This window comes from Panthera tigris, chromosome A3 (genome assembly GCF_018350195.1).
Source record: "Panthera tigris isolate Pti1 chromosome A3, P.tigris_Pti1_mat1.1, whole genome shotgun sequence".
Classification (NCBI taxonomy): domain Eukaryota; kingdom Metazoa; phylum Chordata; class Mammalia; order Carnivora; family Felidae; genus Panthera; species Panthera tigris.
In genome coordinates, this window is record NC_056662.1 from 27,344,100 (window position 1) to 27,414,757 (window position 70,658).

Genomic DNA, 70,658 nt, shown 5'->3' on the forward strand with positions numbered 1-70,658 from the left:
ATAAAAATAAATAAAAATAAAAATAAAATAAAATAAAATAAAAATAAAAATAGAATAAAAAATAAAAAAAACAATTGCCTTTGTGTCGATAGGAAAATAGTTTGACCACCCCCTGAGGACCACCTTAAGCGGTTCTGGAGGCCCCTAGGAGTCCACTGACCACATCTGAGGACAGCTGGGCTAGGGTGCTTACTGCTGCGGTAAGAGCAAGCAGGAAATCTCGATGGTCTTAAAGGAAAAAAGCTCTCTTGCTCATGCTACCTGACCATCACATGTCAATGGGGTGCTCTGCTCCTCGTTGTCCCCAGGACCCAGGCTGGCTGCTAATATTCCCAGCCACCGTTCCGGAAGGAAAAGGAAGCCTGCAGGCCCTCACACTGGCAGCTATATGCTCCAGCTCTCAAGTGACAGCAGCCACTTCTTACAGTTCATTGGTCAGAATTAGTCCCATGGTGGGGCGCCTGGGTGGCGCAGTCGGTTGAGCGTCCGACTTCGGCTCAGGTCATGATCTCAGGGTTTGTGAGTGCGAGCCCCGCGTCGGGCTCTGTGCTGACAGCTCAGGGCCTGGAGCCTGCTTCAGATTCTGTCTCCATCTCTCTCTCTTTCTCTCTCTCTCTCTCTCTCTCTCTCTCTGCTCCTCCCCTGCTCATGCTCTGTTTCTCTCTCAAAAAAAATAAAGATTAAAAAAGAAAAAAAAGAATGAGTCCCATGGTTCCATCCAGCCGCAAGGGAACAAAGAAAGAAAAACCTACCATGGACCCAGAAGCAACAATAATTACTACCACAAAGTTCATACACCAAATTCTTGGAAATTATAAAACATAAAAATTAAAATAATGTTTTGAGCTTTAGATTGTAAAGATGTGGAATTTATTACAGAGTTGTGTCTGAAAAATTGGAGGCTGTAAAAACGGTAGATAGAAACAGAAGGTGGGAAAGCTTCTTTATTGTCCTACTTAAATCCAGCTTCATATAATAGAAAAACCCAAAAGGGTTTAAGCAACATAGAAGTTTATTCCTCTTGGGGACCCTGGGTGGTTCAGTCAGTTAAGCATCTGACTTTGGCTCAGGTCATGATCTCAAGGTTCGTGGGTTTGAGCCCCACATCAAGCTCTGTGCTGACAGCTCGGAACCTGGAACCTGCTTCAGATTTTGTGTCTCCCTCTCTCTCTCTGTCCTTCCCTCACTTGTGCTCTCTCTCTCTCTCTCTCTCTCTCTCAAAAATAAATAAGCTTTAAACATTTTTTTTATTTTTTTATTTTTTTAGTTTATTCCTCTCACGCAAAAGACTTTTGTAGAAAGTAATTCAGGCGAGGGGCGCCTGGGTGGCCTAGTCTGTTAAGTGTCCAACTTCGGCTCAGGTCATGATCTCGCAGATCGTGAGTTCCAGCCCCATGTCGGGCTTTGTGCTGACAGCTAGGGGCCCGGAGCCTGCTTCGGATTCTATGTCTACTTCTGTCTCTGCCCCTCCCGCACTCACAGTCTGCCTATCTCTCTCTCAAAAATAAATAAACATTAAAAATTTTTTAATAAATTTTTTTTGAAGTAGTTCAGGACTTGGTTTGACAGGCCCACTATGTCATCATCAACCCAGATTGCTAATTTGCTGCTTCACCATCCCTAGTGAATAGCCTCCATACTCAAGGTCACCTCATGGCACAAAGTGGGTGCTGGGCCTCCAGCCATCATGCTTTTGTTTCAGAGAACAGAAGGAATGGGTGAGGACAAAAGGATCCTCATCCTTAGGCAACTTTCCCAAAAGTCCCACACAGCACTTCTGCTTACATACCAGCGGCCGGAACTTAGTCTCATGGCCACACCATCTTTAAGGGAAGCTAGAAAATGTTATCTTTATTCCCAGAGGCAATGAGTCTTTAAAATTTGGGGTTCTGTTAGTAAAAAAGAAACTTCTAGAAAGAATGATGGATAGGTGAAATAGAAATAGTACCTTAATACACTTTAAATATATACAATTATATTTGCCAATTATTCCTCAATAAAGTTGGAAAAAATTGAAAGCAAGATCTTGAAGAGACATTTGCACACCAATTTTCACAGCAGCACTATTCACGATAGCCAAAAGGTGGAACCAACCCATACGTCCACTAACGGACGAATGGGAAAACAAAATGTGGCATAATTGTCCGATGGAATATTACTCAGCCCTAAAAAGGAAGGCAATTCTGAATGATGCTACAACATGGATGAACCTGGAGGATGCTGTGCTAAGTGAAAGAAAAAAAATCAGTTGCAGAAAAGACAAATACTGTGTGATTCCACTGAACTGAGCTACCAAGAATACCCCAATTCAGGAAAACAATAAGTAGAGTGGCATTTGCCAGGGACTGGGGGAACAGGAAAATGGAGAGCTGAGATTTAATGGGTATAATTTTAGTTGTATAAATTGAAAAGGTTCTGAAGATGAGTTGCACCACAATGTATGCATACTTAAAACCACTAAATTCTACATTTGGAAATGGTTAAGACCGGGGGCAGTCGAGGGGGGTTGCTGCCTAGGTGGCTCAGTCAGTTCAGCATCCGACTTGGGCTCAGGTCATGATCTCACCGTTCGTGGGTTCAAGCCCCGCATCAGGTTCTGTGCTGACAGCTCAGAGCCTGGAGCCTGCTTTGGATTCTGTGTCTCCCCTCTCTCTCTGCCCCTCACACCAAATTCCTAATAAAAAAAAAAGAGAGAAATATATCATGAAAATAAGATGGGTGGATGGGTGGATGGCTGGGTGGGAAGATGGACAGATGGACAGACATGAGATGAGGCAAGTATGGCACATTGTTAAGAGTAGAATATAGGTGGTAGGGAAAGGGTATTCTTTCCACTTTGCTATATGTTTGAAATGTTTCATAAGAAAACTTTGGGGAAATGAGTCTGCTATGAAATGGAGACCGGGAATGGGCTAACCACTTACGTTTTTTCTCGTCCAAGAGTATCTCTTCCTTTCAAGTCAGAGGGAGTTTGAAGCTCTCCCGAGGCACTTAACATGCTTTCCCTCTGCCTCCTGGGTAGCTGCCTTTGATCACTATCCCCTAAACCTTCTTAAAAAAAATTTTTTTAATGTTTATTTATGATTGAGAGACAGAGAGAGACCGAGCAGGAGCATGGGAGGGGCAGAGAGAGAGGGAGACACAGAATCCGAAGCAGGCTCCAGGCTCTGAGCTGTCAGCACAGAGCCCGACTCAGGGCTCGAACTCACAAACCGCAAGATCATGACCTGAGGTGAAGTCGGACGCCAGTCGAACCAAATGAGCCACCCAGGCGCCCCCTGCCCCGCCAAACCTTCTTTAATTTGAAGATGTCATGGCTGCCAGGAAGGAGGAAAAGATGTATGCTGAGTCCCTCCCATGTATCTTACAGATAGTAAGAAATTTCCCCCTCCTGGCATTCAACCTCTCCCTGGTCCCATCCTTGGAGCCATTTTTACTTAGACAAAGGACCCCTCTAAGAAGGATCCAACTCATGAATTGTGAACAAAGTGCATCCGTCTTGATATTTTTAGCAGAAAACATTGGGCCTAATTTTAGCACCTGTATTTGGGCTCTTTCGCTAGTAAATAACTTTTTAAATTTGTCACGAATGTGAAAAAGCTGGGTTCACTAGAGCAATGCAGACCAGAAGAGAATGTTCCAGTAGTTATTCATGCTCCTCTCCCACAGCATCATTTCTCAGTCAGATAACAGGATGAAAGAAATAGAAGATATGACATTTTTCCATGTTTGTGCCTTTAATCATCACGCGGTATGTCCTGAGGCTATGAAACATAGTACAGAAATTCATTCGTTTTCATGGAATCAGACGGTAGAAAGGCAGGCTGGTGGCATAAATCTGATGAAGAATGCATTCAGCTGCTTCTGCAAATCAAAAAATGGCGGGGGGGGGTGGGATTTAAGGAATCTGAGATTCAACTTAACGGACCGCAGTCAGTACAAGATACATAATTCGCGGGGCCCAGTGCAAAATAAAAATATGAGGTCACTTGTTCCAAAATTATTAAGAATTTCAAGACAGCTACCATAGAATATTAAACCAAGCAGAGAGTCCTTCTGAGTATAGGGACCTGTGTGACTGCACAAATCACACACCCATCAAGCCACCCCTGCCTCCCATGGTAAATCAGGTGATTATTTTTACTGATGCGACAGAACAACAGAATAATTTGAACTCGAAGCTGATGGAGGATGAGAATTGTTCATTTCTTCAAGGCAGTGCTGATATTCCCACTGAGTGAGGCGTGCCAACTGAGCAAATAAAAACATTTAGGGTCTGCATTATTTCCCACTACCGAGCTGCCCCAACCTTGCTGGAGTGGGCACCTGGCACAGACAGAGTAGGCATACAATATTTCTTTAAGTAGGTTCCACGCTCAAACTCCAGACCCCGGATCAAGAGTCCCACACTCCATTGAGACTGAGCCAGCCAGGGGTCCCGAGGTGTGCAATACTGATTGACTTAATCACAGATTTTAACAGCCCTGAAGCCACATTTCCAGAATTCGTGCATGTATTTTGATAAGTAAGAATTCTATTTTAAGCTTATGCATCTTCCTTTTCCTAAGAGGGCGAACATTAGAAAGTGCTGTTAACGAGACATCTTCCTTTCTTGATGTATTTCAAAGTCAATTCCAGGCTTCCATACAAAAAGGAGCCATTTAGTTACATATCAGTCAACACTCCTCAGGTAATTTATTGGCTCACCCAACCGAAAGACCAGGGACAATCATCAAAGCTGTTTGTGAGGGGTCACATGATGTCATTAGAACCTGTCTTCTTTCACCTCCAGTGGTAATATGCTACCTCCTGCTGCCGTGGATTCATTGATAGCTGTATATGCATACTGCTCTCAAGCAACTGCAATTACACATCAACTCCAATAAGAAGTCCAGGAGGAAAGAGATTTCACTACCCCAGCAGCACAAATAGAAGTCCAAGACCCGAGCCTCAGTAGACCCGACTGACCCTACTTAGATCTTGTGCCCATCTCTAAATCGATCAGTGGCTGGGGGATAGGACCCTCTGATTGTCTTGGTCACAAATCTCACCCCCAAATCCAGAAATAGAGCCAGCCTCTGCAGGGATTGGGGTGGATTCCCCAAAAGGAAGTTTTGGAGTTGTTATTACAGAAAGTAGAGTAGCTTCCTGCTTGTCCATCACAAGCAGAAAGCAAGCTATCCCGACCACGAAGATACTGTGTCCCCGGAAACTTAGAGAAGAGATATGAAGTCATGAAACAGCCTGAAATTTCTGGCTGTGGGTTTTTTTTTTTTTTTAATATGTATTTATTTTGAGAGAGAGAGACAGAGCGCGAGCAGGGGAGGGGCAGAGAGAGAGGAAGACACAGAATCTGAAGCAGGCTCCAGGCTCCGAGCTGTCAGCACAGAGCCCAATATGGGGCTCGAACCCACAAACCATGAGATCATGACCTGAGCCGAAGTCGGACGCTCAACCGACTGAGCCACCCAGGCACCCCTGTGGGGTTTTTTTTTTTAGTTTATTTATTTATTTTGAAAGAGGGGGAGAGAAAAAGAGAGAGTGTAAGCAGGGGAGGGGCAGAGAGAGAAGGAGAGAGAATCCCAAGAATGCTCTGCACTGTCAGCACGGAGCCCCACGTGTGGGGCTCAATCTCATGAATCACAAGATCATGATCTGAGCCAAAATAAAGAGTCAGACTTTTAACTGACCGAGCCACCCAGGCGCCCCACTGGCTGTGTTTCAGTGTTCTGGGCCACAGGTCCATTTGAGTCTCTGAAAGCGTCTTTTTTTTTCTCTCCGTTAAGCAACTGAAATTAAAGCTGAGAGCCAGCATTAGGTACCTGTATCTAGAGTCAAACTGAGATGCTCCATGATGAAATACACCCTTGCAGTTCTCAAAACTGGCTCAGGACAGTGAGTGTATTCAGATTTTTTTTTCTTTAATTTAGAATTGTTTTTACTGTAAACATTTTTTAAAGGTTTTTTTTTAATGTTTATTTATTTTTGAGAGAGAGAGACAGAGTGCAAACAGGGGAAGGGCAGAGAGCGAGGGAGACACAGAATCTGAAGCAGGCTCCAGGCTCTGAGCTGATGCTTAACCGACTGAGTCACCCAGGCGCCCCTATTGTCAACATTTAAAAAGAGAAGAGGGGCGCCTGGGTGGCTCAGTCGGTTGAGCGCCGACTTCGGCTCGGGTCACGATCTCGCGGTCCGTGAGTTCGAGCCCCGCATTGGGCCCCTGTGCTGACAGCTCAGAGTCCGGAGCCTGTTTCAGATTCTGTGTCTCCCTCTCTCTGACCCTCCCCCATTCATGCTCTGTCTCTCTCTGTCTCAAAAATAAATAAACGTTAAAAAAAAATTTTTTTTTAATAAAAATAAAAAAAATAAAAAGAGAAGATTGTTCAATGTTATACCAGTATTCTGTCACTTGTTCGAAAGGACCCTGCCCATAACTATGCACATCTACATTAAACTTATGTAAATAGCTACTTAGACACTGAATCTATATTTTTCATGTGCTTCTACTAAAAAGAATCTACGCAGCCCTAAGATATCACCTAGTAATAACCAAACCACTGTCTTAAGCCGTGAGAGCTTGTACTTGTCGCCTTTGCATCTTGCATCATCTTCCCTACTTAACCCCCTACGCAAATTCTATTTTGCCTAAGACAGAACTTTGCGGAAATTCCATGAGTACAAGGGCCCATTCAGCGCTAGTCACAACGATGCACTTTCATGGGAAATGGAGGTAATTGAACCCTGCTCAGGTGGGGTGGGCACGAGTTGCCGTTGCATTTTTTTTTAAAGATTTTACTTTTAAGTCCTCTCTACACCCAACACGGGGTTTGAACTCACGACCCCGAGATCAAGAGTTGCATGCACCAACCACTGAGCCAGCCAGGCGTCCCTAGTTGCTGCTGCATTTTTTCTTTCTTTTTTTTTCTTTCTTTTTTTCTTTCTTTGTGTGTGTGTGTGTGTGTGTGTGTGTGTGTGTGTGTGAATGCTATGCATTCTTTTGTTGTTTGTTAATTTTTTTTAAGTTTATTTATTTATTTTGAGAGAGACAGAGACAGCGCGAGTGGGGGAGGGGCAGAGAGAGAAGCCCAAGCAGGCTCCACAGCACTGTCAGCGCAGAGCCCGTCGCAGGGCTCAAACTTATGAAACCACAAGATCATGACCTGAGCCGAAACCAAGAGTTGTGAGCTTACCCGACTGAGCCACCCAGGCGCCCCTATACGGCTGTATTCTTTTTTTTTTTTTTTTTTTAATGTTTATTTATTTTTGGGAGAGAGACAGAATGCGAGTGGGTTAGGGGCAGAGAGAGAGGGAGACACAGAATCCGAAGCAGGCTCCGGGCTCCCAGGTGTCAGCACAGAGCCCGAAGCGGGGCTCGAACTCGACAACCGTGAGATCATGACCCGAGCAGAAGTCGGCCGCTCAACCGTCTAAACCACGCAGGCGCCCCAACGCGGCTGCATTCTTAAGAGACGATTTGCAGGTTCAAGCCAACCAGTAAAAAAAAAAAAAAAAACCTGCACAGAAAGATTGTGCAATGTTTAACCCAGGGACACGCCTGCGTGAAGATAAAAGGCGACGTGGAGGTTACAGACGTCCTGTCTGTCGCCTTAGCGCAATGGGAGGGTGTGGCCAAGCACCCAGGTCCTGCCATCGGAAGCTCACAGAGCAGCGATAGTCTTATAATGCAGTTTGCCTTATACTCCTTTTTGCCTCTTCATTGGAGCCTTTTCCCTGGGTTGGGGCTCTGTTTCCATGACGATGCAAGTGTCACTGCTGAAACCTAGCTTTACGAATAGCAGGGCCAGTTCACTCGTTCAGTAATTTGATAAGTATTTGTTGAGCATCAACTATGTGCCAGGCGCTGCGCCCCACACCAGGGGTAGCCATAAACCAGAATGACAAATTGCTTATCCTCTTGCTGCTTACCTTATAGCTGGGGGACTCAGACCACAGATATAAAAAGAAGTAAATGAATGTGTTAATGTCCGGCAGTAGTCGGTGCTATAAATAAAATAAAATGATAGATTAATTAGAATAAAATAGAACGATGTGATGGGCAAGGAGAACCACCTTAGAAATTGCGGTCAGGCAAGACCTCTCTGAGAAAGGAAATTTGAACTACCACCGCATGATAAGACGGAGAGAAGAGCATTCAGACCAGCACCCTGCCAGCGCAAAGGCTGAGCGGGAAATCAGCCTGTTTGACGGAGGCAAGGAAAGTGGGACTAGAAATCGGGACCGGAGAAGAATAGGAAGGCGTGAGGCTGGATGCATGGAGCAGGCAATGGCAACAGGCACATAACCGAGGTCTCCCCCTCGCCACTCTCACGGTGCAAATGATCGTCTGCAATTGCGAACTCTACGATAAAACGCGCCACTGGCGAGTTACAAAGCGGCCATCCACTCCGAGGGAGCCGGCCCTTAAGGTTAATTTTTATTGGCCTTTTACCGCCATCTGCTGGCGATATCCGGTATGCCCACGCCACGGTCGATCCTCACTGGCTTACTGCGGTCCTCCGGGTGGGACCCTACCCTTCAGGGCCTTACCAAATCCCTCCTAATTCCTGCCGGTCACCTAAACTAGAACCTGTTGAAGGTGAAGCCTGGTTTTTTCTTGCTGTTGAGAGTAAAAGGGAGAGAAGAGAGATAAAGCGAGGGAAAAAGCTGTCAATCCAAAAGCAACCAGGACTTGCTTGGTTTGGGAAATACACCAGGCAATGACGAAGGATACATTAAGAGATTCACTGTAAGGAAAACATGTTCTAGGGAAAACGCTAAGCGTTTTTGTCTGTAGGGGCGCCTGGGTGGCTCAGTTAAGCGTCCGACTCTTGATGTCGTCGGCTCAGGTCATGATCTTGAGGTTCGTGACTTCCAGCCCCACCTCGGGTCCCTGTGCTGACAATGCAGAGCCTGCTTGGGATTCTTTGTCTCCCCCTCTCTCTGCCTCTCCCCCACTCATGCCGTCTCTCTTTCTTTCAAAATAAATAAACTTAAAAAAAAAAAAAAAGACGGTTTGGGGCTTTTGCTAATAAATACCTCAGGAAGATCAAAAGTTCAAAGTACTCAGTCACACAAAAGGCTCTTTGAAATAAGCCCATGAAAGATGCTCAACATCATTAGTGGTCAGACAAACACAAATCAAAATCACAATGAGATATCACTTTACACCCATTAGAATATTATTTTATTTATTTATTTATTTTTTTTTTTTGAGAGAAAGAGCGTGGGCAGGGTAGAGGGGCAGAGTGAGAGAGAGAATCTTTTTTATTTTTAGTTTTTCTAATGTTTATTTCTTGAGAGAGAGACAGAGTGTGAGCGGGAGAGGGGCAGAGAGAGAGAGGGAGACACAGAATCCGAAGCAGGCTCCGGGCTCCCAGCTGTCGGCACAGAGCCCGACGCGGGGCTCGAACTCACAGACTGCGAGATCATTACCTGAGCCGAAGTCGGGACGCTCAACCAACTGAGCCACCCAGGTGCCGAGAGAGAGAGAGAGAGAGAGAGAGAGAGAGAGAGAAAGAGAGAGAATCTTAAGCAGCCTCCACGCTCAGTGCGGAACCCCAGGCAGGGCTTCATCCCATGAACCTGGGATCGTGATCCGAGCCAAAAAACCCATGTGATTTTTTAGGCCATAGGCCATTACGAAGGCTTTCCCTGGTAGGCCTCCCCGGGGAAAGTTCTCTCCCCACCAGCCTCGTTGCCCCGCCAGTGCACGGCAGTCTCTGAATGGGGAGCAACCAAGGACTCAGCCACCAAGGCCCTCCTCGGGTACCTCTGCCAAGGCCTCCGTATCAGGGGGGAGGGGAACCCCTGAAGATACTGTCTCCAGTCTGCCTCAGGACCCAGCACTTACTTTCCTTCTCTTGGCCCCTCCCATTCTCCCTTCCCCCACTCAACCCCTTGGGGGGGGGGGCGGGCGGGGGGTGTGGCAGATTCACAAAACTCCAAGAGCCTTTCATTCAGGGCTCCCTCAGCAGCAAGACCACCCTCAGGCACTGATCCACCTGACCAAGCGGGCCATTCCTTGGGGAAAATGCCACAGGGCGGATGTGGGCACTTTCTCTGGCTTAGCCTCTTCCTTGCACTGGGTAAGCAACGAAAGGCTTGACTGTCACATTAGTTGTGACTTAACCGGCTGCTGGGACACCTCAGCTCTCCGGCTCAGCTGAGCTCCTGACGGTACAGTGGTTAAGTGAGAGTGACCGGTCTCTACCACTGATTAGCCTGGTGACTTTGGAAAAATCCCTTTGCCCCTTCACGTATTGGGTTCTTCCTCTGTACAATGGAAAATGCTAACAACACGTACCTCATAGGGTTGATAGAGTGCTAGCTAAGTGTTTGTTCGGATTATGTTCAACACTGTCCACTTCCGGGGCGCCCGGCTGGCTCAGTCGGTGGAGTATGCAACTCTTGATCTCAGGGTTGTGAGTTCAAGCCCCATGTTAGGTATAGAGATTACTTTAAAAAAATGTTTAATGTTTATTTATTTTTGAGAGAGAGAGAGAGAGAGAGCGCAAGCAGGGGAGGGGCAGAGAGAGAGGGAGACACAGGATCCGAAGCAGGCTCCAGGCTCTGAGCTGTCAGCACGGAGCCCGACGCGGGGCTCGAACTCACGAGCTGTGAGATCATGACCTGAGCCGGAGTTGGCTGCTCAACCGACTGAGCCACCCAGGCGCCCCAGGTATAGAGATTACTTTTAAACAAAATCTTTAGGGGCACCCGGTGGCTCAGTCAGTTAAGTGTCCAACTTCAGTTGGACATAATCTCACAGTTCGTGGGCCCGAGGCCCGGGTCGGGCTCTGTGCTGACAGCTCGGAGCCTGGAGCCTGCTTCGGATTCCGTGTCTCCTCTCTCTCTGCCTCTCCTCCGCTTGTGCTGTCTCTCAAAAGTGAATAAACGTTAAAAAATAATAATAATAATTTAAAAAATAATAAAATAAAATATTAAAGAAACATTTTCCATTTCAATTTGGGGACCTGTGTGGTTCTGGAGGTGCCTACCGCCTTAGCCTAGGTCACGTGCTCCACCCCAACCACCCCTCCCCTGCTCCAAGGGTGGTGTGCATGCCCTAGACTAAACCCGAAGGCATTCTCCACCTCCTTGACTGCTTCAAGGTGGGCACACGGTATAAGCCGGTCCGGTCACAGTGAAGATGGATGACTTTGGCTGAAAATTCTGGGAGAGACACTCTTTCCAGTAGGACGTGAACAACGGATCGTAACCCCCGCCCTGCCAGGAGATGCTGGGAGCCACGCCGTGACCACAGGAGTGCCAGCCTCAGGGGGAGGAGAACACTTTGGAGGACCAAGTAGAGGAAGGCGTCCTCGCTTGACTTCCGGGTAAAGCCTCGCCTCACCTAGAACACTTATCTACCTGAGCCCTTTGTTGTTTAGGCCAGTTTGGTCAGGTGTTCCGTAACCTGTAGCCCAAAGTCCCTCGATAGAGTGGATCAGTGAGCAGCCAGAGTCTGGGTCCGAGGGAAGCCAAGTCTGAGGCAGAGTATAAAGTGCAGGATGTTTACTAATGGGCACCCGGGAGTCAACTGAGGAAGGGAGAGGCAGGCAGGACCAGGCAGAGGGAGAGGTCAAGCTGCGAGGCAGGCCCGAGGACTGTTTCAGTTGACCCTACAGGGAGTTCTGGAGCCAGAACAGGCCTTCGGAGTTGTCCCAAGTGAGGCCAAGACGGCCGGGACTTCGGTATTTACACCCGGAGCAGTCATTGCATGTGGGAGGACAGGTGACCTTCGGTGAAGTGGCCTCTGCAGCTGAGGCAGCCCCTGAGGGTCCGACGGCCGAGGGATGTGTGCTAACAGCACTCCCAGTAACTGGAGGGACAGTCCTTGCATGCAGGGGATCCAGGAGCACACGCTGGGGGCTGTGCCCAACTACGCACCTGGGTGGGTGTCACGTCCGCGCACAGCTGGGGCACAGGCAGTGGACAGACAGACGGCTGCACGAGAATAGAGATGGCCATCGGCTATGAAAGCCCAGCAACATCCCAGGTGCATCGGACTCGGGGGGTCTCCCCTCCGCCCTGGCACTGGCCTCAAAAGGTCTGGGTACAAATCCAGAGGGAAGCTGGGCTCCCACTGCACCAGGGATGCCAGGGGCGGGGCAGCCCGGAGCCACAGAGCCATCGAGACTCAGGCAGGGGGTCAGGAGCCCTTCTTGAGATGTTCTGTGCCCCCAGATACGGTCAGCACAGTTACCCACCCCTTATCTTAAGACAGTCGGTGCCTACCACATCTTCTCCAGGCCTAGCCGGAAATCTCCAAGCAAGGGAGCAAATGCAAAGCCAGCTTTATTGGTAAAAAGAAATGGCACGCTTCACTGGGAATGCACACCTGGCCCAAGCAGCTGCACCAGCCAGAAAGAAAAGAGGAAGGGGGGAGGGGGAGGGGAGGGAGAGGGAGGGAGGAAAGGAGAGGAGGGGTGGGGAGGAAGAGGGAGGGAAGAAAGGAGAGGAAGGCGGAAGGGAGAGAGGGAGGAAGGAAAGGAGAGGAAGGGTGGGGGGAAAGAGGGAGGGAAGAAAGGAGAGGAAGGTGGAAGGGAGAGAGGGAGGAAGGAAGGAAAGGAGAGGGAGGGTGGGGGGAGAGAGGGAGGGAGGGAGAAAGGAAGGAAGGGAGAGAGGGCAGACCAGGGTCTGAGTGGACACGTGGCCATGGAAGGAGACAAGTCAAGGCTCCAGGTATGGGGGAAAGAGCAGGGAGGGAAGGGTGGCCCATGGCCCGCCATCTAGAAGGGGAGCAGTTCCTCCACAGGGATGTTGAGGATGACGTCCATGTCTGGGGGGCACCTGGTAGGGAAGAGCAAAGAAGGTGTGAGAAGCCAAGCAGGGCGCCAGACTCACAGCCTCCGTGGTTGGCAGGCGGACTGAATGAGACCATGCCGGCTCGTAAAGAGCACTCGGTAACTGACAAGCATCATTCTTTCCACACAAGTAGCCAGAGCCATGGGTTTGCATCCGCAACACATCCCCCCCGCCCCCCAGTGATCAGCACACCCACGAGGCCACACATGACACTCTGTCTCCACCCCGTCCCAATTCTCCCATCCACGCTAATCTCTAATCTCCTGGTGCCCACAGACGTCTTTAGACGTGACATGTCAGGCTTGTCTGCAATTCACAACACTTCACGAGAATAAGGAATGACGATGAGGCCAATATGGCAAAAATATAACCGCTCCTAAAACTACACGGGCAACCGGCTATTCATCCTAATATTCTCTCTAGTGTCTGTCTATTTGAAATGTTTCATAATAATGGTAAAAAGAAAAAGCATCTCTAGGGGCACCCGGGCGGCTCGAGTCGGTTAAGCGTCTGACTTCGGCTCAGGTCACGATCTCGCGGTTCGTGAGTTCGAGCCCCAGGTCGGGCTCTGTGCTGACAGCTCAGAGCCTGGAGCCCGCTTCGGATTCTGTGTCTCCCTCTGTCTCTGCCCCTCCCCTCCTCGTGTTCTGTCTGTCTGTCTCTCTCTCTCTCTCTCTCTCAAAAATGAGTAAACATTAAAAAAGAAGAGAAAGGAAACGCATCTCTATACTGGCAATACCAAAATTTCCATCGCTAGCCAGTATCCATCTTCTGAGGTCAACTGCCTACCTGAGGCCTCCACATGGAGGTGCCCCAGGTCTTGCGTGCCATCATGGAGAGGCCAGACCTAGTAGGACCCCCAAGCTCCGCCACAAAGGGCCTGACACAAGAAAAATGGCAGAGAACTGGCTTTGGAAGGAAGGAACTTCTTCCTCTGGAGCCCAGCGGTGTACCAAGCAGAGAGGACATCCTTCTCTCCTCAGAGTGTCTTCCAGGCTATTCCCTGGCGTCAACCACCCCACTCAACTGCACCTTCCTGAACAACCAAGAAGCTTAGGGGTGCACCCACTTGGTGGGAACACGGAATCTGGGAACCAGAAGGGGGTTCCAAAGAGACGATGTAAGTCAGCTGCCCGTGCGCTGGTGGGACAAGCAGGCCCAGACGGGCAACGTCACATCTGCCACGTGGTCAGCTGCAGAGGCGAGGCGAGGCGAGACCCAGGTCTCCCCGGCCCCCTGTGCAGGGCTCTGCCTTCCCCAGGAACAGAGAGCCTCTTCAAGCACACGGCATGGCGCGTTTAAGAGGCAGCTGCCAAAAAGATCACATACTTGGGTCTCCGAAGCAGAACATCCGCAAACACGGTCTCTCGGGGCTCCTGGACTTGGACCTTGAGCCGCCCCACCTCGGCCTTTAGGATGGGTATTTCCTCCTCAAACTGGCTGATAAACTGAGGACAGAAGTGCAGCAGGGGAGAGTGAGAAGCCAACATCCCCCAACAACAGGGAGACCGGGGCAGAATGCAGGTGCAACGAGGACATCTAGGGAATCGGGGCGGCTTCGTCACAGGGCTTCCTGGGCTCGCCAGTCAGTGCCAACCTCTGATGGCGCTGAAAGCGGCCAGGACATCACGGAGAATGGCGACAGGTGGCAAAGGGGGGGCGGTACCTGGTAATGAGACTTAACGGGGGCCGGCAGCAAAGGCCACTCTCACCGACAGTGGATGAAGGAAGACGATAATGAAAGTTAACGCGAGAGGGGGGTGACGGTGAAGTTCATTAACACGGCTAACAGGTGATGGTGAGTGACAAAAATGAGAGGATGAACAGAGGGAGTGGGAACGACAGTAAAATGATGGCCGCGCAGACAATGTCTGGTGATGTTGCTAATGGGTCATCACCGGGGATGCTGGTCAACGAGGCAAGGCTGAGGCGGCACTAACCTCCTCCTACGATGAATGGCAGGTGACAGTAAGGCACTGGCTAGGAGGGAGGCCAATACCAGGGCTGGAGACCCGAGCGCCAGATCAAGACAAGCCTGACTCCCACAGGTCCTGGGGACCGCCCACCCTTCTGCTCCCTCCCGGAGGGACCGTCACCTTCCGTGCCCACTCACTTCTCTGAACTTGCCCCTGCATTTCAGCATGTCCTGCCCATCCCGGATCTTCTGCAGAAGAGCCTCCTGATGGCGCTGCTGGTTTTTCTGTGGAGGGAGGAGAGGTCTGGCCCCCCAGTGCCTCTTATTGGGCAGCAGAGCGTGGTAGAGACCAGAGGGGGTGCAGGGGGCCTGGAGGCAGAGGACGGGGAAGAAAGCAGGGCTGGGGCAGGACCTGGATATCTACCCCAGCAGCTGCCTACTCACCACCACCAGAGATCTCAGAAGGTTTTTCTTCTTCCTCTGAATCTGCTCGGACAAAGACTCCAGGACCTTTCTGCGCATCTCATTAAGGTCATCCAGCTCATCCTAGGGGCCAGCAGGAGGGTGTTGGCCACCAGCCCTGTCTCCAGTATGGTCCAGTATGGCGGAGCGGGGCCAAGGGCCCACCTACCTGCTGGCTGTCCTTTATCTGCTGCAGCTGGCGCACAAGGTTGGCAATCTGGACCGACTTGACAGGGTACTCGCGGTCCATGTACGTGCTCAGGAAGTTCACTTCCTTCTGGGTCTTCTCGATCGTGGCGTTCAGCTGTTCCACCTGCTGCTCCAGGTCTGGAGAGGTCAGGAGGGACAGGAGGCAGGATCCTCCCTCAAGGACCCCTCCCAGGAGATGCGGGAGGCCCACTTTCTGCGTGACCCTCGCCAAGACTGTCCCTCCCTGGACCCGTCTCCTCATGCACCTGCTCCCAGGGCAACGGGCCCATGAAACGACCATTAAGACAAAGTCTGTCCTGCCGCCCTCCATGGGGGTGGTGTCCCAGGGTCTGAGGCTCGCCGACACACCGCCCCTTCCCCCAGAAGGCTTCCAGTCTGCTCCGGGGAAAGAAACCACGGGCTCAACACGATCGAAGACCCGGGACCAGAGGGACCCAGCCACCGGCTCCCAGAGGGACCTTGGCAGGAAACAGAGGCAAGCTGGGGCTGGATTCTGGCGCCCAGCTATCTGACCTTCGGCGGGCTACTTTCACTTCCTTTCGCTTCGGCTTTCCCATCTGTAAAATGGGTGAACGGTCCCTGCCTCACAGGGAGCCGCAGTGACCGAGAGTGCCCGTAAAGGGGAAGCCTCGCGGGGCCTCGAAGCGCCAAGTGCTCCAGAAGTAAGCCACTAAGCTCTGCATCTTAGCAATTCCACCTGCCGACCCAGGGGGATGACGGGGCTGCTGGTTTCCAAAAGGCAGGTGCAAGGTGGGCGCCCTGCTGACCTCCCAGAAGCCAGAGAGGGGACCGGGGAGCTCGCCCCAGGGATCCTCACGCTTCATCTTGGATTCCTCCTTCTCCTCCCACTCCTTCAGTTCACACGTCAGCTGCCGCAGCTTCTTCTTGTTGGAGCACTCCAAGATGTCCACGATGGTCTGTGGGAGGGGTGGGGTCAGCTCGCCCCCCACCGTCTCCTGGCGCTGCCGAAGCATGGGCTCTCGGGGGACCCGGCACTTCCTCGGAGGAGCCCCCAGATCCAAACCCAGCCCCAGCCCCAGCAACCTGCCCAGAGGCTGGCCGACCCGCTCCACACGGTCCCCTCTACCACCCACCTCCGCCGATGGCACGGCCGCGCGCCCAGGCACCGGGCCAAACCCAGGCTGCGGTCCCCACGCCCCCTTCCTTTGAAAGGTCACCAAGTGCTACAGATTTAAAACCCAACAGCCTTGGGGTGCCTGGGTGGCTCAGTCAGTTAAGTGTCTGACTTCGGCTCGGGTCAGGATCTCACGGTTCACGGGTTCAAGCCCCGCGTCCGGCTCTGTGCTGACAGCTCGGAGCCTGGAGCCTGCTTCCGATTCCGTGTCTCCTTCCCTGCCCCTCCCCTGCTCATGCTCTGTCTCTCTCCCTCTCTCTCTCAAAAATAAATAAATATTTAAAAAAAAAAAACACCCAACAGCCTGCAAAGCCATGTCCTTCTCCCCATCCCCACTGCCACTGTCTTATTTAAGCTCTCTTCATCTCCTGCCTGCAATGCTACAACAGCTACTGCTAACTGGCTGTCCTTAGATCCATGCTCCACACAGCAGTCAGGATGATCTTTCTTTAAAAAAAAAAAAATAGGGGTGCCTGGGTGGCTCAGTCGGTTGAGCGTCCGGCTTCGGCTCAAGTCGTGATCTCACGGCTTATGAGTTCGAGCCCCGCGTCGGGCTCTGTGCTGACAGCTCGGAGCCTGGAGCCTGTTTCGGATTCTGTGTCTCCCTCTCTCTCTGCTCCCCCCCTGCTCGTGCTGTCTCTCTCTCTCTCTCTCAAAAATAAATAAACATTTTTAAAAAAATTTTTTAAATAAATAAATAAATAAATAAAAGCTGACCTCATCCCTCTGCTATTTAAAACCCTCCAGTGGTTCCCCTCTGCCCTTAAATAAGGCCCAAACTCCTTAGCTAAGCTGACAAGGCCCTGGCCTGACCTTGGGCCAACATGTGGCTCCTTGAGCTATGTTCCCTCTCTCCACAGGCCTTGTATGCCCATTCGTTCTGCCCGGAACAGCCCTCTACCAGTGAACACCTACTTCTGCAGGTTTCAACCCAAGCATCCCTTTCTCCAGGAAGCCTTCCTGACCTTCCCATGTCTGGGTGAGAGGGCCCCTCTGGGTGAGAGGGCTCCCCACATTCCCTGTCCCCACGGCAGTACACATAAATGGCTTTCTAATTGCCCGTAACCCCACGAGGAGAGCTTGATGTAGACAAAGTGCCCCACTAATCACTGTTTCCCAAGGGCCCACAGGAAGCACTCAGGATGAACAGAAAAATGTATTAATGGATCAATGCCAGAAAATCAACAATGACTTTGTCTAAGTTTAGAGAATATTCTACTAAGTTTGGGATGAATAACTCTGCAGGTCCTTGGCTTCTCTTATAGACTGAATTGTTTCCCCTCTCCCCCAGCAAATTCACATGTTGAAGCCCTACCCCCCAATATGACTGTATTTGGAGATAGGGGCTTCAAGCAGGTAATGAAGGTTAAATGAGGTCAAAAGGGTGGGCCTCTAATCCGATAAGACTAGTGTGCTTATAAAAAGAGGAAGAGAGAGCCTAAATGTCCATCAACTGACAAATGGATAAAGAAGATGTGGTTTATATATACAATGGAATACTACTTGGCAATGAGAAAGAATGAAATCTGGCCATTTGCAGCAACGTGGATGGAACTGGAGAGTATTATGCTAAGTGAAATAAGTCAGGCAGAGAAAGACAGATACCATATGTTTTCACTCATTATGTGGATCTTGAGAAACTTAACAGAAGACCATGGGGGAGGGGAAGGGAAAAAAAAAGTTAGGGACGGAAGGAGGCAAACCATAAGAGACTCTTAAACACTGAGAACAAACTGAGGGTTGATGGGGGGTGGGAGGGAGGGGAGGGTGGGTGAGGGGTATCGAGGAGGGCACCTGTTGGGATGAGCACTGGGTGTTGTATGGAAACCAATTTGACAATAAATTATATTTTAAAAAGTTTAAAAATAAATTTTACTAAAAAAAAAAGAGGAAGAGACACGAGAGATCTCTCTCTCCATGTGAGCAAAGAGGAAAAGCCATCTGGGAACACAGAGAGAAAGCAGCCATTTGCACCCCGAGGAGAAAGGCCTCACCGCACCTCAACCCTCCTGGCCTCCTGATCTTGGACTTCCGGCCTCCAAAACCCTGAGAAAAAATGTCTATGTCTAAGCCCCCTGGTCTATCACATTTTGTTATGGCAGCCTGAGCAGACCAAGTTCCCAAGACTTCATTTTCTCTTCATCTCACAGGCTCCAGTGAGCTCAGTCCCTCTTCTCCCGGGGCAGACCGCGGCCAGAGGGAACTCCAGAACGGCTCCATGAAGCCATTTTCTCTGACTCTTCTCCAGCCCAAACTCCTGGGTCCCTGTGAACTTTCAGCTCTCTTCCAGCAGCTTCTCCAAGCCTCTCCCAGAGGAGGCGGAGGATGCCCCCTGGGTTCTCCGAAAAGCTGCACCACCCATAGACCATAAGCGCCATCAATAGACCATAAGTGCCACCACGGGCTGAGAGCGCGGATCACAGCATGCTGGGAGGAAGCCAGACCCTGGCGCCAGACTGCCTGGGTTCAAATCCCAGTTGCTAGGTGGGTGTGCTTGAGGGTGACCTTGGGCAAGTTACCCAGCCTCTCTGTTTCCATTTTTTCCGACGTAAAATAAAGATAATAGTGCCCACGCTAGGAGGTTGTTGTAAGGATTATATGAGTCTATACAGAGCACTCAGTATTACACTGTGTATTTGCTGATTGGGGTGGGGACTGCAGCCGCTTTCTCTTGCACACCTACTGTGTGCCGAGTACAACCCCGCGTTTGGGGTGGGTGCTTTGTGCTCTACTTCACAGAGCTCAGAGGTTAACTCCAATTAGTGCTGGCGTTGGGATGAGCCCCCATCTGGGTCTGATTCCAAAACCCAGGGAGGTGGGGCCAAGTGTGAGAGATGCATCTGCCAGAAGGAAGCCGCTGGTGCAACCGGCCGGGAGAGGCCGGGAGAGGGCACCCGAGCGCTCAGCGGGGCGGCGCCGAGAGCTGGACGGAGGTGCACAGGGCGGAGGCGAGGGGGGTGCAGTTAGGCCTCACCGCGAGGATGTCCTGCTGCTGCAGCATCGCGCGCGCGTTCAGGGCCGAGCTGTCCTCCATGTCCTGGATGGCCTTGACCAGCTCCCAGTTGAGCGTGGTGAGGAAGACCTCATGGCTGCACAGCTCCTGGAGTGAGTTTCGCTCGTTCCTGAGCAACGTCTGCGGGCGGAGGGGAGGGCAGCGATGGGAGGCGGGGCTGCGCGGGAAGGCTGGAGCCTCCCGGAGCCGAGGGACCGCTTCCCTCCCGCCGCACGCCCGCCCCCTTGTGGTCGCGACTGGTAAATGCGACCCCATTGTCTGAGGGTCAGAGCCGCGGAACTACTTCGTCCATCCTGAATCGCCCATTTTCCCCTAATTTTACACCTCGGAGGTGGGGGGGGGGGTGCCTCTTCCAACCGGCGGCATGCCACAATCTGACAAAATTCTGTTCGTGGGTAAATAAGATAAAGCTGCACCTTATGATCGCTGGCTTCTTTGAGTCAAGAAGATACAGTAATACCAATTGTCATAAAAATAAAAAACACCCCAGGTAGGTAAGAAGGTGGCAGAGGTGACGGGCCTTGTGTGGAGAAGCAGGGGAAGCAAGAAAAATCGCTGCCGTTTCTCTGCAGGCAGCTGAGCTGAATGAGTAGCGTCTCATTTCGTACATCGCTCCCCCGTGGAAACAATGAGGGTCTGAGAGGTTAAGGGACTTGCCTAAGGTTGCCACCAGCAGGTACACAGAATCTACAATAAGAACAGTAAGAATTGTTGGGGGCCTACTATGTGCCTCACTCCAAACATGGCACACGGTATCAGGTCATCCCCTATGTTGACTCTTATTTCATTTGTTTAAACACATGCTATTTTGTTAATGTTTATTTTTGAGAGAGAGAGAGAGAGCGAGCGCGCGCGCGCACACACACACACACACACACACACACACAAACGGGGGAAGGGCGGGGGGGGGGGGGGGGGGCGGGGCGGGGACATAGGATCCGAAGCCGGCCCTATGCTGTCAGCTGCGAGCCCAGTCATGACCTGAGCCAAAGTCAGATGCTCAACCACTAAGCCTCCCCAGGCACCCCAACTAACTCTTATTTTATTGATAAACGGAGACTCAGCCAGGTTAAGGGACTTGCCTCAACTCACGCAGCCAGAAGGTAATGGCACCGGCACTGGAAAGCCAGACTTGTGATTCCCAATGCCTGTCTTCTCACGACACCAAGACCAGGAAGTGAGTGGGCTTAAAGCTGCGAGATGTGGCCAAGCCCCACAGTGATTAAAAGCTGGATGTAAGGTCTAGACACACTTGGTTCAAATACCAAGTCGGCCACTTACGGCCGCAGGGAACCTGGCCAGAGGCATTAGCCTCTGAGAGCCCTGCTAATATTTCTCAAGGTCAGGAAACATACTTGCTTCAGAGAGCTGCTGTAGAAAACACAGGCGGTAACGTTCACAATCAAGCCCCTTGGCAGCAGTGCCTGGCACCCAGTGTGACTCAGGAACAGGAGCTGAAACTATCGCCACGGGCTCTCGCCCTCCACCTCTGCCATACCTACGTGCTCTCTTCCTCTGTTGTTCCTCGTTTCTCTGTCCTTTACTAGAAATCACCCTCTCCTGGCCCTCGGCTCCCATACTCCTCATAGAGTGAGTCACGGCGCAAACGTACAGAGTATTTATCACGTGCCCAAAACTGTGCTAAGCACTTCACATGCTCAATTTCACTTGGTAGGACGATCAGCCTCGTCTCCCAGAAGCCCGCCGAGCCAACGTCGCCGGGGCTGGCCTCAGGAAGCTGTGCTCCCCCGGGATTCGATACCCAACTCCCAGGGGATTCGAATCGACTGTAGAATTCATGACCTCTGCCCTAGAAATGGATCTTCCCTGGACACCAGATCTAGTGCAGAACCCCTGCTTTGTTTCCTTCCTGATCCTCACCCCAACCTGCAATTATATCTTTTTCTTATTATTTTTCTTACTTCTTGCCTGCCTCCCCCACTAGAATGTCGCAGCCAGGAGGGCGGGGGCAGCCATGTGTCGTCACAGCTGTAGGGCACAGCACATAGGACAGTGCCTGGGGCTCCACAAGTATGGGTTGAACAAACTGAGGAGTAACTATTCTTTGGGGTTTTTTGATCCATTTATTACAGGTCCCCCCCCCCCCACAGCGTCAGCTCCATAATAGAACAGGTTCTGAGTGCTGTGTTCACAGCTGTGTCCCCAACACCGGGGATGGCACCTGGCACATAGTTTTCCCTCTCTCAAATGTAGAAGCATATTGTCCTGAGACTGAGGGGCAGAGTCAGGATCCTCTTCTGTCTCCGAGAGCAAATAGACTGGGTAGTTTCCGCTCCCTTCCTGTTCCCCCCCTTGTCCCCATGTCCATTCTCCACACAGCAGCAGCAGCCCAAGGACTCCTGTGAAAACGTAGGTCAGATCATCTCCCGGTTCTACTCAGAACCCTCCAGGGTCTTCCTGTCTCACTCAGCATAGAAACACAAAGCCCAGGGGTGCCTGGGTGGCTCAGTCAGCCTTCAGTTCAGGTCATGATCTCACGGTTTGCGGGTTTGAGCCCCACGTCGGGCTCGGTGCTGACAGCTAGGAGCCAGGAGCCTGCTTCAGATTCTGTGTCTCCCTCTCTCTCTCTGCCCCTGCCCCGCTCATGCACACACACTCTCTCTCTCTCAAAAATAAAATAAAAACATTAAAAGAAAAAAAAAAAAGCCAGAGCAGGGAAAACAGAGCTGCAAACAAATCACCACCCATACCCCTACTCCCACTATCTTTCCTCATCTCCAGCTATACCAACCTCAGGACCTTTGCACTTGCAGTTCGTCTATCTAGAACATTTCTCCCTCAGATATCACTTTAGCAGCCTTCTCTGACTACCCTGTCTGAAACAATCACAGCCACTCTTCCTCTGTGCCTCTCTAGCCCCTAACCTTATCTTTACACTTTTTCATTACTCTTATCACGGCACATATTATATATTTATCTGTCTTGTTTGTTGTCTGTCTCCCAAAGTAGAATGTAATCTCCCTAAGGTCAGAGGCCAGCCACATGACTGGTGAATCCTTAGAACAGAGCCTGGCACATAGGAGGCATTCAATAAATATTTATTGACTAAATGAATGAATGGTTACAAGAGACAACACTAGGAACTGTTTAGGAGCCCAGGTTTCAGAGCCAAATTGTCCAAGTTCTAAAGTCAGGATAAAAATAACACTAGAGGGGCGCCTGGATGGTTCGGTGGGTTAACCATTGGACTCCCGCTCAGGTCATGATCTCATGGTTCATGAGGTTGAGCCCCAAATTGGGCTCTCTGCAGCACAGATCTGGCTTCAGATCTTCTGTCCCCCTCTCTCTCAGCCCCTCCCCCTCTCAGAAATAAATAAAAACAGGGTGCCTGGGTGGCTCAGTCAGTTAAGCAGAGAGAGACAGAGCATGAACAGGGGAGGGTCAGAGAGACAGAGGGAGACACAGAATCTGAAACAGGCTCCAGGCTCTGAGCTGTCAGCACAGAGCCCGATGCAGGGCTCGAACCCACGAACCGTGAGATCATGACCTAAGCCAAAGTCGGACGCTTAACCGACTGAGCCACCCAGGCGGCCCAAGCATTGGGTTTTTTATTTCACTCAGGTAATGATCTCACAGTTGGTGGGTTCGAGCCCCACATCGGGCTCCGCACTGACAGCGTGGAGCCTGCTTGGGATTCTCTCTCTCCCTCTCTCTCTCCCTCTCTCGCTCTCTCTCTCTCTCTCTCCTTGCCCCTTCCCCAAGCACACGCTTTCCCTCTCTCTCTCTAAATAAATAAACTTAAAAAATAAATAAATAAAAACATTTTAAAAAAATTTTTAAGAAAGAAAATAATAAAACAATAACAATAAACACCAGAAATATGAGTTCCTCCTTTAAGAACGCTGGGCCACCTCTGAACCTTTTTGCAAAATTGAAGGTTAAAGGGAAGAAAAGGTTTCATAGCATTCTTCCCTATTTCTTTATTTAGTAATTGTTCACTGAGCTCTTAAAAACTTTCTCAAAACAAACTGAGGGTTGATGGGGGGTGGGAGGGAGGGGAGGGTGGGTGATGGGTATTGAGGAGGGCACCTGTTGGGATGAGCACTGGGTGTTGTATGGAAACCAATTTGACAATAAATTTCATATATTGAAAAAAAAATAAAAAATAAAAAAATAAAGCAGAAGATGAACAAACATCTGAAATGTATTACCAGACATTTATTGATAGCCAAATCCATGAAATTTCATGGGGAAAAAAAAAAAAACTTTTGGGAAAAAAAAAAACTTTCTCGAAGAAGTTAATAATTCTTCTACGGTATTTTGTAGTATTTATAGTATTCAGTATTCTACTTTCTTCTATGGACACAAAGACTCTTCTTTTTGTCATTTCAAATACTTTGAAACGTTGTTCTGAAGCCATAGAAAACAATGGACGGTGAGAAAATTACTTATCTAAAATTGTATCAGAGGTGTGAAAAATGTACTAGTAAGCGTCTAAGCTCTGCTTCAAGGTGCATCGTATTCCACGAAAAGTTCATTTACTAGAAATGTCTTAATGGACAAGCCACCAGATTGTGTTCCTAATGCAGTGAAATAAAAAGCGATTCTGATCATTTTCCTAGTCTTTTTTTTTTTTTTTTTAACGTTTTATTTATTTTTGAGACAGGGAGAGACAGAGCATGAACAGGGGAGGGGCAGAGAGAGGGAGACACAGAATCTGAAACAGACTCCAGGCTCTGAGCTGTCAGCACAGAACCCCACGCGGGGCTCGAACTCACGGACCGCAAGATCATGACCTGAGCCGAAGTCGGCCGCTTAACCCACTGAGCCATCCAGGCGCCCCTCCTAGTCTTAAACACAAAGGCAAACACTTTGCTTAAGTGGCTCTGGTACTACCATTTTCTGGCTATGTGACCTGGTACAAGTCCTTCATCGCCTTGCACCTCAGTTTCCCCATCTGTAAAATGGGGGTGACGATAAGCATGCCCATGGCATTGCTAACGAGGAAATGAGCCCAGCATCCACCAAATGTTCAGTGCGTGTTTGCTATCGCTGTCCCCCCACCCCTCTGCCCCCATCCTGGGCCCCGGTGCCTGTGGGAGGGTGCTCCTACCTTCATTAGCCGGATTTTGGCCTGTGCCTTCCCAGAGTCCAGCTTCTCTCTGTGCATTTCTTGTGGCTGCCTCAGCTGGCTTGTCATCGACGTGGAGGACTTGGAATGCAACGCTAGGGCATGGGAAAAGGCAGAGAGGGAGTAAGGATATAGGCAGGCCTAGGATCGGGTCCCAGTACCATCCATTGAGGTGGCCCAGGCCCCAGCCCCACCCACTCTCGACCTTATAATATGTGACAGTGAAGCAGAGCATGAAACTCACATCTATCAGTAAGCTCCCAGGCCTCACTTTGGGCCTTGATATAAGGGACAGAGAAGTGCAGGAGGCTTCCCCGTGACCCTGGGCATGGACAGAGGGGAGGAGCGAGAAGAGTAGCACAGGAGACGGCCAGGTGCCCGCAATCTCTCCCACCAACCTGGCCGGTAGCAAAGTCAGACAGGGCGGGGGTTAAGGGCAGGAACTAATCAGCCAGACAGCCTGGGTTCGAATCCAGACACTGCTTTCCACTAGCCCGTGAATTGGGGCGGGTCACATGACCTCTCTATCCCTCAGTTTTCCCACCTATAAGATAGGAGTCATCATCACGCCTACTTCATCGGGTTGTCGTGAAGATTAAATGTTATTCTGCTTTAAAGTGTGTCGAGAAGTGCCTGATCCATACTCAGTGCTGAATATGCATTTCTCGTTGTCACTGCTGTTACTGATGACCTGAGGATTGGCATCAGAACCACAGCACCATACGAAGGCACAGGAGCTGTGCAAAACTCCCGACTGGCTGTCCGAAACACCTCTAAAAGCTGTGGCCCTGCCAGATAAGGAGTATACGAAAATAGTTCCGATCTGGGGCGCCTGGGTGGCTCGGTCCGTTAAGCGTCCGACTTCGGCTCAGGTCATGATCTCACGGTCCATGAGTTCGAGCCCCGCGTCGGGCTCTGTGCTGACAGCTCGGAGCCTGGAGCCTGTTTCGGATTCTGTGTCTCCCTCTCTCTCTGCCCCTCCCCTGTTCATGCTCTGTTTCTCTCTGTCTCAAAAATAAATAAACTTTAAAAAAAATAAAAAAATAAAAAAAGAAAGAAAATAGTTCCAATCAGAATAAGGCATTTGGAGGACGTGTTCTCAGAACCCCTGCTTCCTCACAGCATGTCATGTGCCAGCCCGGGACAAATCACCCAAATCAAGGCACCTGGGTGGCTCAGCCAGTTGAGGGACTGACTTCAGCTCAGGTCACAATCTCATGGTTCATGGGTTTGAGCCCTGCATCGGACTCTCTACAGTCAGCACAGAGCCTGCTTTAGATCCTCTGTCCCCCACTCTCTCTGCCCCTCCCCTGCTTGTGCTCTCTCTCTCTCTCAAAAATAAATTAAAAAAAAAAATCACCCAAATCATCATGAATGCTGTGGCCACATTCTCGTCCCCGTGGCCCCCCCCCCCACCAATCCCTACTCCAGGTGCAACCCAGTACAATTCAGAAAAATATTATTTCTTCAATGCATCGACACAGCTAACCCTGGAAGATGTTAGTAATAACTGCTGAAGTGATGAAGTAAACTACAATAATGTTGTGTTAAAGTTATGAGTTATCTGTATACGCCGGGTATTTAATTGTAGTGTTTAAAAGATGGAATGATTAATAGATTAATATTGTGGTTCTAATTTAAAATGTGTAAATGAGATTTTGATTTAGATTTGTTTCAAATTAAAAGTTTAAGGCGTTCTTATTAAATGTGTATAAATTACCGAAACATGAGAGGACGTAAGATTACCCATATCTCGAAGTTTATTTATTAGATGTACAAGCATTATTTAAATGCTCGATGGTCTTTGTGAATCAGACAAGCGAACTCTTTGAAAATGAAAATTCAATATATGAAATTTTAAGATGTGGCTTAAAAGAATTAGGGGAAATTAATTAACCAACTTCCAAAATCCCCCTTTGTAGTGTTTGTAAAAATTATAAGGTTAGCAAGTTGAACTCAAATAGTTAGGGAGATTTGTAGCTTTAATAATGACAATTTATTTTCATTAATGGCAGTAGCCCTGATATATCTTTTTTATTTTTAATTAAATTTATTACTGGGGCATCTGGGTGGCTCAGTCAGTTAAGCATCTGACTTCAGCTCAGGTCATGATCCCAAGGTTCATGAGTTTGAGCCCCATATCGGACTTGCTGCTGTCCGTACTGAGCCCACTTTGGATCCCCCGTTCCCCTCTCTCTCTGCCCCTCCCCTGCTCACACTCTCTTGCTCTCAAAAATAAAATAAAAAGCATTAAAAAAACACACACACACACACACAGAGATCTTCTGTATCCTTAACCCAGTCTCTCCCAATGGTAGCATTTTGCAAAATCACCTACAATATCAGAACCATGAAATTGATGTTAAGACAGGCAAGATATAGAACATTTCCATCACCGCAAGCATAGTTCATGTTGCCTCTTTTAAATGTTTTTTTTTTTTAACGTTTTATTTATTTTTGAGACAGGGAGAGACAGAGCATGAACAGGGGAGGGTCAGAGAGAGGGAGACACAGAATCTGAAACAGGCTCCAGGCTCTGAGCTGTCAGCACAGAGCCCGACGCGGGGCTCGAACTCACGGACCGCGAGATGATGACCTGAGCCAAAGTCGGCCCCTTAACCGACTGAGCCACCCAGGGGCCCCTCATGTTGCCTTTTATAGCCATACCCTCTTCCCCTCCCCTTACCACCCTCCCCCAGCCTGTGTCCCTAACCCCTGGTGATCACTCATCCGTTCTCCATTTCTACAATTTTGTCATTCCCAGCATGCTACATAAATGGAATCGTAGAATATATAACTTCTGGAATTGGCTTTTTTTCACTCAGCAAAATTCTGTGGATTCATCCAAGTTATTGACTGTATCAACAATCCTTTCCTTTTATTTTTGCAAGAGAGAGACAGAGCACGAGCAGAGGAAGGGCAGAGAGAGGGAGGGAGACACAGAATCTGAACAATCCTTTCCTTTTTATCAATGGATAGTATTCCGTGGTATGGATGTACCGTAGCTTATTTAACCATTAACCATTAAAGGACATCTGGATTGCTTCCAGTTTGAGAGTATTATGAATAAGGCTGCTATGGAACATTCATGCACTGGTTTTTGTGTGACCCTAAGTTGTCACGTCACGGGAATGAATGCCCAAGAGTGCAATTGTTGAACCGTGATGAGAACTGCATGTTGGTTTCATTAGAAACTGCCGAAGTCTCTTCCAGAGCGGATGTAGCATTTTACATGCCCACCAGCAACACATGCATCATCCAGCTTTTCCTCTTTGCCGGCATTCGGTGTTATCACTATTTTTCATTTTAGCCATTCTGATAGGCGTGTGGTGACAAGTCACTGTGGTGTAACTTGCACGGCCCTAATGGATAATGATGTCAAACATCTTTTCATGTGATTATTTACCATCTGGATATCCTCATCAGTGAAATGTCTCTTCATGTCTTTTGCCCATTTTCTAACTGCATTGTTCTTCTGTTGAGAGTTCTCAGTATATTCTACGCAGCAGTCCTTTGTCAGATGCAGTTTGCAAATATTTTCTCCAAGTCTGTAGCTCGTCTTTTCATCCCCTTAACAGAGTCTTTCACAGAACAAGTTTTTACTTTTGATGATATCGAACTTCCCCATTTATTTCATTTTTCTTTTATGGATCAAGCTGTTGGTATAAAGTCTGAGAGCTTTTCACGTGGCCATGGGTCCCAAAGATTTTTCTCTCCTGTATTTTCTTTCCTAAAAGGTGTACGCGTTTACATGAACACATTTAATTTTTATTTCATTTTACAATTAATTTGGAGTTAAGTTTTGTCTAACTTCTGAAACTCAAGTCAAGGTTCTTTTTGTTTTTCTCTCTTTTTGTTTTTTGTTTTTTTTGTTTTTGTTTGTTTGTTTTTTCTTTTTGCCTATGGATGTCCACTTGCCCCAGCACTATTTGTGGAAAAGGCTTCCTTTTCCTCCACTGAGCTGTTTTTGCACCCTTGTCAAAAATCAGCCAGGCATATTTATGTGGCTCTATTTCTGGTTTCTCTGTCCTGTTCACTGGTGTAGGTGTTTATCTCTGCCCATTCTATGCTGTCTTGATTACTGTAGCTGTATAGTATGCCTTAGTATCAGGTAAAGTGATTCTTCCCACATTATCCTCCTTTCTCAAAATAGTTTATTCTAGGGCCTTGCTTTTCAATATAAATTTTAGATTAAACCTATGTCTATAAAACACCTTCCTGGGATTTTGATAGGAATTACATTATACACAGAAATCAAATTGGGGAGAATTGGCATCTTTACTATGCTGAGTGTTCTTTTTTTTTTTTAATGTTTTTATTTATTTTTAAGAGAGGGAGAGAGAATCTTTTTTTTAATTTTATTAAATTTTTTCTAATGTTTCTTTATTTTTGAGATACAGAGCGTGAGCGGGGGAGGAGGAGAGAGGGAGACACAGAATCTGAAGCAGGCTCCAGGCTCTGAGCTGTCAGCACAGAGCCCGACGTGGGGCTCGAACCCACAAACTGTGAGATCATGACCTGAGCCGAAGTCAGACGCTCAACCGACTGAACCACCCAGGGGCCCCCACTATGCTGAGTATTATAATTGTGAACATAGTATGTCTCTCCATTTATCTAGGTCTTCTTTGATCTCTTTCATTAGCATTATGTAATTTTCAGCATACAAGTCCTATACATTCTTTGTTAAGTTTATGCCTAAATGTTTCAATTTCTTTGGATTATAAATGTATTTTTAATTTTGGTTTCCCCATACTCGTTGTAAGAACATAGAAATGTGATTGATTTTTTTGTGTACTTGTACTCTGCAACCTTGACAAACTTATTAATTCTAGTTTCTTTGAGATTTAGTAGATTCCTTAAGATTCTCTACATAGACAGGCACGCCATCTGTAAATAAAAACAGTCAAATCATTCTATCCGACTCATCTTGGTGTTGATGTCTGTCTTTTCTCCTTCATGTTGTGATTTTCCTTATTCTGGGTATGACAAGTGCTTTTGTCGTATCCTTGATGTTTATTTTTAATGCTTACTTATTTATTTTTGAGAGAGAGAGATAGAGAGTGAGCAGGGAAGGAGCACAGAGAGAGGGAGACAGAAAATCCCAAACAGGCTCTGCGCTGTCAGCATAGAGCCCGACATGGGGCTCGAACTCACGAACCGTGAGATCATGACTTGAGCTGAAATTAAGAGCCGGATGTTTGAGGTGCCTGGGTGGCTCAGGTGGTTGAGCGTCTGACTTCGGCTCAGGTCATGATATTGCGGTTCACAAGTTTGAGCCCTGGGTCAGGCTCTGTGCTGACAGCTCAGAGCCTGGAGCCTACTTCAGATTCTGTGTCTCCCTCTTGTCTCTCTGCCCCTTCCCCACTCATGCTCGCTCTCTCTCTCTCTCTCTCAAAAATAAATAAGCATTAAAAATTAAAAAATAAATAAATAAAATAAAAACATTTAAAAAAAAGAGTCCAATACTCAACCAACTGAGCCACCCAAGCACCCCCAAGTTTTAAATAATACTCTGGGTCCTACTGAATCTTCATTTTAGCAGACAGTCCGTCCCCTGTTGAGACGTAGCATACAGGCCAGATGACTGCTCACCCCTTTAGCAACCAACCCACGTTATTCTTTCCAGTTTTCAAAGTCTTCTTACGTTTGTTGTGTTACATCTAGGGCTTTTTTAGTTGCAAAAGGGAGGAACAAGAAGGAATGGGGTCATCCCGTCTTGGGGGAATCAGCTGATGCATCTTGTTGAAGACACAAAAGCTGCCCTCAAGGACATGACTTTGCTTAAGACATTTCACCAACCGAAGCCTCGGTTCCTTCATCTGTAAAATAGTGATTTTATCTCCCAGGTCAGAAGGAATGAATGAAGTGGTGACTTCCTTGCACCCGTCTATCTCAAGTGTATTGAAAGTTTTGCATAAAAAACATTTTTTCATAAAAAAAATTAAAAAAGGGACTCCTGGGGGGCTCAGTCAGTACACCTTCTGACACATGACTTCGGCTCAGGTCATGATCTCACGGTTTGGGAGTTCGAGCCTCATATCGGACTCTGTGCTGCCAGCGCAGAGCCTGCTTGGGATTCTGTCTCCCTCTCTGTCCCTCCCCTGCTTTCTCTCTATCTCTCTCAAAATAAATAAAAATAAGTGTAAAAAAAAAAATTTTTTTTTTTTAAGTTTTGTGTAGTTACATGTTTGAGGTTGGGACTGTGAACTCTATGCAGCTGGAAACCCAATCTGTCTCCGTCACCATAAGTCAACAACACTCAGCCCAATTTGGGGCATGTGGGTACTCAGCAAATGGATGCTGCTGAATGAATACATGAATGAATGAATGAATGAATGAATGAATGAAGCCTCTGCAACAGAGCCTAACATAAGATAAGTCCTCAGCAAGTGGTAACTATTTTCATCATTGTAATTTACACAGAGGATTTCACCGGGCGTAAAGCAGGAATCTCTGTAGCGAGGGCTGCGAGAGATAACCTAGATGGAATTGCAGGAAGGGAGACAGGAACACCAACTCGGGTCCATGTTTCTCCGGTGCCCACAGACTCTCCATCGACCTGTGATTAAGACTGTCCACCCTGGAGACAAACTGCCGACTGTCACAGCCTGGCCCTGCCCCCTCCTACCTGTGTGACCTTGGAAGTTACACCTGTCCATGCCTTATCTAGAAGAAGAGGTGATCGTCACAGCACCCACCTCACGGGGTTGTTGAGAAGACTAAATGAAGTGATGTGGGCAAAGTGCTGAGAACAGTATCTGGCACATAATAAGTGCTTGGCCTGTGTTAATTACTCTGGTTCTTACTGTGGTTGTATGTTACACATCTCACTGTCTCCCCAGTGACAGAAGGAAAGGAGTTTCCCTGTGGATGCTGTATGAATAGATCTAAAGCCGAAGACACAAATTCTGTCACTACCACCAGGCCTTGTGCTCAGCACTTAACATCCAAATCTCTTGACAGGGGCGTTTTAGATACATTGGAAAGGAGGATTTGTGGTTCTCACAAATACTGGGGGTCCTGATGGGCATCTGTGGGTGGGGGCCAGGGATGCTCGATAGATAGCCCCAGAATAGGACAGCCCCACAGAACACAGAATTCTCCTACTTCCTGCATGACTTTCCAAAGCCCTATCAGACACTGATGTAGGTAAAAACCATATTTATAATGATCTGATCCCAGAACCTGACTCTCTTTCACATATAAACACAAAGAGGGGGCACCTGGGTGGCTCAGTCGGTTAAGCGTCCGACTTCAGCTCAGGTCTGACCTCACAGATCGTGGGTTCAAGCCCCGCATCGGGCTCTGTGCTGACAGCTCAGAGCCTGGAGCCTGCTTCGGATTCTGTGACTCCCTCTCTCCATCCCTCCCCTGCTCATGCTCTGTCTCTCTCTTTGTCTCTCAAAAAATAAATAAACGTTAAAGAAAAAAATTTAAACACAAAGAGTATTTTGTAGGGGTTTATGGTAATGCTGAATTTTCCAAGAAAGCAGCTACAATCAAGGGAAGATTGTGCTCTGTTTTGTTAAGAACTTTACCAAGAGAGGGGCATCACTTTGGAAATCGTGACTGCAATGAAAAATCCCTCTGGACATGAGTCCCTAACATCCCACCACGTGTCACTCCGCATCTGTGAATAAGCTTCTGACTACTTTGTCATATCTTCTAATAGAGTTCACCCTGAGTATTTACATACTAAAATAGAAGTTATTTAACTATAAACAGCTTTCCTTTTCCTTTTCCTTTACTTTACACTGAGGGCATTATATTAATTTTTAAAATTACATACATGGTCAATTATATTATCTATGAAGTTTATCTCAGATACTAAAGGAATATGACAAAATATTTGTTATTAAAAAGAATGTTGGGTCTGAGAAGGTTAAGCAACAATGCTTGACGCAGATCTTCTCATTTAATTCTTGCGGCCATCCTATCAGGTCCTCATATTACAAGTGAGAAAACTATGGGGCGCCTGGGTGGCTCAGTCGATTGAGCGTCCGACTTCGGCTCAGGTTATGATCTCGTGGGTCATGAGTTCCTGCCCCGCGTCGGGCTCTGTGCTGATGGCTCAGAGCCGGGAGCTTGCTTCGCATTCTATGTCTCCCTCTCTCTCTGCTCCTCCCCCCGCTCATGCTCTGCCTCTCTCTCTCCTTCAAAAATAAATAAAAAACATTTTTTAAAAAATGAGAAAACTAAAGCTCAGAGAGATGAATGGCTTTTCCAAGATGGTAAAGGGCAGAGCCAAGAAGTGAACCCAGGTCTGCCTGAGCCAAGGGCCTGAGAACTCCCTCAGAAGGCATAACAACAATGTGGTGGAGATTATCCTGAGTTGACCAAACCCTGTTTTCTTGGCCTCCTGGGCACACAGCAGGACATTTCTCCTCTTGTGGTTATGGGTAGTCATACGACTGAGCTACAGCCACCGGAACATGAGTGGGAGTGATATGTATCACTTCAAGTCTAAAAAAAAAAAAAAAGTCCACAAAATTACCCGTATCCTTGCTCTCTCTCTCTCTCTCTCTCTCTCTCTCTGTCTCTCTCTCTGAGTGCAGAAGTATCTAGCAGAGGACTCCAAGGCCTCACAAACTGTCAGAGCCACAAGGCTGAAGAAGCCTGGATCGCTGAATGACCATGTAGACAAGATTACCTCCTCCCCTGCAGATCCACAATTGTTCTTTGACAGAAATGAGAAATAGGCTTGAATATTAACCCTTGAAACTTGGGGATTGTTTGTTACCGCAATTAGCCTACTCTAATACAGTTGATGTCACCAAAGGCCGAGGGCAAACACGCTGTCCCGTCTCCCATCCACATACCAGCCCTCAAGGGTGTCTGCCCACCTGGCGGGACACTAGTCAAAGCCTTCACTCTGCTCTTCTTGTGGCCTCTGGATTGTAGGACTGGAGGCAGAGTAGATGGCTTGGTTTTCTGCTTGGACCGCTGCCATGGAACATAATCCTACCAGATACAACACAATCAGTCACACAGCCTGATGGGTTCAAATCCCAGCTTCACCCCTTACAGATATCTGTGACCCTGAGCAAGTGACTTTACTCCTCTGAGCCTCAATTTTTCTCATCTGTAAACTAGGTCTAATTATAAAACCCACCTCCGCAGGTTGATGCGAGCAGTCCAAGGGATATTTGTGAAGCATGTGGTAAGAGCTTCAGAAATGCTAGCTATCACTTTTTTATCAGCCAGCCAGAATTTACTAAGCACATCCAGGCTGTGAGGTGCTAAGAACTGTGAGAAACAGAAGGCATGGAAAAGACCCAATAGAAAACCATAGTAGCGATCAGAGATAAATAAGAGAGCAGTATAAAATACCCTCACGTTCCGATAAGGTGATGAGAAAAAAACAGGCTCCGAGAATTGCCCCCGGATCCTACAGCGACTGTGTGACACAGGCAGGCCTGGAATTCAGGTCTCCAGACTCTATCACCCGGGACAGTCACAGCCTGGGGGTTCAGGGCAGGAGGACTGCAGGCCCAGGGTCAGCAAGCCCCCATCTGCTCCTTAGCGCTCCCGGACTCACCAGAATCTGGAAGTTGTGGACTGTGGAGCGAATCCCAGAGCGGTTGGGTCTGGAAAGAGTTGGGGCGGGAAAGAACGTCCATCACTCCCAACCCATGGACTGTAACAGCAAACGCGAACAGGGTCTCCCAGTTAACTACCACTGGAACGCGCGGGAGCTGGGAGAGCCCGAGGGAGAGGCGGGGCTAGGGAGATGAGGGCGGGGAGGGGGCGGGGTCAAAAGACAACCAGGCCCAGACCAAAAGAAGCCGGGGGCGGGGGGGGCGGGACGCATGCGCACTTCACCACCCATCGATGCTCCTTTTACTTACTTTGGAAAGACATGGGCCATTGGGGAAAATGGAAGAAGAGTTGTGAGTCCGCGGGGCTCCGATCTCTTGCGATGCCTATTTATTCGGCTTCTGCAACTCTTTTGTCTGAGCGTGGACCACGTGGTAACCTAGGCCGCTCAAACTTCCAGCGAGACCGGGCTGTCCGTCTCCAAGGAAACGGACGCGGACTACCGAGCGCCTTGAGGGACTAACCTCTCAAGCAGAAACGTAGCTCGCCACATTCTGCTCAACTGGGTTTTAAATACCATCCTTAAGCTGGCCCCAGCCATCATCCTAAAGAATTACGTCATGTTTCTCTTCTCATGAAACCTCCATCACTTTCTTCTTCATCCTTATTCTTGGCTAATGATTTAGCTTCCTATTTCACTAAGAAAAATCCTGGGGATCAGTAAATTCACAGGTTCGTATCATCTCATGGACCCACCTAATTGCCTCCCTCCTATGACTGTATGAACTGCCTGTTAAGACCGCTTCCTACAACTGTGCACAGAATTCTACCCTCCTTCATTGTTCTCTGAGATACTGCCCCAGGAATTTCCACCTTTCCACTGAACCTGCCCCTGTCAAGGCCACCAGTGTCCTCCACTGTACTAACACCACAGTCACTTCTACTCATCTTTCTTGACCTATCTGCAGCATTTGACACAGCGGATCACTCCTCCCTTGAAACACTTTCTTTTTTTTTTTTTTTTTTTTAATATATGAAATTTATTGTCAAATTGGTTTCCATACAACACCCAGTGCTCATCCCAAAAGGTGCCCTCCTCAATACCCATCACCCACCCTCCCCTCCCTCCCACCCCCCATCAACCCTGTTTGTTCTCAGTTTTTAACAGTCTCTCATGCTTTGGCTCTCTCCCACTCTAACCTCTTTTTTTTTTTTTTCTTCCCCTCCCCCCTGGGTTTCTGTTAAGTTTCTCAGGATCCACATACGAGTGAAACCATATGGTATCTGTCTTTCTCTGTATGGCTTATTTCACTTAGCATCACACTCTCCAGTTCCATCCACGTTGCTACAAAGGGCCATATTTCATTCTTTCTCATTGCCACGTAGTATTCCATTGTGTATATAAACCACAATTTCTTTATCCATTCATCAGTTGATGGACATTTAGGCTCTTTCCATAATTTGGCTATTGTTGAGAGTGCTGCTATAAACATTGGGGTAGAAACACTTTCTAAACTTGGTGCCCAGGAAACCACTCTCTTGAGTGGCTTCCTGACCCCTTCTCTTCTCCTTTGCTGGTTCTTCCTCTTTTCCCTTTAGAGTGTCTCGGGGCTAGAACCCAGCCCTCTCTTCTTTATCCACTCACACTCCATTCACGTTCCCTTCCAGTCTTGTGACCTCAGATGTCATCTCTACCTAGATGCCTCCCAGACTCGTATCTCCAGCCTCTACGCTGAGTTCCAGCTGCATACATCCAACTGCCTACTCAGCATCTCCACTTGGGTGCCTGATAGGCAACTCTGACATGCAACTCTTTCCCCCAACTCAAAATAGCAACTCTCTTCCTGGAGTCATCCTTGACCCATCCTTTTTAAATATATATATATATTTATTTTGAGAGAAAGAGTGCGAGCAGGGGAAGGGGCTAAGCAGGCTCTGCACTGTCCACACAGAGCCCAATGCAGGGCTTGAGCTCACGAACCTTGAGATCATGACCCGAGCTGAAATCAAGACTGGCTGAGCCACCCATGCGCACCCCTCCCCCTTGACTCATCTTTTGACTTACCTCTCACCCCACATCCAAGTCTGTCAGCAATACCTTCAAAGTATACCTGGAATTATACCGCTTACTACCACCACCCACACATACACATACTTTGCTTTCCTCTCACACCCAATCTACAACCTTGCAGCACAGAGAGACCTGCCTGGCACAGGCAGACTTTTTTTTTTTTTTTTCTCTGTCTTCCTCTCCAAAACCTGCTTCTTATTTCAAGGTCCATCTCAAATCATGCCTCTGTCACAGTCTCCTAACTAACCTTTAAAAAAAAGTGCAATGCCAGAAGTCTGTCAATAAGAACCCAGACTGAGGTGCCAAACTGACCAATTCTGATATCCTTCCATGGCAATAATTTGCCAGAAATGAGTAAAGTCTCCCCTCTGTAGATGGCCTCAGTGCCCATCTGGACGGAGTTTTTCAGAGTACCTGCCTGGCCCCTGTAGCTCCTGGTTCAATGATCTCTGCAATAGGCCAATCTGACTGCTAAGGAGAATGGCTGACAATTTCTAAAGAAATTCACCGAGAAATAAATATAAATTTTCAGTCTTTTACCCAACTCTTAGGGAAGATTGCTGACAGTGATAATCAACAAGAAATAAAGCTAAAAATGACCAAAAGAGACTACAGAAATCTTGGATCTGCAAAATTTGACCTGAGAAAAAAGGGAATTGATGGAAGGAATGGCCATACACATACCGACAAAATCTTACAATATAAGATGTGGTTAGTAAAATTTCAGATGGAGCCAGAACCCAATCCACAGGTCAAATCTTTTCAAAATACAAACATTTCTTTGTAGTCAGAAATAAAACAAATATGCTTAATATATGTTTGGTTAGATGAGAGGTCCTGGATAGTGCAGTAAGCCAAGAAGAACTGTTTTTTAAAATTTTTATTTATTTTTTTTAATTTTTTTTTAACGTTTATTTATGTTTTTGAGACAGAGAGAGACAGAGCATGAACGGGGAGGGGCAGAGAGAGAGAGGGAGACACAGAACCGGAAGCAGGCTCCAGGCTCTGAGCCATCAGCCCAGAGCCTGATGAGGGGCTCGAACTCACAGACCGCGAGATCGTGACCTGAGCTGAAGTCGGCGCTCAACCAACTGAGCCACCCAGGCGCCCCTTAAATTTTTTTTTTAACATTTATTTATTTTTGAGACAGAGAGAGACAGAGCATGAACAGGGGAGGGGCAGAGAGAGAGGGAGACACAGAATCGGAAGCAGGCTCCAGGCTCTGAGCCATCAGCCCAGAGCCTGACGCGGGGCTCAAACTCACGGACCACGAGTTCATGACCTGAGCCGAACGCTCAACTGACTGAGCCACCCAGGTGCCCCCAAGAAGAACTGTTAGATCTGAACAGAAAGACCAAAACCTTTGTTATTCAGACAATATGGCTGAACGTATCAACATAGAAAAGCAAGGTGAGGGGCACCTGGGTGGCTCAGTCGGTTAAGCGTCTTGTCTGACTCTTGGTTTCAACTCAGGTCATGATCCAACAGGTTTGTGAGTTTGAGCCCCCCATCGGGCTCTGCACTGGAGCCTGCCTGGGATTCTCTCCCTTCCTCTCCCTCTGCCCACCCCACTCATGCTGTTTCTGTCTCTCTCAAAATAAATAAACTTAAAAAAAATTTTTTTAAGTGATTTTAAAAACCATTGGAAATTTTAAAAGATGTCAGCGTTGTTAATACACAAAATTCAATTTGTATTCCCTTTTTTAATTGATTTTTTAAAGTATTTATTTATTTCTAGAGAGAACGAGAATGAGTGGGGTAGGGTCAGAGAGAGAGGGAGACAGAATTCCAGGCAGGCTCTGAGCTGTCAGCACAGAGCCCAGTGCAGGGCTCAAACTCACAAACTGTGAGATCAGGACCTGAGCCGAGATCAAGAGTCGGATACTTAACTGTCAGAGCCACCCAGGTGTCCCAAAATGAATTTTTTAATTATGCAAGACGTGTATGAAGAAAACTATAAAATGTTATTGAAGTTTATCCAAATAAGACCTAAATAAACGAGAAATCCAGTGAGGTCATAGATGAGGTGATTTAGTATTATCAAATGGCAGTTCTGTACAAACGCAATGCAATTCCAATTGAAATCCCAAAAAGTGGTTTCTTGGAATTTAGTGAGCTGGTTCTAAATTTTGTAGAGAGGATCCAAATATAGCGGAGACAGCCTTGTAGAAGGAGAAGGAAGAATGTTTCCCACAAATAAAATAGTTTGGTTTTCTCTTTAGAATTTGGAATATGTGGCTACAGTGAGCCCTAGCAATAATCAGCTGGAAGATGATTGGCGGCTGCCCCTTCAGACAGAATACCTGCTCTCCAGTTCACCCAGCACACTGTCCTTATTTAAGGTACCTGCCTGATCCTTGTAAATATCTGTATGATAGTTGCCTGGGGTGAGCAGTTAGGGTAAGAGGAATGGGAGAGATTATTAAAATTATATAGGTTCTATTTGGTTTTGTAAACCTCCTCCCAGTGGAAAGACTTGAGCCGTCAAGCAGAAAGAATAAACACCAACAGAATGAAGAATAGCCTTTCTTGGAAACCCCCTGTGGACCAAGCTCTTTGACACACAATCTCCTTGAACCCCAACATTAGTCTTCTGAGAGTAGACATTAATATCCCTTTGTTATGGATGAGCAAACTGAGCCTATGAAAACTGAGGTCATTGGCCCCATGTGACAAGGCTGAGATTCAAAGCAGTCAGATTCACACCAGGGTCTCCCTGACTCCACAATCCACCTCTTCTTTCACTAAAGTCACAATGGTCACTGAAACACCCTGAGATGCACACAGATTTGCATAAAGAAAACAAAGCTGACAAAGCGTATTGTTAACCCATCCCCTCAAACACCCAGATTTTATTAATGCTTCCAAAGCACCATTTGAGACAGATGGAGGAATACAAATTCTGTCCAGTGCGAACTTCAGCTGAGAATCTTCGTGTCAACCAGATTTTCCGGAGAGTCTGATGCAAATAGTCCTTGATCCACAATGTCAGAAGCAAAGCAGTTTCGAAATCTAAGCCACCTACACATGCGGTCGCCTATTACTCTGACACTCGGCCAAGTGTTTTAACCAGGGTCTCCAGGCCCCTGCCTCCTGTGATAGGGGTGTCATTACAGCGTGGTTTTGGAAGATTCCATGTGATAGAGCTTAAAGTGTGCTAATGAGCTTAGTACAGTACCGGGCACTGAAGAGCTCAATATATTATAATTGTCATCATGAGTATAATGGGTCTTTTTAAAAAATGCAGTATCATTTAGGAATGTATCAAAAGGACTGATGAATAGAGGTGTACTGTGATAAGGCACAGTAAAAATTCTAATGATGTTAAAATACTCCAAAGGTAAAGGTAAGATGTTCACCGTAAAATTCTTTCAACTTTGTGTTTGAAAATGTCCATAACCCAACGTTGGAAAAACAATGCACTGCCGTAGGCTCTGAAAGGAGGGAGAGCTAAGTTTCATTTGTTTCTGGTTAAACAGAAGAGGTATAGAAAAGAAAACAAAATAGGCTCGTCTTGGGACCGTGGGCCGTTCGCGATGCTGCCTGAATGAAATCATCGAGGACCGCTTGCGAAAGAACGAATCCTCGAGAGCGTGGCCCCGGGCTGCCAAGCCTTCGCAAGGGACAGGGACGCGCTCCAAGCGGCGCATCCCGCCCGGGCGCCCAGGAGGTGGGGCCGGAGCGCGCGCTGGCGGAGACGCGGCTCGGCCGTTACCCGAGGGCTCGGGGCCGGCGCTGGCCGCTGCGCGCCGCGGGTAAATACCTTCGGCGGGGCGGGGGAGAGAAGCGTCGAATTTCAAAAAACACACACACACACAGACACACACCAAACCCCCACAGCCCCGGGCGGGCGGGCGCGCGGATGGGCGCCCTTTGGCTGCGGGAGCGAGTGGAGGATGCTGGGAAGGAGGTAAAATGGCCACCGGCGGCGGCGCGGAGGAGGAGAGGAAGCGGGGGCGGCCGCAGCTCCTGCCCCCCGCGCGGCCCGCGGCCCGCGGCGAGGAGGCCGAGGGCGGCCGCGAGAAGATGGGCTGGGCCCAGGTGGTGAAGAACCTGGCCGAGAAGAAGGGCGAGTTCCGCGAGTCGCGGCCGCCGCGGCGGGAGGAGGAAGGCGGCGGCGGCGTGGGCGGCGTGGGCGGCGGGTTAGGCGCCCCCGCGGGCCTGGCGGCGCCGGGCCTCGGTGACTTCCCCCCGGCCGGCCGCGGGGACCCGAAGGGCCGGCGGAGAGACCCGGCCGGCGAGGCGGCGGACCCGCGCAAGAAGAAAGGCGCGGCCGAGGCGGCCCGGAGAAAGAAGGCCGAGGCGGCGGCCATGGCGGGCCCGGCCAGGCCTGGCGCGGCCGAGGACGCAGCCGAGCGGCCCGCTCAGGACGAGCAGGCAGTGGCGACGGGCCCCGCGGCGGGCCCGGGCAAAGGCCGCTTCCTGGTGCGCATCTGTTTCCAGGGAGACGAGGGTGCCTGCCCGACTCGGGACTTCGTGGTGGGCGCGCTCATCCTGCGCTCCATCGGCATGGACCCGAGCGACATCTACGCGGTCATCCAGATCCCGGGCAGTCGCGAGTTCGACGTGAGCTTCCGCTCGGCGGAGAAGCTGGCCCTGTTCCTACGCGTCTACGAGGAGAAGCGCGAGCAGGAGGACTGCTGGGAGAACTTTGTGGTGCTGGGGCGGAGCAAGTCCAGCTTGAAGACGCTCTTCATCCTCTTCCGGAACGAGACGGTGGACGTGGAGGACATCGTGACCTGGCTCAAGCGCCACTGCGATGTCCTGGCCGTGCCCGTGAAAGTGACCGACAGGTTTGGGATCTGGACCGGGGAGTACAAGTGTGAGATCGAGCTGCGCCAGGGGGAGGGCGGGGTCAGGCACCTGCCCGGGGCCTTCTTCCTGGGGGCCGAGAGGGGCTACAGCTGGTACAAGGGGCAGCCCAAGACGTGCTTTAAATGTGGTTCCCGGACCCACATGAGCGGCAGCTGCACGCAGGACAGGTGCTTCAGGTGCGGGGAGGAGGGGCATCTGAGCCCTTACTGCCGGAAGGGCATCGTTTGCAACCTCTGCGGCAAGCGAGGACACGCCTTTGCCCAGTGTCCCAAAGCAGTTCACAATTCCGTGGCAGCTCAGCTAACCGGGGTGGCTGGGCACTGAATACCCGCCTGCCTGCCAGGGGAACCCAGAGCCAGCTTACCCCCTCTTAAGTGCCAAAACTTTTTTTTAAACCATTTTTTATCGTTTTTGAAGGAGATCTTTTTAAACGTACAAGAGACATCTCTCTCTCTGCCTTCTTAAACCGAGTTTACTCCATTTCAGCCTTTTCTGAATTGGTGACTCTGTCATCAGTGACTACCGAGAACTGTCGTGTGCAGATGTGTCGCCTCTTTTTAAGATTTTGTTTTTCATTTTTGTACCTGGGTTGTATTGGGGGGTTTTTTGTGGTTTTTGTGTGGGGGTTTTTTTTTTTGTACTTTTTACTCCCCACGCCTTGTCCTCTCCCAGGATTTTCACCCATTGGGCTGCCTTGCTCATCTTTATGCCCCGGCCCTAGGTACAGGGCCCACCACGTGGTAGGCACTCCGTCAGTGTTTGTTGAATCCAGAACATTGTTGACTGTGACTTCTGTCAGGGTGTCTACTTTTTACAGCTCTTCCCCTCCCCCTTTTAATTTGCTGCTTCTCATCTATGTGGTCTGAGAATTTGTGAAACCAGTGTTGTTAGAAGTGTATGTAATCTGAGTCGATAAGCTCTGAATGGTGGCCAAGGGCCTCTCTTATGGCATTAAAATGCATGGACTTTGGGACAGCTGTTCAGTGGCTCAGAAGCCATTTTTCACAGAATCATGGAATTTAGAATTTTCTTGCTGGAAAGGACCTAAAAATTGGTTTAGGCCAATCCCCTGGATTTCCAACAGGTGCAACAGGCCCAGAGAGGGTCAGTGACTGGGTCAAAATCACATAGCTGTCTGGTTCCAGAGCTAGCCTAGAGTAGAGTTCCCTGACCCCAAGCCCGGTGCTCATTCCACTACCTCTCACACTTCACAACATTTTCCTCAACACTTGAGGGCCCAGAAAGTCTGATCTCTCCAGAATGATGAGCCCAGAGGAATGCTAAGAAATCATCCGGGGGAGAAAGACATTTAGCAGGGGCTTCTGAATACTTGGGAGATCAGGAAGGGACAAAGGAACATAATCCAGGGTGCACTTACTGCTCCCTGGGGTACTGTATCTGGATTGAAGTGCCAAGTCCTTTGGGACCTCACCCTCCACCACTCATTGCCACTGCTTAGAAATGGGGGTGCTCCTCAGTAAGGAAACCTACCGGAGGTTTACATTTGCACCTTAGCCTCAATAGCTAGAAACCCCAGAGAAGCATCTGACTGGAGCTCATCTATAGCTTCCTCACTCACAGGAGAAAGGTGATTTTAACCTGTAATCGTAAGTGAGCTGTTAACTCTAAAATGTACTTGCAAAACAGACCACTTGCAAGAGGGCATTGGGTCAACTAAGTGTTATCAAGTTAAAGTAGAAAAGACAGTACACTGCTTTTCTTTTAGTTTTTGTTTTTCCTTCGCTTTATGTTTTGCTATTTCCTTGTGGCTTAGAATGTAAAATCGATTGTTAAAAGTTTTGTTCTGAATAAATATTTATCTTTTGTATTGCTAACACTGTTGCCCTATTTCCTTTCAGAGTGGAAGATGCTAGGGCACACAGACTCTAGTTTAATCCATGCTTCTTACCCATCATTTGTTTACCCTGCAAATACATTTCCAACCCCTGTAGGCAACACGTAGCACCTATGTTGTGCCAGACCCTTTGGCATTGTCTCCTAAACCTTATGTATGCGTTACACTCACTTGGCACATGGCAAAAACTCAAGTTCTAAGTCCTAACTTTGCTCCAAGGAATCAAAATCACTGGTGTGAATGAAAACATTTTTAGCAAGCACCCCCGCCCCCAACAATTCTGATTGGCAGCCAGGCTTGAGACTATAGTTCTGAATGGTATTAAAGTGAGAGAGAGGGATTCTGCCCTCAGATTACAATGGGGAAGTGCCACAAATAGGATGCAAAGTATTCATAGGTTTCTAAAAAACGCCATCTCTTCCAGGTATTAGGGAGTAAGAAAGAGTCTGGGAAACTTCCCAGAGAGCTGACTCACTCCTCCAAGCCAGCCCTGAAGACCCCAGACACAACTGACTGAAGGATTTTCAGCTCAGAGATGTTGAAATGATCCAATCCTAAGAATTAAAATTCTCAGTGTACTGATTCTCTAACTCCGTGATTTCAGGATATTTCCAGAGCTGATCAGGTGTGGTTGAGGCCTGGGTGGCTCTTGAGAGCCCCGCCTTGCCAAGCCAGTATAGCCCCTCCTTCCTGTCTCCCAAAGCAAACAGACTCTTCCCTCCTCGATCCCTCCCTCCAGTCCTGTCCCTCCCCCATCAGCTCTCCCTTCTCTGCCTTGGGTTTCCCTCCTTCACAGGGCTGAAGGCGGAGAGAAAGCCTGCATTCATCATATCCGCCCTCCCTCCAAGCAGGCACCGTGCCAAGGAGCCTCCTTGGAAGGAATCTTCCCTCTCTCTGCCTTCCCTCCCCCTCCAACTCTCCTGGAGGGAGCAGAGGAAGAAACTATTTCCCTGCCCATCCCCCACAGGATCTACTCCAGGGCCTCCTGCCTGGCGGTCTGGGGACTCAGCCATGGGCTGGAGCGGAACAAACCTCCCCCAGCTTCCTCCTGATCTAGCTACCTCCGAATTACAATCCCTCACTGTTCATGGGCTCCTAGAGAGTGTGCAGAGATCCCCAAGCTGAGGCTGGCTGATTAGCTGACATTTCTTTTATTCAGCTTTCAACAGATACTGAGGGCCATTAGAGCCAAGCCCTTCTGCGGGTAGTTTGCACACACCCGGGAATGAGAGGGTTACTTGCAGAAGGAGATACAGATAAGGGATGAGCAGTTTTTTTAATAATTTTTTTAATACTCTGAAAAAAGTATATAGAAAGCATATAAAATTGTCTGAAGTACAGGTCTCCTGGAAGAGATGATGATGTCATGACTGACACCCACAAGATGAATAAGTCAGGTGGAGAGGGAAGAGAGATCCAAGCAACAGGAACAGCCTGTGCAAAGGCCCGGAGGCCAGAGTACACAGGCTGCTCAGGCTGGCTACAGAGTCACAGAAAGATGTGGTTGGGAAAAGGCCAAGAGGAGGTGACCCAGGGCTTGTCAGTGTTACTTAAGAGGCTTTATTTTGTCCTGACCCCCTCCAGTCTGGCCGCCTCCATTCCATTCACTTATTTAGCATATATATTAAGCACCAACTCTTTCTAGGAAATGGAATACAGCAACATAGTCAAGTTCCCTGGGGCTCAAATTCTAGAACCACACAAAGACATAATTACAAAGTGTGATAAAAAGCACTGCAAGAAACATACAGAGATGGATCTGATCTTAGGGGTCAGGGTCAGGGATAACGTCCCCAAAAAACGTTTGAATTGAGATCAAAAAAATACATAAGGAGTTGAGAGACGGCATGGGGGTTAACCAGTGACAAGGGCAGCCTAGGCAGCAGAGATAACAAGTTTAATAACCCTATGGTGAGAGGAGGCATGACTAAAACCAAATGAAGCCCAGTGTATCAGTCCAGGTTTAGAAAACCACTTTGGGGCACCTGGGTGGCTCAGTCTGTTAAGCCTCCAACTTTGGCTCAGGTCATGATCTCACGGTTTGTGAGTTCAAGCCCTGCATGAACTGCGCCTGCTCCCATTGTTAAGGCAGAGCCTGCTTCGGATCCTCTCTCTCCCTCTTTCTCTGCCCCTCCCCTGCCTCTCAAAAATAAATATTAAAAAAAGAAAGAGAGAAAGAAACAGAAACCACTCTAGGTATCGAAGAAGGTAATGGGACCTAGGGTGGGTATTAGGAATGACTCCTAGAACACTACTGAACTGACTTACCAGAGGAGCTGCTGCCTCTCACAGAAAAGAGCCAGGAGCCATCACTGGAAGGGTTGAGTTTGAGGACATACTACTGAAGCTACCGTCCAAGGACAGGCTGCTGGGATCGGAAGACTACTGCCAATTCCGCTGCCAGGACAGTAAAATGAGGTTTTGAAGTCAGAGACATGACACTGGTGTCTCCACAACCTTACTTAGGAGCAGAAACAGCCAAAACTATCTGACTTCTGCCTTACTTCCTTCCACCTTCAAACCTCATGCAAGTATATCTAATTCCTGCAGCTCTAGCTGCAAGGGAGTCAGAAAGTTTTAGCTTTACGGCATGCATAGCACAGTAAGGCACATAAACAGTGGGAATGAGGACACTTAACTGGCTCAGTCGGTAGAGCATCGGACTCTTCTTGATCTTGGGGTCGTGAGTTCAAGCCCCACATGGGGGATAGAGTTTACTTAATAAAAACCAAAAACAAACAGTGGGAATAGATATTGTCTGACATCTAACCCTATCCAGAACAGCCAGTGTGGCCAGTGCAGAGGTAGGAGGGAGATGATGGTACAAAATAAGGCGACAGACCCTGGGGTCTGGTCAGCCATGTTTAGAATTTGAGTGTAAGAATCTAATGAGCCACTGAAAGATCTTTGAGCAAGGAAGTGACGTGATCAGGGTTGTATCTTTTTTATTTTTTTTTAATGTTTATTATTTATTTTAGAGAGAGAGAGAGACAGAGTGGGAGAAGGAGAAAGGCAGAGAGAGAGAGGGAGACACAGAATCCGAAGCAGGCTCCAGGCTCCCAGCTGTCAGCACAGAGCCCGATGCGGGGCTCGAACCCACAAACTGTGAGATCATGACCCGAGCCTAAGTTGGATGCTTAACCGACTGAGCCACCCAGGCGCCTCATGGTTGTATTTTTAAAAGATCATTCATGGGTCGCCTGGGTGGCTCAGTCGGCTGAGTGTCCAACTCTTGATTTCGGCTCAGGTCATGGTCCCGGGGTCGTGGGATAGAACCCTTCGTCAGCCTCCGTGCTGAGCATGGAGCTTGCTTGAGATTCTCTCTCTCTCTCTGTCTGTCTCTCTCTCTCTCTCTTTCTCTGTGTGTGCCCCAACCCCACTCATGCTTTCACTAGTTCTCTCTCTAAAATAAATAAAAGGAAAAAAAATTTTAAATAAAAGATCATTGTGGATACTTTGTAGAGAATGAGTCAGTGGGGAGCACAAGTAGAAAAAAGGCCAGTTTCCCCAGGTGAGCGACGAGGGTACCTTGGACCTGGATGATGAAGACAGAATAAGCAAAGTAGGCAGGGAGGGGCCCCTGGGTGGCTCAGTTGGTTAAGTGTCCGACTTCCACTCAGGTCATGATCTCGCGGTCCGTGAGTTCGAGCCCCGCATTGGCCTCTGTGCTGACAGGTCAGAGCCTGGAGCCTGTTTTGGATTCTGTGTCTCCCTCTCTGTCTCTGCCCCTCCCCAGCTCGTGCTCTGCCTCTCTCTCTCTCAAAAATAAATAAACATGAAAAAAAAATTTTTTTAAGACAAGTAGGCAGTGTAAACATATTTAGGAGTTTAAAGCAGCAAGACTTAGACATGGGCTGGGGGAGGTGTAAGTGCCAAAGAGGACTCCCAGGTTTCCAGCTGTGGGACATAGAGGATGTCTGAGAGAAGGTGTGGAACAGGTGGCTCAATATACAAGGTCTTAAATTCTAAGGAGAGTTCTGGGCTGGAGAAATAAACGGGAGTCCTATAGCAATGGTCTTCAAACTCTTTAACCACATCCCATAATAAGATATGCATTTTATATCGTGGCCACAAGACATATGCATATATGTACTTACCTATAAAGAAACCAGTTTATATGTATATAAGGAGGGGCGCCTGGGTGGCTCAGTCGGTTAAGCGGCTGACTTCAGCTCAGGTCACGATCTCACGGTCCGTGAGTTCGAGCCCAGCGTCGGGCTCTGGGCTGATGGCTCAGAGCCTGGAGCCTGCTTCCGATTCTGTGTCTCCCTCTCTCTCTGCCCCTCCCCTGTTCATGCTCTGTCTCTCTCTGTCTCAAAAATAAATAAAAACGTTAAAAAAAAAAAAAGAATTTATGTATATAAGGAAATAATATTAACCCTGTGGATGGGGTGCCCTGACATTTTCTTCGTTCTTTTATAAATGCTTACATGACCCGTTAAACTGATTTTACAGTCTCCTAACGGGTCAGGAGAAAAAGCATAAGGAAGAAAGATTACAGCAACTTGGAGCATACCTTAAGCAGCTCTGACATGCGAGTTTTACCTGGTGGAAAAGGAAATCGTGACACGCTAATGAAGGACAGCCAGACAAGGAGAAGAGAAACCAGGGTGTAGAGACATAAAAACCAAAGGAGGAAAGTTACAGTGAGAGGGGTTAACGCCCGAACTGAGTGCCGCAAGAGACCAAGTAAGACTGGCTTTGAGAAAATGTCAAGCAAAGTCAGGTCTGAAGAGTGCCCGCTGGCCTGAGTAATGTCAAGGTCATTGATAAGGGCCTTATAGAGGCAGAGTGATGGGAGGAGGCAGACCAAGGAACAAATCATCTTCCTAAATGCCAATCCAGGGCTCTGGCACGCCCTCTGGGGCTCCCTATTGCTCCAGGGACTCAGCCAACCATCTACCTCCTTTTGCAAGAGGCTCCTGGGCTCTGTTGGGACCTCATTCACAGCCAGGGTGCCCATCATATCTGTTCATGTCAGCTCCAGGTATGGCCAACAAAGAGTAAGCAGAAGGAGTTCAGTATGGTGGAGGGTGGGGGGGATACAAGAGGAAGCTACGGGTGAGCACGGCTCAGATCATCCCGAGTTTAAGGTGGAGTTTCATGAGAGTGTACCAGGCATGTGCAATGCCAGTGTATCCATACAGTGCCCCTTACTGGCTTATCAACATGACCGGGAATATTTGGGGGAGGACATGTTTCATGAAAGTAAACACAGATACAATTTGGAGGAGGATGGGGGGGGGGGGCGGGGCCGGTGGCTCAGTCGGTTAAGCGTCCGACCTCGGCTCAGGTCATGATCTCTCTGTCTGTGCGACGGAGTCTGTGCTGACAGCTCAGAGCCTGCTTCGGATTCTGCGTCTCCCTCTCTCTCTGCCCCTCCCCTGCTCATGCTCTGTCTCTCTCTCTCTCAAAAACAATAAACATTGGGGAAAAAATTTTTAATTTACATAATCTGTAACACAGCATTCATTTATAGGAAATGAATCTATAGCTAAACTTGGACGTGTGTAAACAATACCCGTGTACCAGGATGTTCACTGAAGAATTACTTAGGGTACTAAGGACTGGAAAGAAACTGATTGCCTATCAACAGGGAACTAGTCAGATAGACTATGGCACATTTAAATAGTGGACCACTACGCAGCTGTTTAACAGAATAGTTCTTTGTGCATTAATACAGAATGCTCTCTGAGACATATTTTAAAGTGAACAAAGCAAGATACAGTATGCTACTATTTCAAATTTCTGATTTTTGTCAGCTTTGAGTTATAGCTGACAATCAAACTGTAAGATTTAAGTGCACGATGGTAATGATCTGATAGACCTATGTTTAAATTAAGAGAATTAATATGTGCAAATGCTTATTTATATGTAGAACAACTCTGGAAGGATATTAGTGAAATTGGTAACTGTTGTGCTTTCGGAGAAGAACGGGATATTTGGAGTGTGAGGTGAAAGGAAAACTAATTTTACGCAGTATGTCCCTGGAGGCTTTGTTTTGTTTTGTTTTAATGATTTCACGTGTTGTCTGAGGCAAAAACAACAACAACAACAACAATAAATGCAAAATACAACACAAGACTTCAAAGAAATTCCTGTAGATTCTACAGAGCCTGAAGTTCACCTCCTTTATCTTTAAAAATAAGAAATTTTGATGGGAAAGTTTAAGACTCTCAAGCAGCCAACTCACTAGTCTCTCTGCTTCCTAACACGCTCTCCTTCAATCCTGGACAACAGTCCCCAGAATGAAATCTGATCACATTACTCCCCAGTTTAAAGACCTTCAAAGACTTTGTGTCCTCTCCCTGGGGCCCACCAGGCCCTGCTAGAGTCCTGCCTCTTCTGGGCCTCACCCCCCACCCCCCACCCCGGCTAGGCTCCTGCTAGTCATTCCAGGAATTCACCCTCCCAGACTCGACCCATGTTAACCCTTACCTTTCCTAGTGTTCAGCTCTAATGCCACTTTCTAACTGCAGCCTTCCCTAACCTTCTAGACCAGACCCTCTAACACTCCCTCCTCCCAGCAGCTCCCACAAGTACAATGATATGTTTATTTATGCCATGGTTTGATTAATATCTGCCTCTATCTCTCAATTTTGAGCTCCCAGAGGGCAGGAATCATGACTTTTTTGCTCTTGGTTGTAGCCCAGCATTTAACACTGGGTCTGGCACACAGGAAAAGCTCAATAAATATTTATTGCATGAATGATCTAGAAATTACTTGGCTAAGGTTACAGATCAAGACATTGTGTCTACTTGTCCTTTAATGGTACTCGAAGTATCCCTTAGCACACCTGCACGGACTGTCTCCTGAAAAAGGGCTTATTCTTTCATCTTTTTTTCTTTTCTTTCTTTCTTTTTTTTTTTTAGAATTACGGAGGTGGTTGGGGGAATGGGTGAAATAAATGAAGGGGATTAAGAGTACACTTATCTATTTTTTAATGTTAATTTATTTATTTTTGAGAGAGAGAGAGCGAGCAAATGGGAGAGGGGGAGAGGTAGAGAGAGAGAGAGAATCCCAAGCAGGCTCTGTACTATCAGCATAGAGCCCGAGGCGGGACTCAAACTCACAAATCAAATCCTGAGATCAGGACCAGAGTCGAAATCAAGAGCTGGTCGCGCCACACGACTGAGTTACCCAGGGACCCCAGGGCTTATTCTTTCATCTTTTTTTTTTTTAAACATTTATTTATTTTTGAGACAGAGAGAGACAGAGAATGAATGGGGGAGGGTCAGAGAGAGGGAGACACAGAATCTGAAACAGGCTCCAGGCTCTGAGCTGTCAGCACAGAGCCGGACTCAGGGCTTGAACTCAGGGACCGCGAGATCATGACCTGAGCGGAAGTGGGCTGCTCAACCGACTGAGCCACCCAGGCGCCCCTATTCTTTCATCTTTAAAAAGCTAATTCACTCCTTCAGTCTTCACCTTGGATAAGGGTTTCCTTCAGCCTGAGAGGTCTGGCCCCTCCTCCCCTATTTCCCTGAGGGCATATCACTGACACCGCCTGCCAGTCCCCTGGCACAGTGAGGACCCGGGAGAGCACGCAGTTAGTTCCTAGATTCCAAGTGCCCGGCTTCAACACTCCCTTACCACCGGCAAGAATAGCCATTGCCCTGAGGCCTGATTGCTCCTCCCCAGGAGGTGGGGGTGAGGATTCCTGGGCACAAGAGGACCTGCCCACCAGAGTCTGTGCCCTCCCTTTCTAGAACATTTCCCAAGACCCCAGAATTCCCTTCCAAAATATCCCTGAGCTCATTTACAGAGCCTTCACGGGTCTCACCCGTGGGGGTCTCATCCCTGGGTCCTGCTCAGCTGAGGGCAAACTACACTGCCTAATGCACACCTTATAGACCGGAGGCTTAGTTCTTAAAGTAGCTGTTTGTAAGAGGCAGCTGGGGGCTCGGACGTGGGGGCTGGGTTGTCCACTCATGCATGCTGGGTCCCTCCCTGGTGGGATGGGAGGCAGGGGAGGTAGCTGGACAAGGGCAGGATGCAGGATCCAGTTGCTCCTTGGGCCAACACATTCCGGCACAGAATTCCAAAGGTCCTGGAATTCTTTTTCTTTTTTTTAAGGTTAAAAAACATTTTTTTAATGTTTATTTTTAGAGGAGAGAGAGACAGACTGTGAGTGGGGAAGGGGCAGAGAGGGAGCGGGAGACACAGAATCCAAATCGGGCTCTAGGCTCTGAGCTGTCAGCGCACAGCCCGACGTGGGGCTTGAACCCACGAGCCATGAGATCATGACCTGAGCCAAAGTCAGGTGCTTAACGGACTGAGCCACCTAGGCACCCCTGTTTTTTTTTTTTTTAAGTTTATATATTTGAGAGAGACAGAGACCGCATGAGCAGGGGAGGGGCAGAGAGAGAGGGAGAGAGAGAGAGGGAGGGATAGAGGGAGAGAGAGAGAGAGAGAGAGATTGAGAGAGAGAGAGAGAGAGAGAGAGAGAGAGAATCTCAAGCAGGCTCCACACCATCAGGTCAGAGCCCAACTCGGGGCTCGAACTCACAAAACCCTGAGATCATGCGTGACCTTAGCAGAAACCGAGAGTTTGATGCTCAGCCGACTGAGCCACCCAGGTGCCTTCAGTCCTGTAATTCTAATTCGAACCTGGCCTTCCAGGTTTTTCTGAAGGTATATTCATCAAGAAGGAGAATTAAACAGATTTCATTCAGCACATTATACTGATGTATAACTTCTAACTAGAGACATACAGACCTCCAATTGCACTCTCGTCCCGGGCCTCACAATTGCCCCTGTTTGGTTTTGTCATTTCTTAGCTCAGACAAGCCACATAACCTCTCTGGGCCTGTTTCCCTACCAGAAAAATGGGTTTAATGATAACTGTCTCATCAGGGCTGGTGAGAAAATGAAATGAAACAATTCATGCAAAGGATCTGGCAGAATGCCAGACCCTCAGCAAACAGTAGCCACCATCCTTGTTTTTTGTTGTTGTTGTTTGTTTGTTTTCATTTTTCTTCCTTTTTTGCCCGCTGGCTATCATCTCCGGTGATTTTTCTATATGACATCCAAACTGGTCTCTTTTGTAGGATTTCCACACTGCTCCTCCCGCCTCCCTCCTTACCCAACAATGACAACCGCCCTGTTCTCTCCACTTAGATCCCACCCCTCTTCAATTGTGAAAACAGCTACTGGTGATTGCACATTTATTATGTTTCAGGCATTGTTTTAAGAACTTGACATGCATTATCTTAACGCAGTTCTGACACCAACTCAATGAAGTATTATTACTCCCCCAACACAAAGACGCCGGGATCCGGAGAGTTTGAAGCACTGGCAGCTGGCAAGTGACAGAGCTCGCGGGAATGTGAACCCAGGGCGTCTTACTGCAGAGTCAGGTCTTCCAAATGTCCAGAGCCAGGAGCCTGTAAGCCGCCCCCTCCCTCCGCCAGCGCCCCGGCGACCCCACTCTCCTTCAAGCCCCCGTTCCTAAGGCCATCATTCCCCCTCAGTTCTCGGGGTCTGACTGTGGAATTTCAGCCCAGTAGGGCGGGCACTTTGTCTCACGCCACGTTGCCCACATCATGGATCCTCCTCCCTCCGTCTCCCCTTTCTCTTCCTTCCTCCCTTCCTTTTCTTTCTCCCTCCCATTAAGTATTGAGGCCCTACTCTGTGCCGGGCTTTGTGCTCGTTCACATGCAAGATATTACCAATGGAAAAATCAGGGAGGGACGGTATTATATATCATTTTCCGCTTTCTTCTTTATGGCTGTTTGGCAGATTTCCCCCCCTTCCCCCCCAGTGAACACGCAGGCCAGGTTCCTCGAACCCAGTTCAAATGTTGCTTTGCAAGGTAGCTTTGGTCGGAGGAAGGCTCTGGCCCCTTAACTCCCATCCCCCACGCCTTCCTCTCCGGCCCTCAAATCCAGGCCGCCCTGCCCCCTCCGGAAGGGGGAGTTGGGGGTGAACGCCGAAATCTGAGTGGCTCTTTCAAGCCTCCGTTGCTGTAGAAACCGGCTGCACAGGCCTTGGCGGTCCATTACACCATCCTCCAGCGACGCAGCCAATGGGTTCCGAGCTCCATCCCAGGCGCCCCTGCCCCACAGCTGCCGGGCAGCCCACCAATGGGCAGGCCCCTTGGCTTAGAGTCCTGCCCTCGGCCCAGGCACACCACCAATGGGCTTCGACCCCGCTCTCCTTTTAGCTTCAATGTAGCAACAAGACTCTCGATTTAAAAAAAAAAAAAAAAAAAAAAAAAAAGGGAATTCTCTAAATTAGAAGAAACTAGTAGTAACGCCTTTTGTCAGTTGCAGCCTGAATGATCTTTGGCTGGTATTTTATTTAAGGAGAACAAAATTGTTCCAATTACACAACAATATAAGTCGTTCTGTACTAAACAATTTTAGGCAAGCAAAATGCAAGCATTGGGGTTGATATCTGCTCTATGTGGATTTCTTTCATTACAGGTATTTTCATCGAAGTTAAAATGATCAAGGAACCAGTCGTCTTTCCTTGTTTGTATTACAACTACATACAAATTAACGACGCTGCGGTTTTTTTTGATGCTGAGTTCACAAGACATTGACCTAAGTAATTGGTAGCCAACTTTTATTGATCAATTTAACTCCTGGATTCAAAACATATTAAAACTGTAGGATAAATGAATATTTATTTTAATCCATTGAGGAAATTCCATTTTCAAGGTAGGCAGTGTAATGGCTTTGACACTCTAAAGTGTAAATAAACTAAATAAAGCCTTGTGCCGTGTTTTTAAAAATAAACCTTATGTTTTAGAACACTTTTACATTTATAGAAAAATTGTGAAGATAATACAAAATTCTTTATCCCCCACCCACCCTCCCTCCTCTATTATTAACATATTATATTAACATGATAGGTTTGTTAAATAATGATACACTGTTAGTAGCTAAAGTTCATAGTTTATTCAAATTTCCTTAGTTTTTACCTGATGTCTTTTTTTTTTTAATTTTTTTTTAACGTTTATTTATTTTTGAGACAGAGAGAGACAGAGCGTGAACGGGGGAGGGTCAGAGAGAGGGAGACACAGAATCTGAAACAGGCTCCAGGCTCTGAGCCGTCAGCACAGAGCCCGACGCGGGGCTTGAACTCACGGACTGCGAGATCATGACCTGAGCCGAAGTCGGCCGCTTAACCGACTGAGCCACCCAGGCGCCCCCCCTGATGTCTTTTTTCTATGCCAGGATCCCATCCAGGATGTCACTTAGCATTTATCTCATGACCCCTTAGGTTCCTCTGGGCTGTGGCAGTTTCTCAGACATCAACATGACTTATCACTGTTGGTGTTGACCTTGAACACCTGGATGAAGAGGAATTTGTCAGATTTCTCCACTGGAAAGTTACTTTCACCCTTTTTCATACTGTCCTCTTTGGAATGAAGTGACTATGCTCCGGCCACACGTAAGGGTGGGATTTTTGTTCCACCCCTTTAAGAGTGGAGTATTTTGTGGTGCCTGGGTGGCTCAGTGGTTTAAGTGCCTGACTTGGGCTCAGGTCATGATCTCACCATTCATGAGTTTGAGTCCCCCATTGAGCTCTCTGCTGTCGGTGCACTGCTTGCTTCTTCTGTCCCTCCCTCTGCATCTCCCCTGCATCTGGGGCTCTCTCTGTCAAATATAAACAAACATAAAAAAAGAGTAGAGTATATACATAGTTATTTGGAGTTTTTCTGCACTCAAGATTTGTCCTTTCTATTGATTTATTCAGTTATTTATTTATACCAGTATGGACTCATAGATATTTATTTCATACATTAGGCTATAATCCAATACTACTTAATTTTGTTGCTCAAATTGTTCCAGCTTTGGCCTTTGGGGGCTCTTTTAGTTAACTCCTGTGTCCCTTTGACATATCCCGCGTCTTTGTGTGTCTTTCCTTCATACTGTTGTTGTTTTGGGGCACTTATCTTCGCCCCAGGCTTATCTTGCATATTTCCTGCCCCAGTCCTAGAATCAGCTGTTTCTCAAAAGGCCCGATTCCTCCCATTGGAGAATGATATTAGAAACCAAGACTGGGACGCTAAGGGTGCTAATTGCTACTGAAGTGTCATTTCTTTGAAGCCTTTTCAACTAACAGAACAAAGAAGTATATGTGTATATGCTAACTTGTGTGTGTACACACATCTATAAACATTTCTGCATGTAACCATCTGTATCTGTAGTAAGCTAAACATGAGTTCCTATTTCTATTTCCAATTCTAATCCGTTACCACGAGTCATTATAGCCTTCTCTCCTTGTCTACCTGTACATTCCCACTCCACCAATGAGAGACCTGGCTCCCACTCTCCACCATCCATTTACCTAATTGTTCATTTCCAGTATACATATACAGCAGTATCAGCATTGTTAACCTATAGCCCTGTGGGAAACTTTATCAACTAGAGGACAGTACTTCATTACTCTTTAGTTTTACAGGATCCACTCATTTCTAAAATTACTTAAGTCGGCACCCTTTCCCCACCCTCTTCAGTGGGGTTGCTTCATACATTACTTTTTTTTTTTTTTTTTTTTTTTTTTAACGTTTATTTATTTTTGAGACAGAGAGAGAGCATGAACGGGGGAGGGGCAGAGAGAGAGGGAGACACAGAATTGGAAGCAGGCTCCAGGTTCCGAGCCGTCAGCCCAGAGCCCGACGCGGGGCTCGAACTCAGGGACCGCGAGATCGTGACCTGAGCTGAAGTCAGACGCTTAACCGACTGAGCCACCCAGGCGCCCCGCTTCATACATTTCTAATACAATTCAACTATTTTGTCGAATTCTTCATTCCATCTTGAGATTCTCCAGATGTTTAAAATGATTTTTTAATATTCTCATGCATTAGGATTTAAATCTTCTGTGCTTCACCTAGTCAACCTTCTCTCCCTCAAACCCCGACAACCATAGATCTTTTTACTATCTTTATAGTTTTGCCTTTTGTATCTTTTTGTTGCTTTTGTTATAGCTACCATTTACTGAGCCTTTTATCACGTCCCATGTCCTAACCTATTATACTCTCCCATTTTGCAGATGAGAAAATCGAAACAAAGGAGTTGAAATAACATCCCAAAGATTAATAATATTGAACAAATTTTCATTTCAAACCCTGGACACTTTGATTGTTTAAAACCCCAGTATCTGCTTGCTTGACTTCTAACTCATCGAAGGGGAGTCCCCTACATTTAGCCAATGAGATGAGGATAACCTGCTTCCCAGTTTACCCAGTTTATTTCTGTTGTTCCAGCATAATTATTAACAGTGTCCCTTTCATCATAAATAATATGGTCACCCCCAAAAGAAAAAGTCTGATGAATTTCAGAGTCAGGTTGTGGGGGTAAAGATTATACTCCAGGAGATGTGGGGATTTACCAGTGGTGTGTGATTTCAGAGTCACCAGGTGGGACCCACTACCCAGATAAAATCCCCTCCCCGTTCAGTCACCTTCCCTTCCTTCTCCAATATGATTATTCCCCATTCCATCAGTCATGCTGGTGCTGTTAAAATGACTCTCCCGCTGTCTTCTTCTCTCCGTAAACCTATCCCCAATTCTGGTCTCTCCTTTCTGCCTTGTGTTTTTCTGAATCTCACACTACATCTCATGGATTGACCATCCAGTATTCCAGCAGGATTTTTAAAACTTGGGAATTTCACAGACAAGTTTAAAAAAACAAAAACAAAACAAAACCTAAACAAAACAAAACAAAACCAAACTCAAAACACACATTTTAAAATTGGGGGATAGGCAAAAGATGGCCCACTTTTAATTTTGCTAAAATGGGAAAAACTGGGTCCCCTGGGTGGCTCAGTTGGTTAAGTGTCCAACTCTTGATTTCAGCTCAAGTCATGAGGTCACCGTTCCTGAGATCAAACCCCGCATCGGGCTCTCCGCTGTCAGCGCGGAGCTGGCTTTGGGCCCTCTGTCTCCCTCTCTCAGCCCCTCCCGCGCTCACGCTCTCGCTCAAAAATAAACATTTAAAATAAATAATAAAATAAATAAAATAAAATGAGAAAAACCTCCACCTTCTATATTAGTCTTATCTATTGGAAATATAATGCAAGCCTTAAGTGTAATTTAAAATTTTCCAAGGGCGCCTGGGTGGCTCAGTTGGCTAAGCAACCAACTTTAGCTCAGGTCATGATCTCACAGTTTGTGGGTTCGAGCCCCACATCAGGCTCTGTGCTGACAGCTCACAGCCTGGAGCCTGCCTTAGATTCTGTGTCTCCCTCTCTCTCTGCCCCTCCCCTGCTTGCGCTCTGTCTCTCTATTCTCTCAAAAATAAATAAACATTATTTTTTTTAATTTTCCAGAAGCCACATTTAAAAAGGTTAAAAAAAGTGGGTGCCTGGGTGGCTCAGTGAGTTGAGCGTCAGACTCTTGATTTTGACTCTGGTTATGATCTCACAGTCGTGATACTGAGCCCCTGACCTTGGGTGTGGAACCTGCTTAAGAATCTCTCTCTCCCTATTCCTTTTCCCCTCTCCCCTACTTGCATTCTCTCAAAAAAAATTTAAAAATTTAATTAATTAAAAATAAATGAGGGGCGCCTGGGTGGCTCAGTCGGTTAAGCGTCCGACTTCGGCTCAGGTCATGATCTCACGGTCTGTGAGTTCGAGCCCCGCGTCGGGCTCTGTGCTGACAGCTCAGAGCCTGGAGCCTGTTTCAGATTCTGTGTCTCCCTCTCTCTGACCCTCCCCCGTTCATGCTCTGTCTCTCTCTGTCTCAAAAAAAAATAAATAAACGTTAAAAAAACATTTTTATAAAAAAATAAATAAATAAATAAATGAATACATAAATAAAATGGTAAAAAAAGGTGAAATTAATCTTAACGTATTTTATTTAGCTAATACATACAAAATATTATAATCTCAACACAAAATCAAGAGAAAAATGTTAATGCAATATTTTACATTTTTTATGCGGTCTTTGAAAACCAGTGAAAATTTTGCACTATAGCACATTTCGATTTGCACTAGCCATTTTTTTTTTAATGTTTTACTTAGTCTTGAGACAGAGAGAGACAGAGCATGAGCAGGGAAGGGACAGAGAGAGAGGGAGACACAGAATCCGAAGCAGGCTCCAGGCTCTGAGCTGTCAGCACAGAGCCCGACACGGGGCTCGAACTCACAAACCGTGAGATCATGACCTGAGCCGAAGCCAGACACTTAACTGACTGAGCCACCCAGGTGCCCCTGCACCAGCCATTTTTAAGCGATCAAGAGCCCCATGTGCAGATCTATACTATTATTTGGTAAAAGAAAGAGACATGGTACACACACAAACACACACACACACTCACACTCACCATCATAATCTCTGAATTTTAAAAAAAAAAATTTTTTTACATTTATTTATTTTTGAGAGACAGAGCACAAGCGGGGGAGGGGCAGAGAGAGAAGGAGACAGAATCCGAAGCAGGCTCCAGGCTGTCAGCACAGAGCCCGACGTGGGGCTCGAACTTACAAACCCACAAGCCTGAGATCATGACCTGAGCCGAAGTCGGACGCTTAACCGACTGAGCCACCCAGGCATGCCTTTAATCTCTGAATTTTTATTTATTTATTTATTTTTTTTTTTAATTTTTTTAAATGTTTATTTATTTTTGAGACAGAGAGAGACAGAGCATGAATGGGGGAGGGTCAGAGAGAGAGGGAGACACAGAATCTGAAACAGGCTCCAGGCTCTGAGCTGTCAGCACAGAGCCCGACACGGGGCTCGAACCCACAGACCGTGAGATCATGACCTGAGCCGAAGTCGGATGCTTAACTGACTGAGCCACCCAGGCGCCCCTAATCTCTGAATTTTTAAAGAAGACAGGTAAATCAAAAAGCGAATTACCTTGTTCTTACTGTCCTCTCTCTTCGTTAGGAACATCCTTCATGATCATGCCAGTTCACACACTGATGTTTTGGAGCAAGATAGAGTTGGGGTGCGTGGAGTTGCATGATGGTGTCTGGGTTGGCTCCTTCCTCCCTTATTTGAACAGATATTCAGAGTCTCTGTTGTGTCAAGATCTGCTAGGTGCTGGGGACACAATGGTGGGAGCGGAAATTCGGCGGGTCTTCTGATCTCATGGAGCTTCTGCTCTGCCGTAGCGTTCCAAGTGGGGCTGTGCAGGCAACGAGAGGGTGTGTCGTCTGCAGAGAATTTAAAAACAATAATAAAACGGATTGAAAGTCAGCCTGCCTTTTATTATCTCCTCCATGGGCCCACCCTTCTAAACCTTGTCAGTGGTAAAATACTCCTCCCCGAAGATCAATTTGTTGGTCTAACTGGAGTCTTAATAATATATTTGTAAGCTTCAAATCAGCCTACTTTAATTACTTGTGCACTCATAAACATTATATTCTACAAGGAAGTTAATTCAGAGCACTATCCGTTCAGTCAGCCCCTAACACATGCCGAGTCAGATGCAGCTACACATGTTAGTTTTGAAAATAAGCTCGTAACAGTACAGAATTATTCCAGCTAGCTTCCTGAGCACTTGTGTCTGTAGCCCCTTTGGTACAACATATGTCTCTGTTTAAACAATAGATTCAGGGGCGCCTGGGTGGCTCAGTCGGTTAAGCGTCCGACTTCAGCTCAGGTCACCATCTCACAGTCCGTGAGTTCGAGCCCCGCGTCGGGCTCTGGGCTGCCGGCTCAGAGCCTGGAGCCTGCTTCAGATTCTGTGTCTCCCTCTCTCTCTGCCCCTCCCCCGTTCATGCTCTGTCTCTCTCTGTCTCAAAAATAAATAAACGTTAACAAAAAAAATTAAAAAAAAATAAACAATAGATTCAAAATAAACAATGATAGCACAGTGATTATGAAGCTTGAGTTGCTTCAATTCTGTCATCCTATGTGACCACTTGAAGCTTTCGTATTTAAGCTGAAACAGGGAAACAAAGAGTGAATCGCTGTGTGGTAACTGCAGATTTTATTATTTAGTAAAATTATATTATTATGCTATATTATATTACATTACATTATAATTTTCATTTGGTAAAATTATGTGGGTTTTTTCGGTGGCATTTTTTGAGTAGGCTCCTTGCCCAACATGGGGCTTAAACTCACAACCGTGAGATCAAGAGTCTCACGCTCTGCTGGCTGAGCCAGCCAGGTGCCCCTGGTAAAATTATGTTTTACCAAACTTGAATAATATATTTAATCTTAAAATTGAATCTTTTTTAAAAAAAATTTTTTTTAAGTAGGCTCCATGCCCAGTATGGAGCCCAACACAGGGCTTGAACTCACGACCCTGAGATCAAGACCTGAGCTGAGATCAAGAGTCGGATGCCTAACTGACTGAGCCACCCAGGTGCCCCTGATTGTTATTTTTAAAGCATTTTCGTGTTTTTAAACTGTAACATAACATAATCATTATTGCAATAGACGACTATGTAGGTGTGTTCTTTATTTTCTTTTATTTTTCAAAGAAATATATTAATGTAACTGAAAACTATCGATTCAATACTCTTTTCCCTTTTTTGTATTGTCATGTTTATTTTTGCTGACATGCTTACATATAAAAAGTTCAAAGAATATTTTCACCATCTACATTTCTTTTCTGGCCATTATCATTAATATTATTTATTATATTTTATAACTGTTATTGAAAATACTGCCATTTAGAGGATAGAGGTGTTAAAAAGTTCTCTATCCCAAGTGTCACATGGGCCAGGTAGGCCACTGGTGCACTGAAGGCAAGGGACATGGGGCTAGGAGGGCTACAAGGAGGGAGACAGAGGTAGGAGTGCTGGAAGGGTGAGGGAACGGACTTCTCAACACCCTGTGTGGGGAGGCAGCCCAGCTTGTTCCACAAAGGGAGGAGGGCCAGTGTGCCTGGAAACTGGCTCAGGACAAAGAAAGTAAGAGAGGAGGTCAAATTGGTGAGGAGGGGTCAGACCAAGCCTGCTGGGCCGATAAAAGCCTGGTGTTCATCTTGAAAGTAATGAAGAAACCAATGAAGGTTTTTAAAAAGGGAAGATACACAATCAGATTTGTGAGTAAAACATACCATTGCTCTGGCTTCAGGAAAGAGAATGAAATGGAAGGAGACCTGGTGGGTGCAGGGCCCAGAAAGGAGGCTGGACAGGTGCCCGATGAGAGGTGATGGTGGCCTGGACCGTTGGGTAGTGGTGGTCAGCATCTTTCCAAGAAACTCACTGTCTTCCTACTGCAGTCTACACTGAACAGCTCAGTGGTGAGCCCAACCTTGAACACCCATGGCCTACAAGATTTAGACTCTGGGGCACCCATTAGAAAGGACTCAAGGTAGTCTGTATGCACTGATAACCGCTGCATCTCAGCAGCGGATCTGAGTTTTAGGTTTTCTTTTTCAAAATTTTACTTCTTCTCTGGGCTCCTGTAGGAATTTGAGTGTACTCTTGATAGAACACTGACTTTGATTCACTCAATAAATATTTAATCAGTACTTATGATGTGCTAGGCACCCTCCTAGGGATAGAGCCATAAAACAAAACAGACAAAAATCTCTGCCCTCGTGGATCTTACATTTTAGTGGAGGGAAGATGGGCAAAAACCGAGTGAACAAATAAAATAATTCCAGAAGGTGGTAAGTGCCACAAAGCAAACAGAAATCATGATGAGACAGAATAATGCAAGCAAACATTAAGATGCTTGATAATACCAAACTTTGGACAAGATGTGGATGAAAAGAATCTCTTCTCTGCTCCTAGTGAAAAAGTAAATTGGTGCAAGTTGGCAGTTTTACAACATTACCTTGTAAAAGTTAGCATTCACACGTCCTCAGATGTAGCCATCACACTTTCCATGATACACACTCTGGAGACCCTGCACTTGAACTCCAGGGACACATCCAGGATTGTTAACAGTAACACTCCTTATAAGAGCAAAAACCTGGCAATAATCCAACTGTCCGTGGACAGGACAACAGATAGGAAAATTGTAGCATATCCCCACAGTGGAAAATGAACCAACCCCATATGCGTGCAATACTTTAGGTGAACCTTAGCACTATAATACTGAATGAGCAAGTAAATACCAGGATATATAACAGCATGATACCTTTTTGACAAAGCTAGAGGCAAGAGAATACATTTTTAAGAGCCGTATTTTCAAACGTAAGAGCAAGGAGACATTGCATCCCTCACACATGCTGGTAGGAATATAAAATGGTGCAGCAAATCCATTGAGACAGAGGTGGAGATATGGAAAACAAGCACAGAATTTCCTTGGGGGTTGATGAAAATATTCTAAAATTGATTGCAGTGCACTTGCACACTTTTTTTTTAATGTTTCTTTGAGAGAGAGCATGAGCACGGGGTGGGCAGAGAGAGAGAGAGAGAGAGAGAGAGAGAAGCGGGCTCCGTGCTGTCAGTGCAGCGTGCTACCCAGGGCTGGACCTCAGGAACCCGGAGGTCACGACCTGAGCCAAAATCAAGTCAGTAGCTTAACTCACTGTGCACCCCCCCCCAAGTGCCCGGATGCCCTTTTTGAAATAAACCCATCCCCACCTCGCCAATTTTAAAAAATTATGTTGGTGTCTCTACGTTGTTGGTGCCCAGAGTCCCAGATAACTAATATTTATTGCGCATTTACTAGGTGTCAGATTTGTTCACAGCCAGTATCCCCATTTAACTTGTAAAAAACAACCATATGAGGGAGAAATGGTTTTTTCCTCCATTTCAAGGACAAGGAGGAGGAATCGGGATACGAATACTGTAATTCTGACTCCATGGAGGATGGAACAGGCCAGGCTCCAGTTCTGAAGGTTCAAACTCAGGGAAGCTCCGAATCTCAGCGTCCAGTAAATCCGAGGAAGGACCATTTGGTCAGGAGCGTGGCCTTCTCCTTCCGAGCGCCCTGTGCCTTTAAGAATCACCCCCTCCCGCCGGCCACACGCTCCCATTTCCCTCCCGGGCACCCAGAGCATCACCCCGCCCCCCGCGTCTGCGGAGCCGCACCTCAGCCCTTCCTCCCTGCTCTACACCCTCCAACTGGGCTCTCTGCCCCAACCCGCCCAGTGGTGGGTGAGGTCTGTCGCCAGGCTCTCCACTCTCCGCCCCGGACAGTGCCCACTACGCCCCAGCAGAAAGACACTTTAGAGGACCTCGTCCCGACCCCTCCCAGCTCCTAGTCCTGAGGGGCGAGGCCTACGCGCCCCCTCCCATCGCCCAGGCCCATGGCGCCGTGAAGGTGACCTCCCCCGGGGGCAGCACAGGGCCCGCGGTTCCCGAGCCGGCTCACACGTGGTGAACTGGGAGCGCGCAGCCCCTCCCCGCCACGCGCCTAGAGCATGCGTCGCGGACACGCCCCTCGCGCTGGCTCCGCCCCCGTGCCCGCGCACGCTTCTCCAGACCCAGGAGGGGCGTCGCGCCCTTGTCCGCACCCGGCGGGTGGCTGTGTAGGTTGGGACCTGGGGATGGGACACTCACGCATCCTCGAACCTCGCCTGAGGACTGTGAAAAATCAGTTAGTCAGCCCTGCTCAGGACCCTTGGCTGCTAGGCGAGATGATCCAGCGACTCGCTCCAGCGAGATGCGCTGAGCTGGGAAGAGAGGGAGGGACTGCGAGCCTAGGATTCGAACCTTACTAGTCTGCGTGTCTTTCTTGTTCTGAATCCGGAAAATAGGCGTCCTATTCCTTTCTTTCTCAGGACTCTTGTGGGGCTTCAAACGAGGTTTAAAATAATATGAAAGCGCTTCGTTCATTGAGTCCAAAGCATTTGTCGAGCCTCTGTGTGGCTGGACCCTATGTGTAGTAGGCAGGGGCTACATCTCTGAAACGATGACACTGTACTCTTGAGCTTTCCCGAGCCTGAGTGCCCCCACATTGTCCTGGGACTGTGCAGAAAGACGCTCCTGAAAGAGGAGGGGGCGGACGTCCCACCTGGCGGCAGGTGTCACAGAATAAGCTAAAATTTCAAAGGCAACGTGGGGCGGGAGCTTTCGGAGGCAGATGGGAAGCACGCTCCGCGTTCCCCCACCCTCCTTCCAGTCCCCAGCCTAAGAAAAGAAACCAACCTCATCCGACACCCTCCAACCCAGCGAGACCGCCCAGCCCCGCAGCCCGAGCTCCGCCCCGCCCCGGCAGCCAGCGATTGGGAGATGCAAATACCAGCTTCTCTGCCCAGCAACGGGTGACGCGCCGCCTGAGCGCGAGGCGTGGCCCGGCCGCAGCCCAAGCGGGCACCTCGGTGTTTACACGGGGCGGCCCCGCGCGCGCCGCAGCGGCCCGCAGACGGCGAGGGGGAGGGGTGGCGCGCGCGCCGGCGGGGCCGCGCGGGGAGAAAGACACTGGAAGGCGGCGGGGCGGGGAGCGGCGCGCGCGGGCCGCGGCGGAGCAGGAGACTGAGAGGAGAGCCCGCGGGGGCCGGAGGGTGCGATTCCTCCGCCCCCGCAAAACAATGTGCAGCGTGCGGCTGGGCGCAACTTGCCGGAGGCGGCGGGGGCGCGCCGAGCCCGCCTGAGACCGCGCCGCTGACCTTCTCCCCCCGCCGTCCGTTGGGCCCGAGCGCCCAGCTCCTCGCTCCCCAGCTCGCGGGGGCCGGGCCGAGCTGCGGGGCGGGGCCGCCCCTCCGTCGCTGCTGCCTCCTCCCCCACCCCCAGCCGCGGAGGATGCGGACGGCCCCCGGCGGCGTCTAGCGGCCCCGGGCCCAGGCGCGATGGTGCAGCAGCGGGGCGCGAGGGCCAAGCGGGACGGCGGGCCGCCGCCCCCGGGGCCCGGGCCGGCCGAGGAGGGGGCGCGTGAGCCCGGCTGGTGCAAGACGCCGAGCGGCCACATTAAGAGACCGATGAACGCGTTCATGGTGTGGTCGCAGCACGAGCGGCGGAAGATCATGGACCAGTGGCCCGACATGCACAACGCCGAGATCTCCAAGCGCCTGGGCCGCCGCTGGCAGCTGCTGCAGGACTCGGAGAAGATCCCGTTTGTGCGGGAGGCGGAGCGGCTGCGCCTCAAGCACATGGCGGATTACCCGGACTACAAGTACCGGCCGCGCAAAAAGAGCAAGGGGGCGCCCGCCAAGGCGCGGCCCCGCCCCCCCGGCGGCGGTGGTGGCGGCAGCCGGCTCAAGCCCGGGCCGCAGCTGCCTGGCCGCGGGGGCCGCCGAGCAGCGGGCGGGCCTTTGGGGGGCAGCGCGGCGGCGCCCGAGGACGACGACGAGGACGAAGACGAGGAGCTGCTGGAAGTGCGCCTGGTCGAGACCCCAGGGAGGGAGCTGTGGAGGATGGTCCCAGCGGGGCGGGCTGCCCGGGGACCCGCGGAGCGCGCCCAGGGGCCGTCGGGCGAGGGGGCGGCTGTCACCGCCGCCTCCCCCACTCCGTCGGAGGACGAGGAGCCAGAGGAAGAAGAGGAGGAGGCGGCGGCGGTGGAGGAAGGCGAAGAGGAGACGGTGGCGTCGGGGGAGGAGCCGCTGGGCTTTCTGTCCAGACTGCCCCCCGGCCCCGCCGGCCTGGACTGCAGCGCCCTGGACCGCGACCCGGACCTGCCGCCCCCCTCGGGCACGTCGCATTTCGAGTTCCCGGACTACTGCACCCCCGAAGTTACCGAGATGATCGCGGGGGACTGGCGCCCGTCTAGCATCGCCGACCTGGTTTTCACCTACTGAGCCCACCGTCAGCGGGGCGCGCACGCCCCCAAACCAGCTGTTTACATACAGGAATCAGGTATTGGGGCCCCTCGGAGGCCGAGGCTGGCACCCCATCTCCCGCGCAGCCTCCCCCCTCCCAGACGTGCCCATCCCCCTCAAACCCAGACATGCCCCTCCCCCGCAGACACACCCCAAGGCAGCCCAACCCCCACTCTTTCCCTGACATCCAAGCCCCGCCCCGTCTTGCCCCCTCCCGCACAGCCACCAGCAGCCAGCCCCCCTCCGTTACACCTCCCGTCCACTCCTACAGACCTGCACCCCTCCCCCCACCTCGCACACGCCCCTCCTCGTGGCCGGAGGACACGCCCCTGCCCTTGCTCCCGATCCCTCCGCCTTCGCCCAGCCCGCCTCCTCTCTGGTTTAGGGGGCGCTGCGGCTGGGCGGCACCGCGCGCTCCTCCCAAACCCCTTCGCTCCCCTCCCCCGAGCGCTGGGGCCCGCCCCCTTCTCGCGCATGCTTAATGCTTCTTAGGAGGAGGGGGCCGGTCCCAGTTGAACCGCAAGCTTCTGTGGCCCGCTCCGGGAAGAAGTGGGGCGGGCATTGAGCGATCCTAAGAAATCTTTTGATCCGGGAGCCGCGGCTTCCTTTCAACCCGACGGGGCGTCTCTGCCTTAATGGGAGGAGCACTAGGAAAGGGGAGAAAGAGACTAGCTGGCCCGGAAGGGTTGGGTTTGGCGCTTGGAACTCTCCCTAAGTGGCATAACCCCTTTTCCTTGCGGGGTTACCCAGACTGACGTGCACCCTCCCGCCTGCTAGACACACACCGCTAGACTGCCTCCACAGTCTACCTTGGCACCCAGAAACTTGCCTTTTCTTTCCCCCATCCGGGAATTGGGAATAGGGTCTTCATCTGGAACTGCACCACGAGAGGACCGCCCAAGAAAGCTCTGAACCAAGGCAATTATCAGTCTATTTGGGGACAAGGGCCTTGCTGCTCTCCACCCCCATCCCAAGTGCCCCTTCACGTTAAGGCACACTCCCAGCCTGGACTCCTCCCTTAAGCCCACCGCCCTTTTCTATCACTCAAGTCCTGTGCCCACAGTGACCGTATTCAGTGGGAGAAGCTGAGGCACGTTGGTACGGGGGCGGGGGTGTTGAGACTGAGGCATGAGAGCAGACGGAGTGACAAGAAGAGACCCACTTTTGAACAGCTGGCTTGAGACCATCGACTGGGCCAGTGACACCGAAGGGAGGGGCAGAGTAGTGGAGGTGTGCCGTTTGCGCCTGTTTTTCCGTGTGAAAAATCTGGATAGCGCTGCTGTCGGAGGAGGTTGTGTCCGGTTCGAGGTGCCCTCGGGGACCCCTGCCCCAAATTCCCCCTCTTGCTCCCCAACTCTCCGCTCAAGTCCCGCCCCTCCGGCCTCCCCATACCCCCTTTTGCCCTCACTACCTGTATCTCACCGGCGTGTGTTCATCCTCCTGGGTGTGCACACACTCTCATTCACACACACAAATCTCAGGAACAAACGGTCCCAGAGTCCTCCTGGACCCCTGCCCAGGGTCTCTGCAGGTCTCTGCCCCACGCGTTCCCGTCGCTGACAAAGCCACCAGCTGCCTCCTTTAAGCTTGGTGCTCCGGCTCTGGGCCTTTCTCGCGCTCTCTCTCTGTCTTTCTCTTTCTCTCTTTCTCTCTCTCTCTCTCTTTTTTTTTTTTTTAAGAAAAACAACAACAACAAAAAGACAATGAAAAAAACCCAGAAAACGTCATGTGAGTGAAGAGATGTCACTGTCTGTGGTCTTGGAGAACTAGTCTAGTAGCTGAGGGGAGGGGTCCCCCGATCTGGGGCACTGGCACCCACAGCAGGACTTCGCCAGTCTGATGCCAGGACTGAATAAAGTGTATTTGCCCCGACCTTGCCCTGTGGTTCTACATGTCTGTGCCTTTCCTCAACCCTCCCCCAGACAGTTTGCCAGATTGAAGTCCATGTGCAGAAAGAGCTGGGGGTCGCTGGGCAAGGCACCTGGCCCCTTTAGGCCTCTGTCTCCCTCTGTCTCAGGACTCCCTGGTCTTGATTAAGGGTGACACATTCATTCCCCACAGGGCCAGGCAGGTAATGTCCATGAGAGAGTCTGGGTAGACACTCTGCGGGGACAGCTGCTCTCCTCCCGCCAGTTGTGACCTTGTGGGAAGGTAACCCACGGTGGCCTGGTTTTTCAAGAGAAGGTAGAAATCTGGATGTTTCTGTGAACATCTCAACTACAAAATGAAAGCTGACTCCGTTATCTTTATTTATTTATTTTTATTTGTTTCATTTTTTTGACACGACTCTCTTTAAATCCTCGTGGACCAAATGAAACAAGTGTCGCAGGCATCCCTGGCCCAAGGGGGCCCGTTTGACCCTGCCCTTCATGAGAATTAAGAAGGGTTGGGCCACATCGTCTGGGCTCAAAAGCCCCAGCACCACCACCACTGAGCATCTGTGTGACCTTGAGCAAATTCACTTCACCCTGACTCTTCTCTCAATATGAATAACATGAAAATGATAACAGTACCTTCTTCAGGGTGAAATGAAGTTCGAGGTGAGCAGCATTTAACAAGGTGCCCCCTGAAATATATTACTCCATTTGTCCAGAAGAGGAAACGGGGTCAGGGTGGTGCAGCAACCTGCAGGAGGGCCTGCAAGCGGCCAAGGTCAAAGTCAGGGCCCCGCATCTTGGTTCTCTGCCCTGGCGGAGTGTCATGTCAGGGTGCTGCCTCTCCTTCCCTGTTTGAATCCACAGATGGCGTTAGGCTGTCAGCGCAGGGCCTGGGCTGGCGGGGTTGGTCCCAGAGCCGGCCCGTCATTGGCCTGCAGTGTAGATTTATTGAATGACTAAAAGAGAAGCAACAGAAGCCACAGCGATTCCTGTCCTTGAGATTCTTACCAGCGTGTTTTGGAAACCGAGGAAAGCCTTTTCAAACTCTGTCCCCCTCCCCACCCCACCCCCTCCCCCCCCCCCCCCCAGTGCCTCCACTGCCAGGTCCAGTGGATTCCTGAGGTTGGACAGAGCCTGTGTCCCCTGTAAGAACGAAGGCCAAGTGTGCAGACCTCATCGAGAGAGGGTATTTGGGGACTGGGGTACACATAGACGCGTTAAAAGAGGACGATAGCAGGTTTGGGAGGGCTGGGTGCGTACAGAAAGGGGGTGTCTGGTTGGGGGAGGTGCAAGAATTCCAGTCCTCTGGCTCAGCCTCTGATTGAAAGCAAGATGGGAAAAAAAAAAAAAAAAATCCCTCCAGGAAGGGTTGAGAAGTTGAGGAAGATAGAGATGGGTGTCACCCTTGAACCCCTTTTAAGGAGCACTTCCCTGGCTGTGAGGAATCTGGTCAGCGGATGGCCTCCAGCTGCCAAGATCCACTAGCCCTAGGGCAGCCCGTGTCTGGTGGCCCAGGGGGATCAGGTAGAAACGCCTGGCCATTCCTGTCCAGTGTGGGGACACGCTCACAGGCAGTACTTGCACCACCCACCCCTCCGGACACTCACCCAGGGCCCCCCGGGGTGGCCGAGGTTTTGCCAGGCCTGCAGCGCAGTTCGACCTCCCGTACCCAACCTTGCTTCCTCCCTCTTCTTTTCACAGGTGTTTATATCCCTAATAAATCTCTTGCACCCCATACTCCCGTCTCCGTGTCTGCTTCGGGGGAAACTCAATCTGCAACGAAGGGTGCCAGGGGCTGGACAGCGGGGCTTGGGCCACTGGCCCTATAACCACAGCTGGGCACTTTCTGCTGGCTCCGTCCCTGGGAGGGGTTCCTTCCCTTCTCCACACACACCGGCAGCCCCAACCTCAAGGCTGCACCCTTTCCAGTTGGGATCAATTAGAAACTGCAGTCTCAGCCTACCAGTCACCCCGGATCTCTCCCCTAGTGAAAGCTGGAAACAGGGAGGTTGTCTGTCTTTTTGCCCTTGGGAATGTGGGGGCGGGTGGAGCGCCTGGCGGGGGGGGGGGGGGGGGGGGATAGTCCTAGGTCTCTGTGGGACCTTGGGCAAGGCTCCTTTGCAGGCCTTAGTTCCCAGACACAAAGTTGGGGAGGGGCCCGCTTATTGTTACGGGAGACCATTTATTGTTATGTTATCTGGGTCTTTCCATTTCAGAAGGAAATGGATTCTGACCTGTAAGAGGTGGGGAGAGACCTGCTTATGTGGACTCTGGAGACACCTAGAGGCTGGAAGGAGTAAGAAGCATTCGAGGGTGAGGGGCGGGGTGTGTCCCCCTCCAGTCTCTGTTCACGCGGTCATTGACTCATCTCTGTAGGGTCCCAGGACTGGGCTATTTGCACCATCTTGGTTCCAAGGTTTTAAAAACACCTGTATGTTGATGGGTTAGTTATCTATTGCTGGGTAACAAAGTGCCACAAACAGCCTAAAACAACATGCATTTATTGTTTGAGTCTCTGTGGGCCGGGCAAGGCTTAGCCGGGCTCTCTGCTCAGAATCTCACAGGGCTGCGTCAAGGTGTTGGCTGGGGCTGCATTCCTTTACGGAACTCAGCGTCTGCTTCCAGATTCACCTGGTGGTGGGCAGAGTTCAGTTCCCTGGGGTCAAAGTCCCCGTGTTCTTCTGGGCTGTCAGCTGGTGCCATTATTGTAAGGGCCACTCACAGTTTCTGTCTTCCCAGGTGCTGTCACAGAGGGGCACCTTATTTTGCCAAGGACAGCGAAGAGAATCTTCTTGCAGCTTCTAGTTGCTTGGTCCAGGGAAGGATCTTCTTCATTCATTCATTCATTCATTCACTCACTCATTCATTTTTAAAGTAATTTCTGCATCCAACACGGGGCTGGAACTCATGACCTCATGCCCCCAAAATCAAGAGTCCTATGCTCTACCGACTGAATCAGCCAGACATTCCAGGAAAGGCTCTCTTTTATTTTTATTTATGTAGTTACTTATTTATTTTTTATTTTTTTTTTTAACGTTTATTTATTTTTGAGACAGAGAGAGACAGAGCATGAACGGGGGAGGGTCAGAGAGAGCGGGAGACACAGAATCGGAAGCAGGCTCCAGGCTCTGAGCCATCAGCCCAGAGCCCGACGCGGGGCTCGAACTCACGGACCGCGAGATTGTGACCTGAGCTGAAGTCGGCCGCTCAACCGACTGAGCCACCCAGGCGCCCCTGTAGTTACTTATTTTAATTTTAAGGGAAGGCTCTCTTTTAAAGGGCTCGCTTGAGGGGCGCCTGGGT

General features: G+C 49.0%; 2 protein-coding genes and 1 long non-coding RNA gene across 3 annotated transcripts; 2 read left to right on the top strand and 1 right to left on the bottom strand.

Moving 5' to 3' along the window:
• Positions 1-12,555: 12,555 nt before the first annotated feature.
• On the bottom strand, positions 12,556-34,617 carry CA3H20orf96 (chromosome A3 C20orf96 homolog). The gene is made up of 11 exons (XM_007073528.3): positions 34,483-34,617; positions 34,173-34,221; positions 33,478-33,595; positions 24,617-24,729; positions 19,504-19,662; positions 16,212-16,311; positions 15,354-15,511; positions 15,167-15,268; positions 14,921-15,007; positions 14,137-14,255; positions 12,556-12,792 (listed from the first exon to the last, which is right to left on the bottom strand). The coding sequence occupies exons 1-11, from the start codon at positions 34,500-34,502 to the stop codon at positions 12,732-12,734; spliced, it is 1,086 nt and encodes a 361-aa protein (XP_007073590.2). The 5' UTR covers positions 34,503-34,617; the 3' UTR covers positions 12,556-12,731.
• Positions 34,618-34,796: 179 nt separating this feature from the next.
• On the top strand, positions 34,797-53,596 carry LOC122237232. Its single transcript, XR_006215537.1, has 4 exons — positions 34,797-34,903; positions 38,465-38,584; positions 52,181-52,301; positions 53,341-53,596. It is a non-coding gene; the product is annotated as an uncharacterized LOC122237232 (long non-coding RNA).
• A 10,539-nt stretch (positions 53,597-64,135) lies between these two features.
• Positions 64,136-67,351, top strand: SOX12 (SRY-box transcription factor 12). Its single transcript, XM_042980694.1, has one exon. The coding sequence runs from the start codon at positions 64,513-64,515 to the stop codon at positions 65,455-65,457; it is 945 nt and encodes a 314-aa protein (XP_042836628.1). The 5' UTR covers positions 64,136-64,512; the 3' UTR covers positions 65,458-67,351.
• The last annotated feature ends 3,307 nt before the right edge of the window (positions 67,352-70,658 follow it).

Excerpts from the sequence above, each read along its gene's own strand:
- CA3H20orf96 (XM_007073528.3), bottom strand. The coding sequence starts at position 34,502 with ATGGCCCATGTCTTTCCAAA. Across the intron at positions 33,596-34,172 it reads TCCACAACTTCCAGATTCTG|GATTATGTTCCATGGCAGCG; the intron begins GTGAGTCCGGGA and ends TGTATCTGGTAG. Across the intron at positions 15,008-15,166 it reads TTCTGAGATCTCTGGTGGTG|AAAAACCAGCAGCGCCATCA; the intron begins GTGAGTAGGCAG and ends CTCCCTCCACAG.
- SOX12 (XM_042980694.1), top strand. The coding sequence starts at position 64,513 with ATGGTGCAGCAGCGGGGCGCGAGGGCCAAGCGGGACGGCGGGCCGCCG.